The sequence below is a fragment of the Heloderma suspectum genome, chromosome 6 (assembly GCF_057233095.1).
Source record: "Heloderma suspectum isolate Gila_16-S chromosome 6, 16-S_ref, whole genome shotgun sequence".
Classification (NCBI taxonomy): domain Eukaryota; kingdom Metazoa; phylum Chordata; class Lepidosauria; order Squamata; family Helodermatidae; genus Heloderma; species Heloderma suspectum.
Window position 1 is genome coordinate 106,402,169 of NC_139463.1, and position 72,089 is coordinate 106,474,257.

Here is a 72,089-nt window from a genome sequence, read left to right on the forward strand (position 1 = left end):
GTCATAATGAGAGAGATCTGTTGGTAGTTGGAGAGAGCTCTGAAGTTCTTTGACTTGATCTCTATGTGTGTGTGTGTGTGTGTGTATGTGTGTGTGTATCCTTTTCTTGGCCTGTAGGTAGTTCTGTATCTGCTTTCATTTTGCTCTTGTGTGTTTGTGTCTCTGTGTCTGAGGTATCTTGGGGGTCTTTGCAGGGGCAGAGGTGAGTGAGGTGCCACTGGGACTAGCAGCACTGGTAGGTAAGCTGTCTCTCCCCCAGTCTGGATAGTTCATCCTGGTGGAGTCGGGCAGCAGAGTGCAGAAGCACATTGTAGTGCCCGGAGGTCACTGTTTGAGGAGGCGGGCAGAGTTGCTGTCTTGCTTCCTGCCTCCGTGAGTCCAGTAGATAACTGTTGTTGCTCTTCATTCAAGTCAATGTGCCTCCCTGGCAGTGTTGCTGTGTTTGTTTGCTTCCTGCCTACCAGTCAGAGTTTTCCCAGGTAATTCAGCCAAAGATAGTCTGAGGTCATCAATTGTGATTGTGAATAGGAAAGTAGTACTAGGGAAAGGGGGTTATTTTGTACTTCAAAGAAACCTAAAGCAGACTTTAGGGACAGTAACTTCCTCCTACTCACCACTTAAACACCTAACTTCTCTGATTATCCCTTCTGAGTCTAGTTTCAATTTCTGAGAACAGCATATTTTACCTGCACCTAGCACAAGAACTACTGGGCCACACTGTCTGAAATTGGGTAGGTGGAATCCCCTCCATGGGGGATGAGAGGTCCCCAAATGTCAGGCACATCTGGGGAAACTGTGAAAAGTTATAGCTCTTTGCTTTGAATGTTTTTGTTGAAAAAAATCAAATTTTAACTCCACCTGGCAAAACAACTACTTGTCCACACTGTCTGAAATTTGGCAGTCGGAATCCCCTCCATGGGGGATGAGAGATCCCCAAAAATCATGTATTGATCATGAAAACTGAAAAGGATATGGCCATTTCTGTTTTCCAATGCAAGTGAATAGGAAAATGTCAAAACCGAATGATTCAAATCTTGCTTTGGATTGAAATCCGAATCAGAGTGCATTGGGTCTGAATCAGTCTGAAGTGAAGCAGGGCTGCTTCTCAAGTCCAAAGCAGCATCTGAAGCAAAAGTGGAAAGTCGGTGCACAGCCCGAATTTATGATATTGTCTTCTATTTTTCCTTTTTAATGATTCCATCATATCTTATGATATTCTATGATTTAGGAGTGGCTGCAACTACCTGCCAGTGCATTTGGCCCCCCGAACTCCATGGCAGAATGGCCTGGCCCCCCTGCCCCCCCGCAGATCCCCCCCGGGACGAGACTCATCTGGGGCAGATCTTCCAGGTGGCGGCAGCTCCGGTGGCGGCTCCGGCGGCGGCTTTGGTGGCGGCTTCGGCGGCAGCATTCGGCCTCACCGAGATCCGTGGTGGAATTCTCTGACATCCCTACTTTTAGCCTTGTGATACGTTCCATGGGGTTTTCTTGGCAGGAATACTGGAGAGGGTTGCCATTTCCTTCTCCAGTGGACCACATTTTGTCAGAACTCTCCGCCATGACCTGTCCGTCTTGGGTGGCCTTGCACGGCATAGCTTATGGCTTCACTGAGTTACGCAAGCCCCTTCACCACAACAAGGCAGTGATCCATGAAGGGGAGCCCATGTGTATTGGAGTTTACATTTAACCCTTTAAAAAAGAAAGGGGAGGAAATCCTTTTTTGTTCTTTTTCTTTTCTTATTTTTTCCTTTCTTCTTCTTTTCGGTATTGTTGTGTCCTCCTAAGAATATTGTACTGTTGGGAAATTGTAGTTATTGATCAGGCTGTTGGTATTGTTTATTTCATTTATAAAGACAAAAATAAATATAAAGTATTTTTTTTTAAATCCTCCAAATAAACAAGACACTTCCTTCCCTCAGGCTCAGCGTACAAAAAATGACCCAAGAGGCTGAAGGATGGGGAGGAAAGAGGAAAAACAGGAACCCCACGCGTCATTCATGACAGCTACAGCTTTCCTATCATGATCAGCTGTGACAGAAAAAGTTCAGAGACAAGGGGAGCCCAAGGGAGTGGGTCCATCGGCATGGCCAAGGGAATCCGCCTGCTCCCCTTGCCTCTGCTCTGCTTCAGCCTGAGGGCCTCCTGCTGCTGGGTAATAGGGCAAATAGCTTTGCCCTTATTTTCGCCGTAGTCTATGTAAACATTGACGTAGACTACAGCAACTAAATAAGGAACGCGAATGGCGGCTCCCTATGGGGGCCGCCATTCGCGTACGCGCTTTTTTTTTTTTTTTAAAGTCACCCGTGATAGGCTACGTGACGATTCACGTAGCCTATCATGGCTGACTTTGCAAATCTTGCCGTGATAGGCTACGTGAATCGTCACGTAGCCTATCAGGGGACGTTTTTTTTTTTTCTTTCATTGCAATGGCGGGGGCGGCAGCCGGTCGAAAGACCGGCTGCCGCTCCCGCCCCGCTCGAACACCGGACAAACCGCCAGCCGGACCCGCTGCCGGGAGGGACATTCAGGGAAGGTAAGTCCCGTCCCGGGGGGGGGGGCGGAGGATTTCTCCCCGAAACTTGTTCGGGGGGCCGAACACGTTGGTGCTCGGCCCCCCGAAGTTTCGGGGAGAAATTCTCCGCCATCCCTAGGCTCACCTGGTTCTTTCCAGCACCAGGTGAAGACCTTTTTTACTTCCCCAGGCATTTTAGCATATTCACATTTTAGTCTTTTGTCTCTGTTGTCTTAAATGTGTCATTGTATTTCACATCTCTGCATTGAGGCAAGGTTTTATTGTGGTTTGTATTTTAATATTGCAGTTTTAAGCTTTTGCATTTCATATTGCATTTTATGCTGCATTCTGTGGTTGTAATTGTTGTGAGCCATCCCGAGAGTTTTGATATAGAAATGTAATGAATGACTAAATAAGTGAATGAATGAATAAATGAATGAATGAATAAAAAGCCTCTGGGTCTCTTGCAAATACCTTCAGTTAGTGTGGGTTTTGGCTTCTAGTCCGGGGTGGTGGTGGTAACCCAATAAGAAAAGACATCACAAAGTTCAAACTACGAAGTAGTAAAAGTTGACTCGAAGGCATTTTCATTAAGAATATGGGTTTAATGCTTGAATAGTTACAACACACACAACTATAAGAGCAAGGGTAAGAAAATAACAAGGTTAAATTCAACCAGCCAGCCTGACAAAATCGGTCCCTAGTTTCTCAAATTTCTTCCCAGCAATATCTTACTGTCAGAGTTCTCAGCCTTCCCAAGGACAGTTCTTTCTTTATCCTTTATCTTCTCTCCTTCCATCCTCTCAACCGTGTTCCCTTTCAAAAGTTTCTTTTTGGCCTGTTTTATATGCCAAAGATAGCCTATGCTCTAGTAACTTTAACCAATCAGGAATGCTCACGTTTACCCTCATTTGAGTCCCTGTGTCTCTCCTCAGACATTTCTCAATACAGTCTTGCAAAACCTTTGCACCTTGCAAGCTGTAGACCCTTCATCACCCCAAAAGGTAAATAGGCTGCTTTTCAAACTCCTTCTCCATGTGACCTCTTGCTAAACCACCTGTTCCCTGCCTTCCTTTACAAATCTATTGGTCCAGGCGTGGGAAACGTCTTTCAGGTTAGGTGCCAAATTCAATTTTGGAGAAGCTCTCAGGGGCCACATTCCTGGGATGGGTGGGGCTGAAAGCAAAGGAGGTTGGCCCAAAGCCAAAAGGGGTGGGGCCAAAATAAGCAAAATATCAGCATATTGTAGCTTAAAGGTCTTACTGCCAGTAACTAAGCCTTAGGAGAGGCCTTTCAGAGTGGGCCGATATGGCACAAATCCAGGAAACCATCAACTGATTGATGATCTCCCACACTGGAGGCCTTCAAGACGAGGCTGGACAGCCATTTGTCAGGGATGCTCTGACTTGGATTCCTGCATTGAGCAGGGGGTTGGACTCGATGGCCTTGTAGGCCCCTTCCAACCCTACTAATCTATGATTCTATGATTCTATGATTGAGGAAAACAGGGGCAGCGGAGGGGTATGGCCATCTGGGGAACCCCAGCAGGCCAGTTTTCTCCCTTGGGCCTGACCTCACCCTCCCCTGTTTTAGTCTTAAATCATTTTGGAATGTACTTTGAGAATCAAATAACTGGTGGGGAATGTGTGCAAGTGGAGTTTTCAATTTGAAAGAGAAAGGATCAAAAGTGTGCTGGAACAAGGAGTGCTCCTATATTGTGGGAACAACAACAGAATTCCTGAAATAACTGATACAAATTTTATATGGCTGACAAAATGAAAGTCCAGAGATTTTATATTTTATATGGCTGACAATATTCGGTCCGGAGAGGCACAGGTAAGTGCGTTCATTCCGCCACAGACTTTGGGGGGCCGAATTCACTGGAATTCGGCCTCATTGGAGTCAGAGGCAGATTCCACTGACATCCCTAATACATAATAGATAATAGATACATAATAATAGACATAATTTATGCAAAATAGAGTATGACATCACATAGATTAGAGGAAAGCAGTTGCAAAAAAAATTACACCAAGGGGAACTGGAGAAATAGGGCAGAATGAGCTTGTGCTTGAAATACACTGAGAACAGTACTGAAACAGAGAAATCTGTTCTCCCCTACACAGCACACTTGCATTAACTTGAATTTATGATGACCTTCTTTGTTGGAACCTCCTGTTATGTCTCCAGGAACCCATCTGGATGATACAATGAAAAGGGGCAACCAGTCGTGCTTGACTGAGATCAGACTTTTAAGCTTCTCTGATTTCCAGAATATTCGGGCCCTTCTCTTTTGGCTGGTACTACTGTTCTACATGGTGACATTGGCTGGAAACAGCATGATATTGATCCTCACCATTGCCAAGTCTACCCTTCACATGCCAATGAACTTCTTCCTCCAGAACATGTCCTTCTTGGAAATCGGCTACACCTCACTGTAGCCATGAAATTAAAAGACGCTTGCTCCTTGGGAGGAAAGCTATGGCCAACCTAGACAGCATAGTAAGAAGCAGAGACATCACCTTGCCGACAAAGGTCCGTCTAATCAAAGCTATGGTTTTCCCAGTAGTAATGTATGGCTGTGAGAGCTGGACTATAAGGAAGGCTGAGCGCCGAAGAATTGATGCTTTTGAACTGTGGTGCTGGAGAAGACTCTTACGAGTTCCCTGGACTGCAAGGAGGTCAAATCAGTCAATCCTAAAGGAAATCAACCCTGAGTGCTCATTGGAAGGACAGATACTGAAGCCGAAGCTCAAATATTTTGGCCACCTAATGCGAAGAGAAAACTCTCTGGAAAAGACCCTGATGCTGGGAAAGACTGAAGGGAAAAGGAGAAGGGGACGGCAGAGGATGAGATGGCTAGATAACATCACCGATGCAATGAATATGAACTTGAGCACGCTCCAGGAGAGAGCGCAGGACAGGAAGGCCTGGCGTGCTATGGTCCATGGGGTCATGAAGAGTTGGACACGACTGAACAACAACATCCATCATCCCTCAGATGCTAGAGCATTTACTGTCAGAGAATCTCACGACATCCCTTGTGAGCTGCAGGGTTCAGATGTATTTCTTCATCCTCTTAGTTTTTGTTTTTGTTTTAATTTATTTATTTTTCATTAGTATTATTATTATTATTATCATCATCAACAGTTTAAACAAGATAGAATATAATCAAATGTATCAACAAAACCAGCAAATATCACAAAGGTCCCAATAACACAAAGGGCTGTACATTCTCTTGATTCTTATTACACTATTAATAAGTGGTCTTATTATTAATAATGACCACTTTTCTATAAATCTATTATTATGCTGTCTTCCCTCTCTAACCCTTACTATATTAGTTAACTTAACCATATATATTATTTCCCATACTTTAATAATCCAGTCATCAACTGTAGGGGCTTTCAATTTTTTCCAGTTTGCCGATATCAGCATTCTGTCGGCTGTTAATAAATGCACTATCATCTCTAGGTCATCAGATAAAACAACTTCCTTGACATAACCAAAAAGAATAATTATTGGATTCATAGGTAGTCTATATCCCAATATAATCTCATCTTTTATCTTTAGCCAATATTCCTTTATGATTGGGCAAAACCAAAAAACATGGGCCATATCTGTGTTAGACATTTTACATCTCCAGCACCTGTTATCACTCTTATGATAAATGTGGTTAAGCCTTACAGGCATTAATACCAGCGGAATATAAATTTGAAAAAAAAATCTTTCGAGTTTGTGCTAGTACTCTGCTGTGATATAGTATTCCAGATCCAAGTCCAGGTACCTACTGAAATCAGACAAGTTAGTTATTTTTCCCAGCTTTTCTGATAATTATTAATTGTAAGATCTAAATCTAATAGACTTTATAAAGCTTACTTAATAGTTTTTCCTGATTATGTATCATCACATTTTCTTTTTTTTAATATATTTTTATTTATTGTATATTTAGAAATGAAATAAACAATGCCAAGAATACCAACAACCTGATTGATACTACAATTTCCCAGCAATACAATATTCTTATGAGGACACAACAATAACAAAAAGGAAAAGGAAAAGGAAAGGAAAGGAAAAGAAAAGAGGAAAAAGTTTCTTTCCCTTTCCCTCCCCCTCCCCTTTAAAGGGTTAAGTTTAAACTCCAATATCCCTGGGCCTCCGATGCCATTCTATTTTAAAAACTATATCTATCACATTAACAATATTGCAGTTTAATAAACAACTTTACATTTCAATATCATATCATCAATCTTATATCAAAGAAACAGGCCTACAGTTCATTGCCAGTAGCCTATATTAATGATGATGGTGATGAAAAAGAAATATAGTGTTATATAATAATAAAGCTTAAAGTAAACCTTACACCAGTCAATAATATATTTTATACTAGATATATAAATGCATGTGCACAATACACCGTCAAACAATATATTTGAATACAGCGTATCATATCTATTTTGGAATAAAGAAATAAAAAAGAAGAGCAAGAAAAGAAGAAAAATGAAAGAGAATAAACAAATATATATATATATATATATATATATATATATATATATGTAATCATTTATCTTCTGACCTAGCCTGGATCATGTAGACTAAACATAAACAGTTAACAAAGCTTGTTTAAAGATTCCAGTTCATGGGGCTGGAACAGAAATCTCACACATTTTTATGTTCAGCCATGCCTCTGCCATGTCATGATTTAGAAACTTCTTCATCTGACCTTCAGAAACAATGCAAAGTGTAGCAGGAAATTTTAATTAATATTGTAAGTTCATTTGTTTTGCCATATTTTTCGCTTTGATTAATTGCCTTCTTTTATTCACCATCTCTTTGATTTAATCTGGAAATAACATAACTTTATCTTGTTTCCAGGAAAGGCTTCCACCCTCTCTTGCCAAATGTAGGATATAATTCTTTGTGGAGACTTTTGCAAATTGGACTATGATCGTATAGTCAGTCCCTTTAGCATTTGGCACATGAAATGCCTGCTCAATATCAAGTAAATAATCAGATGGGACAGGGAGTATCTCATGCAAAAGTTTATCCATGAAAATAGGCAAATTTACATCATTAGACAGATTTTTAATCCCGATAAAACGTACTTTGGATCTGCGCGTAAAGGCGTAAATCCGTGGTGGAACAAAGCCCCCTGCCCCCCCCCATGAAAGGCGCACGAAATGGGACACTTACCTGGTGCCATTCGTGCTGCTTTGTGAATGGCGGCCGCATCTGTGGCCGCCGTTCGCTTCCCTATTTTTGCCGTGATAGACTATGTAAATACTTATGTAGCCTATCACAGCTAATGCAGGGACGCCATTGCATCCCTGCAGAGGCCGTGATAGGCTACGTAAATATTTACGTAGCCTATCATGGCAAAAAAAGGGAATGCAAATGGCAGCCACCGTAGCCGCCGCCATTTGCGTTCCCTTTTTTTGCCGTGATAGGCTACATAAATATTTACATAGCCTATCACGGTGAAAGACAGGGGCGCAAATGGTGTAGCGGCCACCATTTATGCCCCTGTTTTTTTGCCGTGATAGGCTACGTAAATATTTATGTAGCCTATCACGGCAAAAAAAACAGGAACACAAATGGCGGCCGCTATGCCATTTGCTCCCCTAGGGGGTTTTTGCTCTGATAGGCTAGGTAAATATTTACCTAGCCTATCACGGCCAAAAAACAGGAACACAAATGGTGGCTGCAGTAGCCGCCACCATTTGCGTCCGCAGGCTCCACACGGCAGCTGAGAATGCACCCAGCCAGCAGCTCTGCGGAGTTGCCACGGAACGGAGCCGGCCAGGTTAGGATTTTGGGGGGAGGTGTGATGCGCCTCCCCCCCCATAAATCACCCCATCAAAAAGGTAAGTGACTTTCGTACATCTCTACTCTCATATACGCTTTTGAAGCTTCCCAAATGGTTGATTTTGTTAGTTCAGAAGTGTTATTAAATTGAAAGTATTCACATAATTTAATATTTAAGTCGATACATTTTCTTGATTTTGCAAAATAAAATTATCTAACTGCCATTTCCTGCTTATTAACTGCTCTTCTCCAGACAGCCATTCTACATAAATAGGAGCATGGTCTGCATATGGTTTTATTGATACAGATAATACTTGTTTAATTATACAGGGAGAGGCAAAAAAACATATCTATCCTTGAGTAAGAATTGAAAGGAGGAGAGAAAAAAATATAATCTCTCTCCTGGGGATTTAAATAACTCCACACATCAGTAAGATTTTCTTTTTTCAGATTTTTTATAAAGCAATCAGGCAGTTTACCACTGCAGATTCTTGAAGATGATCTGTCTAGTTGAGGGTTGACCACTCCATTGAAATCCCCTCCAATAATAACTTCTTTGTCCAAATTAGCATTTATTATATTGTTCCATTTTTTATAAAACTCCTTTTGATTGTTATTCGGAGCATACACACATCCTACTAAATAAGTTTTACTTCCCCAATATATAGTACCCAAAATAAATCTGCCCTCTGGATCAATTATCTCTTCAGAAAACTTAATTTGAGAGGGGTTTTTGACTATAATGGGCACTCCCCTTTTTTATTATTTGCTGAAGCAAAATAAACTTCCCCTACATTTAAACTCTTTAGTAGTTGTTCATCCCCTTTTTTAACATGAGTTTCTTGAAGAAATATCGGATCCACTGTTTCTTTTTTCAATAAGTAAGCAAATTTCCTCCTTTTAATTGGGGAATTTAATCCTTTAACATTCAAAGATATAATTCTACTTGACATTTTTTATTACTATTAGTTTCCTTAACTTTTCCTATTGCACACACTTCAAATTCTTTAAATTCTTTAGTTATGAGTGCTTTGATTTCCTCTGATAATGAACTAGATGTTCCAACTTCATCTTCATCCTTTTCTGCTTTCTTATCCTTCCTACCCATCATAAAAATACAGGATTTCCCGGAACTTGTCCTTCTTGGAAATTGGCTACACCTTATCCATCATCCATAGAATCATAGAATAGTAGAGTTGGAAGGGGCCTACAAGACCACTGAGTCCAACCCCCTGATCAATGCAGGAATCCAAGTCGGAGCATCCCTCAGATGCGAGAGCATTTACTGGCAAAGAATCTCACGATATCCTTTGGGGCTGTCAGGTTCAGATGTATTTCTTCATCCTCTTTGGCATCACAGGGTGTTGCCTTCTTTGTGTCATGGCAGATGACCACTACGTCACCACATGTAAACCCCTGCAATAGTCATGCATCATGAGCCCCAGGGAATGTGCCCAGTTGGCTGCCATCTCATGGGCCGTTGGTATTTTGGTGGCTTTGGGGCGGCCTGTTTCAATCTTTACCCTTCCCTTCTGTGGGCCGAATAAAAGTCAGCCATTTCTTCTGCGACGTTCCACTCGTTTTGAGACTGGGCACTACAGACAACTTCAAGAATGAATTGGCAGTTGCCACTATAACACTATTCTTTATCCTGGTACCCTTTTTGCTCATCTTCTTGTCCTACATCCTCATCATCTCCACCATCCTAATGATGCCTGTGGCCAGGAACAGAAGCAAAGCATTCTCCACCTGCACTTCGCATCTCATTGTTGTCAGTCTTTTCTATGGAACTGTCACTTTCACCTACATTCGACCCAAATCGGTCTGTTCCCTGGAAAGTCACAGGATCCCTTCCCTCTGCTACACCATAGTGATACCAACGTTTAACCCAATTATATACAGCCTGAGGAATAACAAGATTAAAGCTGCTTTCAAGAAATCATTAAGAAAGAAACTAGTCTTTCTTAATTATCTAGCTGTAAAAGACCAGCTTTCTCCCTTTGACACATGTAAAAGCACCCCAATTCATTGTTGTTACACCTAATGCAAAGGTGCATACCCTTTTTGGCCATGACGGCTGCATCCAGTGTCAGCTGTTGGGGACCGGGACCATATGGATGCACGCACACGCGCACACACACACACACCCCTCAGTGTACATGGAAGGGGAGGTTCCAATCCCTGCTCACTGAGATCTAGGAATCTCTGGGGGATGGGAGAGACAAAAGCCTTTCTCAACGCCAAATATCCCACTTCCAACCCTGACAGCAGCACTCAGCACTCAGAGGGTCCTAAATATAAATTGTTTTTAGATATATGTTGTCTGAGTGTGTGATGTCTGCTTATTTGCTTTGTGTAAATGGTTTCAGACTTTGTGTAATGTATTCCTAATGGTTTTTCATCTTTGTGAGCTGCCCAGAGACCTTCGGCTATGGGGCGATATATCAATATAATAAATTATGGGAAATCGAAAAGGGCTCTCCGACAGTGGCTACCAGAGCGCCTCTGAAGGACGCTCTGGCCTCCAGCATTCACAGGGCTTTCTGAGAGCTGCTCCGACAGCATCCTGACAGAAGGGGAAGCAGCAATGCTCCGTATCATTGGGAAGTGGCAGTGGCAGAGGAGGCTTGGCATCCTTGGGGATAATCCTCCCATTACAGCCACCATACTAGGCAGGGGTAGCTGGAGAAATTGGCGGTGGCAGCAAGATCAGCAGCAAATTGGACCATTCACACCTCTCACCTTGTATAAATGGCATCTTACAGCCACCATTTATGTGAAATACCTTTTACTCAGAACAAGGAGCCGCCATTGTTACTTAAAAGTAGCGGCTCACCGAGGGATGGGCAATCCCGTGGAGCTCACCAGGTGCGTGCCAGGATATCAAGTGGTGAGCGGGGGCAGACAGTGGTTCACCGACCCCAGTCTGGCAGGCCAAGCGGGAAAGAATCCATCAGACTCTGCCCCCGTATTGGACGCCTGCAACATCCCAAAACTTGAGGGGGGTGTTGCACTCTTGTGACTTTTATTTTATAATTTTTAGAAAATGCATACTTTTCCTTTATTTCCCCCTACTTTAAAGTGATGTCCATCCCAGGCACCCATAAATACTGGTGATAGTATTAAGTAAGGATGGACGAAAGTAAGGATGGATGTGGGGAGGGAGGCGCTCCGTCTCTCCCCCCGAAATTCAGGCTGGGGGGGAGGCGCCCCATCCCTCACCGCCGAAATTCAGACCGGGAGGGAGAGCCCTATCTCCCCAGCTGCGAAATAAAAAAGTAAATTAAAAAAAAAACCTCTGATAGGCTACATAATGATTTACGTAGCCTATCACGGCTAGATTTTCAAAGTCAGCTATGATAGGCTACGTAAATCTTTACATAGCCTATCACGACTGACTTTGGGAAAAAAAAAAAAGCACGCACGCAAATGGCGGCGCCCATGGGCGCTGACATTTGCATTCCTTGTTTGGGCAGGGGTAGTTTACGTAAAGATTTACGTAGACTATGGCAAAAATAAGGGCAACGCAAATAGCGTTGCCCTTATTTTCGCCGTAGTCTACGTAAATCTTTACGTAGACTACCCCTGCCCAAATAAGGAACACAAATGGCAGCGCCCATGGGCGCTGCCATTTGCGTACGCACTTTTTTTTTTCAAAGTCAGACGTGATAGGCTACGTAAATCGTTACGTAGCCTATCACTTCTTTTTTTTTACTTTACAGGGAAATGGCGGCAGCCAGTCGGAAGACCGGCCGCCACCCCCACCCCCGCCGAAACGCCGCAGGGACCCGCCGCCGAGAGGGACATTCGAAGGAGGTAAGTCCCATCCCAGAGGGGTGGGAGCGGAGAATTTCACCACCAATTTCGGGGGGGGGCGAATGCATTGGCATTCAGCCTCCCGGAGATTCGTGGAGAAATTCTCTGCCATCCCTAGTATTAAGGATGAGCTACTGGAGACACCTTTGTTTACTGGAGACACCTTTGTAGCACCATCTTCCCTATTTTTGTATTAATCATAACTTGCTAACTGGGATCTCCAATGCCCCCCCCCACATGCACACAACTTTTACTGATTGTTTTGTTTTTTGCTAAATTAGTCTCTTCTGCATAATGATCATGTGCAAGTGTGCATATGACAGCTCATAACAACCATTTCCATATTTTTATTTGTTCTCCTCATGTTGACATTTCGGTCAAGGCTGCATTCCCCCACTCCCACACACAATCCCCACTTCCTACCACCCTTCTGCAAATGGACAGACTGCTTGATGGGATTAAAAGTTTTCATCAGGTTTTGCAAGGAGACGAAACCATACACCGGTTCTCCAGTGAAACATTTCATTTAGAGTCTTGATATGAATGTGTAAGAAAATGTTCATAGGACCTGTTTTTCATAGTTCTCATTGTGTGGTTTAAAGAACAATGGTCAGAGCCTTTCCACAGTTCATCGAGCTGTGTCACTGCCTTTTGCAAAGGGCCAGTTTTGGGGACCAGCAGTCACAGTTGCCTCACGTCCTCTGCAACCTACGGTCACCCTGGCCTCAGCTCCTTCCCGAAGGCCGTCTTTCCGGAATCTTCTACTCCTTGCTGTCAGACCTTCTCCAGCTCTTCCCTCAAGTGACTTTCGCTTCATTGGCTCTTTCATCTTCCCTACTGCCACTGCCACTGCCACTGCTCTGGGTTCTCTTCAGGTGTCTCTTAAGCATTCCAAGCATCTTCTTGTGACCCTTGCATCTCATCAGTAGCAATTAGCAACAGTGATAGTCTAGCTGTCACTTGGCCAACTGCCAGTCCAACATAATAGTCCCTGTTCATGCCATAACTCATTAAGGGCAAAACGTATGCGTATTTTGACAGAAAAAAAGTCCTACAACTTCCACCATGCCCCAGCCTGCCATGCACCCTAATATATTTAAATTTTACTGCAAATAAATACAGTTTCTTTACAGTATGTATCAGTGTATCTTTCTGTGTGTATTAATTTTGAGAATCTGAGTGTATTTGTTTCTTTATTGCCTGATAGATTACATTTCTAGACCATCTAGCAGAAGCTCTTGGTCAGGTTCACAAAAATTAAAGCCAAAAATTTTATGCAGCATAAAAACAATATAAAATGTAAAAGCTTAAAAATACAGTACAAAGTACAACCAGAACAAAACCTTGTAGCAATGCAGAGCTTTAAAATACAGAAACAAATTTAAAACAGCAGATCTAAGAGCCTAGAATACTACAATGCTAATATTCTTAGGAAAAGAAACAAGTTTCACCTGGGTCTGGAATGGGTTCAAAGGAGGTGCCAGGCGAACCTCCCTAGGGAGCTCATTCCACAACCACGTCGATGTGTGTGACTGAGTGTGTTATAGGTGTGAATGGAGGCTTTAAGTGTAAAAAGGATGTCTGCATGTATGACTGGGTGTGTCTTAGGTGTGGATGTTAATGAATGTACATGTTTGTATGACAGACTGTCGGTGGCCCCACCCACATGAGCTTTCTCCCCACCCACCTAAAGCAGAGGGCCCCACTATGTCTTGCATGGAAGGGTTTCTTGAAGAAAATGCAGACCTGGGGCCAAATACATGCAAAATTAATTTCTACATGACCTATCTATCTATGGATGCATTTGCAACCTTAACAAGGCAATGGGAGTAGACCGCCCAACCAACAAGGTAATGGGAGTAGAACTAATATCATCCACTACCAACAGCACAATTGTAGAAGGATGTTAGAACCTGCTTTGATGACATAATGTGTGTGAACAATGTTGAGGGACGTTGGAGGAATCAATACAGGCGGGGGGGGAGTTTGCTGAGCTTTCAGCAGCTCAAACCCATGGTCTTCAGCTCGCTTCCCTGTGAGCTGGTCTGACTTGATCAGCATCGCGTCAGGGCAGTTTGTGCATTTTCTGATATTTTTTTCTTGTCAATAAAAAGTTGTGAAAATTGTGGCTGCAATTTGAATATTTTGTGCAAATTCCATCCCTAATCCACTTAATTAGGGATGTACGAAAGTCACTTACCATTTCAAGGAATTTTTCACCGGGGGGAGGGACTCTGTCCCTCCCCTCGGAATCCTTGACGGGGGAGGTGGTGCTCTGTCCCTCCCCCCAGATTCCTGCCTGGCCGGCTCCTCCCGCAGCCGGACATCCAGCCGCTGGGCAGCAGGGCAGCAAATCGTGGCCACCGTAGCCGCCGCCATTTGCATCCCTGTATTTCACAGTGATAGGCTACGTAAATATTTACGTAGCCTAACACGGCAGGGGAAAAAAAACGTGTATGCAAATGGTGGCGGTTACAGTGGCCGCCATTTGCGTCATCTTTTCTCGCTGTTTTAGCTTACATAAATATTTACATAAGCTATTATGGTGGGAAAAAAGGGGAATGCAAATAGCGTGTACTACGCTATTTGCATTCCTTTTATTTTTGCCGTTTTAGCCTACATAAATATTTACGTAGGCTATTACGGTGAAAATAACAGAAACACAAATAGCGTAGTACACGCTATTTGCATTCCCCCTTTTTTTTCACCGTAATAGCTTACGAAAATATTTACGTAGGCTAAAACAGTGGAAAAAAAGGGAACAGAAATGGCGGCCACCATAGCTGCTGCCATTTGCGTACGTGGTTTTTTTGTTTTGTTTTGCTTGCCGTGATAGGCTATGTAAATTCTTACGTAGCCTATCACGGCCTCTGCAGGGATGCAAAAGGCGTCCCTGCATTAGCCGTGATAGGCTACATAAGTATTTACATAGCCTATCACAGCTATGATGAGGAAGCAAATGGCAGCTGCAGGGTGGCCGCCATTCGCAAAGCAGCGCGGACGGGAGCAGGGCGGCTGCCATTCGCAAAGCAGTGCGGACAGGAGCAGGTAAGTGCTCCATTTTGTGTGCCTTTCATGGGTTGGGGGCGGCGGGGACTTCATCCCGTGAGCCTTTCGTGGGTTGGGGGGACGGGGGCTTCATTCCACCATGGATTTCGGGGGGCCGAATGCACTGGCATTCGGCCTCACTGAGATCCATGGCAGAATTCTCTGACATCCCTACACTTAATTTGAGCAAGTTATGGCCACAATTTGTGCAGATCAAACAAAATCCGGCTGTAATGTGTACAAATTATGCCAATTGTGACTGCAATTTGTGGAACTTTCTACTGGTGAAGAGAAGAAGCAAACCATAAGAAGTACCTGGATTTTGGGAAAAACCATGGCTCAGCTCAAAAATGCAAGTTGAGTGGGGATGCCTCAGGCCCTAAAGGGCCATATTTTCAGACATCCCTCACAGCAGTCCATCCAGCTCAGTGCCACCTAAGTAGTAAAGGAGGGGGGGTTGCATCAAACTCTGAACCACGCCCTGTTTTCAAAGAAGACAGTTGCACCACCCCCCATTGAGACAGGAAGTCCCACCCTAGCCGGAAGCCCCACATATGTGATCAGCCGACCCGGTCATATGACCTTCAGGGCCACCTGACTGGGGTCATGTGTCCCCTCTACGAACTCGCCATGCCACCGTGGACCCATAGGAATTGGTTTTAGAGCCCTAGGGGGCACAGGTGCGGAAATGGCCTGAGGTGCCATTTCCAAGCTGTGCCCAGATTGGTCCGGTGGGGTCATGTGACCCCTCTACGAACTTGCCAAGCCACTGTAGCCCAATAGGAAGACGTCTTAGAGCCCTAGAGGGTACGAGCATGGAGATGGACGGTGGGGCCTTTTCCAAGCCATGCCTGGATTGGTCCTGTGGGGTCATGTGACCCCTCTACGAACTCACCAAGCCACCACAGCCCAATAGGAAAAGGACTTAGAGCCTAGCCCTGTAAGGTCACACCCCACAACCCCACTGAACAATAGGGACAGCATTACCCCCAGAAAAACAGCCTTTTATCATGCCCAGACACGTTTTCTGCACAGAGAATGTGGTGCAGCCAACAGTGACTGAGGGACCTTTGGGTTTTACTCATCCTCTGGTACCCTTGTGCAATCAGCCCAGAAAGATGGAAACTGCACCTATGTCACCTAGGGATGGGCGAAAGGGACTTACCTGGTCCCGCAGCTTGCTTCGCAGTGGGGGGGAGGTGCTTTGGTTCTCCCCCCAAAGTTCAGGCGAGGAGGGGGAGGCGCCCCACCTCGCCTGGCCGAAATTCAGGCTGGGGGGGAGGCACCCCATCCCTCGCTGCCGAAATTCAGGCCGGGGAGGAGCGCCCTGTCTTCCCCGCCACGAAAAAAAAGTAAAGTAAAAAACACACACACACCCGTGATAGGCTACGTAACAATTTACGTAGCCTATCACAGCTAGATTTCCAAAGTCAGCTGTGATAGGCTATGTAAATCGTCACGTAGCCTATCACGGGTGACTTTGAAAAAAAAAAGTGCGTACGCAAATGGCGGTGCCCAGGGGGCACTGCCATTTGCGTTCCTTAGTTTGGCACGTTTAGTCTACATAAAGATTTACATAGACTACGGCGAAAATAAGGGAATGCTATTTGCGTTGCCCTTATTTTCGCCGTAGTCTACGTAAATCTTTACGTAGACTAGACATGCCAAACTAAGGAACGCAAATGGCGGCGCACCATGGGCGCCACCATTTGCGTATGCGCTTTTTTTTTTCAAAGTCACCCATGATAGGCTACTTGATGATTTACATAGCCTATCATGGCTGACTTTGGAAATCTAGCCGTGATAGGCTATGTAAATCATTACGTAGCCTATCACGGGTGTGTTTTGTTTTTGTTTTTTACTTTCCTTTTTTATTTTGCAATGGTGGTGGCGGTGGCGGCAGCCGGTCAGAAGACCGGCCGCCGCCGCCCCCGCCGCAACGCCGCCACAACGCCGCTGAGACCCGCCACCAAGAGGGACATTCGCACGAGGTAAGTCCCATCCCAGGTGGGGGGTGGGGGGCCGGCGGAGAATTTCACCACCAATTTCGGGGGCCCGAATGCATTGGCATTCGGCCTCCTGGAGATTCGTGGAGAAATTCTCCGCCATCCCTAATGACACCTGGAGTCATAAACAGTAAACCAGGGAAGGGAGCTGTTGTCACAGCAACTGTAACAGAGAGCTTAACTTTAGCTGTATTTCCCAGAGGGCAAAGAACTTCTCCTGAAACTGAGTTACATGCCTCTTGGAGTATGGATAGCACTGAGGTGAAGCCTGTTGAAGACATGGATGGCAGCCAGGGTGCTTATGAAAAGCAGGGTGCTTATGATAGCCACCTCACCTATAGAGAAAATGGAGCTGGGGGATCCTGACACAACCTGGTCTACTTTTTGCACATCCCTTGAGGATCTGGAAGAGGAGATGGAAGTTGTGGCTGAGAAAGGAGGCACACCAGTAAGTGTTTATTTCTGAGATTTGTTCTTAATAGTATTTAGACAGCAATTCCAGGGGTGGGGCTACATGCTGCTGACTCTAAGCTTTTTATTGTGTTACACAGGAACATGGAATGTGTGGTGATATTGAGAACCTGAACATCAAGAGTTCACCGACAGTCAACATTTCCTGCCTGCCATATATTTCCCCAGACACGGTCATAGAAAGATAATGCTTTCTGTGGTGGTTGTCTCTTTTGCACCAATAAAAATGCTTTGTAGTAACCCTACACATCCATTCTTGTGTTAACCTACAAAATGTCACAGCATGAAGAAATCCTAAAGAAGATTTATTATACCCCCGGTGATGTTGGGAGTTTGGGTGGAGTGAACCCCTTACTTCAGGAGGCAAAGAAACAGAGCAAAACGCTGGTCAGAAGAGAGGTTACCAAGTGGCTCTCAGATCAGGAGGCTTATACACTGCATAAACCAGCCAGGATCCATTTTAAATGAAATAGGACCATAGTGTCTGAAGGGGATGCACAATGGCAAGCTGATGTAGTCGACATGAAGCAATTTTCTCAATACAACAATGGTTACAAGTATATTTTAGCAGTGATAGACATTCTGTCTAAATATGCCTGTGCTTGCACTCTAAAAGGCAAAACGGGTGGGGAGGTGTCTGGAGCTTTTAAAGGGGTTTTCACACAAGACAGAAGGCAGCCTATCAAAATACAGATGGACAAAGAAACGGAGTTCCTAAACAAGGATGTTGGTCATCTATTCAAAAAACATGGGGTACACCATTTTGTTTCCAATAATGAGGTCAAAGCTGGGGTTGTTGAGAGGTTCAACAGGACTTAAAAAAACAAAAATGTGGAGGTATTTCATAGCCAACAATACCTTCACTTATACAGACGTGCTACCGCAATTCCTAAAAAGTTATAACCATAGCTTTCACAGAACCATCAAAGCTAGACCTGTGGATGTTAATCAGTCTAACACCCTGGCCATTTGGAAAGTAGTATATGGGAGCTCTGTAAAAAGGAAACATGAGGCACCCCTGCTCAGAAAAGGGGACCATGTGCAGATTTCTAAAAGCAAGGGTGTCTTTGCAAAGGGTTACAAACAGAATTTCACCACAGAGTTATTTATAGTGGATCAAGTCATCCAAAGAGCAAAGAGACGTGTCTACCAGTTAAAAGATTATGAAGGAGACACAGTAGTGGGGACCTTCTATCCTGAAGAATTACAGAAGGTTAATACCATGGAGGATAGGGTGTACAGGATCAAAGAAGTCCTGGCTACAAAAGGTAGGGGTAGGAGAAAGTATCACCTAGTGAAATGGTTAGGCTGGCCTAGCAAGTTCAACAGTTGGGTGCTCGCTTCTGATCTTTGTGAACCTGTATAGAAGGGCAGAACAGAATGGGTGACAGTGGGTTTTACATTACCCTGCCTAGTAACGCCTGTGCAGAGGTTTTCCCACAGAACACCATCTCTGCATTTACTATATGCCTAACAAGATCTCTGGACCTTCCAGGGTCATGGGAAGTGGGTCTGGTTGAGATACAATACCCACACAGCTGGTACACTCTAACTAGCGATGCGCACATTGAAATTCATCAAGGGAAAAGCAAGTGAACCTTTTTTCTGCGCAGTGGCTATTATGCAAGCATTCCTGATCTGGTCAAAAACATAAACAAGCTTATACTAGATAAACCAGGTGGCCCGGAAGCGATTATGCACTACGATGAAGTGTCTGGAAAAGTTGTTGTTAAAGCCACAACACCGTATAGCATAGTAGCCAGTACAGAGCTGATCTGCATATTGGGGCCGTTAACTGGAAATTCTGACATTATCGGTGGCTTTAACACCGTATACATCTACACAGACATTGTGGAATACCAGATTGTTGGGGACTTTTATGTACCTTTACTGCACTGTGTGCCGGTGTGTGGACAGAACAAGGAATGTGTCAACATTGGGTATGACAAGCCTCACTACATACCTGTGAGTAAGCATCACATTGACACCATCACTGCTGAAATAAAGACGGATCAGAACAAAAGTGTACCATTTCGTTTTGGTAAGGTGGTTGTGAAGCTGCACTTTCGCCCCCAGAGACCCCAGGTATTTTAAAGTTAAAATGGTCATCCTAAAAACATATGGGGAACCTACCCTGTATAGGGGATATTATAGAGCCCAGGCCAGAAATGCGCTGCCAGGATTCCATGGTGCCCCTGTTATGTACGGGGCAGGGATCAGTGGGATTTTCAGGAGCCTTTTCCAAAAAGCAGTTCCCCTTTTGAGAAGAGGCTTGGACATCATCAAACTCCACATGAAGACTGCTGCACATAATATTGCTAAAGATGTGGCTGGTCACATTACTCAAGCAGTTCTGAATAGAGTGAACAATCCACTTTCTCAAGAGGGGTCAGGCCTAATGTATATTAAAAGGAAAAGGAGCCAAAAAAGAAAAGCATCATGGGTGAGATTGATTGGACCACCCCACCCCCTTAAAAGAAAAGTTGTGAGAGGAAAGAGATGTCAGAAGCGATGTGTTGTAAGAAAGAAGAGATGTCCAGCTGCATCAAACAGAGATACATTTTAGACTCAATCATGGCTTTTATCCACTGCAGCTCTGAAGAATGCACTAAATCTGAATTGGATCTATTCAGCATTGGTCCTACGCAGACCAGTATTGAGAGAAGTTTGTTTATTGAGGTACCCCCCTTGTCAGCCCTGACAGAATCCGTACCCCTAGACTTCTTCATCGCAGGAAATGGTGAAGATTATATGGATCTAAACAACAGCTTGCTCCATGTGTGCTGCAAAATTGTCAATGAAGATGGAAGCAACATTGCTGCAGATGTGGCAGTAGGCCTGGTGAATTACCCCATAGCATCCATCTTTAGTCAACTGGATGTAATGGTGGGAGATCGACTTATAAGTCAGAGTAATAATTCTTACCCTTGCTTTCATTGAATCTGTGCTGAACTATAGTGAGGATACTCTAGCAACACAATTCTCAGCAGGCCTATTTTATAAAGATACAGCCGGGGAACATGAATCTGCAGGTCTGGATGGAAACAATCAAGGCTTCATTAAAAGAGCAAACCTAGCAGCTCAAAGCTGAAAAATAGAGCTATTGGGACATCTTCACACTGATCTGTTTTTTCAGGAAAAGCTGCTGTTAAATGGAGTTGATGTGAAAATTAAACTTACACGCAGCAAATATGCTTTCTGCTTAATGACAGAAAGTGCAGCAAGACGTTACAGACTGCAAGTTTTGTCAACCTCCCTTTTTGTGAAAAAAGTGAGGGTGGCCCCTGGCATTTGCTTAGGCCATGCAGAGGTTCTGTTGACAGCCAACGCCACATACCCCATTGATCATGTGAGTATGAAAGTGTTTAGCATTCCAAGAGGAAGCTGTATTGCCAGTCAGGAAAACCTGTTTTGGGGGCAACTGCCTAAACAGGTCGTTATAGGCCTAGTGGATAATGATTCCTTCAGCGGAGCTTTCAATAAAAATCCATTTAATTTTCAGCATTATGATATTAATTTTGCAGCTCTTTACCTGGATGCAGAGCAAATCCCCACAAAGCCACACCAACCCAATTTTGAAGATGGAAACTGTGTAAGAGAATACATGAGTCTGGTACAAACAGCCGGCAAACATATGAAAGATAGGACCCTTTTAATTAACCATAAGGAGTATGTGAACAGTTACACACTTTTTGCATTTATGGTTACACACTTTTTGATGAGTAAAACCCAAAGGCCCCTCAGTCACTCTTGGCCACGCCACATTCTCTGTGCAGAAAACATATCTGGGCATGATAAAAGGCTGTTTTTCTGGGGCCAAGGCTGTCCCTATTGGTCAATGGGGTTGTGGGGCATGACCTTACAGGGCTAGGCTCTAAGACCTCTTCCTATTGGGCCATGGTGGCTTGGTGAGTTCGTAGAGGGGTCACATGACCCCACAGGACCAATCCAGGCGTGGCTTGGAAAAGGCCCCGCCAGCCAACTCCACGTCCGTACCCGCTAGAGCTCTAGGACCTCTTCCTATTGGTCTGCGGTGGCTTGGCAAGTTCGTAGAGGGGTCACATGACCCTGCTGGGCCAATCCGGGCACGGCTTGGAAATGGCACCTCAGGCCATTTCCACACCTGTGCCCCTAGGGCTCTAAAACCAATTCCTATGGGTCCATGGTGGCATGGCGAGTTCGTAGAGGGGTCCCATGACCCCGTCAGGTGACCCTGAAGGTCATATGACCGGGTCAGCTGATCGCATACATGGGGCTTCCGGCTAGGGCAGGGCTTCCCATCTCAACAGGGGGGCGGCGCAACTGCCACCTTCGAAAATGGGGTGTGGTTCAGAGTTTGATGTGAACCCCCTTCCTTTACTACTCACCTATTCTCACTCTCGGGAGATTCTCAGACAGGGCACTCTTGTCATTCAACTACCAGAGATCCTTTAAACAGACATGGCTTGGAAGCCAACCCATTGGCCTCACACTTCCAGAACACAGGCTCTGCCATGGGGCAATGGCTCCAAATGGATTCACTGCAGGGAGAGCGGTGTCACCACCAGCACCAGCACTGTTCTTTGCCATTCAGAAAACATGGACACAATTGAAAGAGATTCATTAATCAAGGCAAAACTGCAAGTTAAGGCATTAAAAAGCTTCTGGGTCAAACTTGATGACAAGTCTGGGCTACTTCTACTTTGAGCTGGCCAGAGACAGCCTGCACCTCATGCCACCCTGACGGTGAGCCTGGAGAACTAGGAAGATGGTCACGGAGCAGTGAAAAAGATGGAAAATTGTAACACTGATTGTGTAGCAGATTTCTAGACAAGTCTCCATATATATCCTGAATTCTCTGCAATTCCACAAAGGCCCACGTTGTAGAAGGTTGATGACTCTCATTTTCCAAGAACGCTCTGCCAATGAAAATCAAATGAGGTCACAATTAAGGGAGTCCTTCCACTACACTTACACCAGGGACTTTACCAGAGTCAAGTGATACAATTCCATTTCTTGCTAACAGCGGTCTCCAGGTTTCAGTATGACAGAGCAGCTTTTGGGAAAGAAATACAACTCAATAACCAAGCAACAAACACGAAGATGCAGAAGAACTCCATTGCCACAATAAAAAGTGGGAGGCTGCAATTCGCAGTTTGGGTGTAACCCGCAATTTTCCCATGGCCTTTGCCTGATACAATTGCTGTTGTTGCTGTTTATCGCTGTTGCTGCTGCTGGTTTTATTGTTGGTTGGAATTGCTGCTTGTATTACTATTTTTATTGTTGGTTTTATTGCTTTTTTATGATGTTTATGTTTTTATCATTTTTAATATCTTAATGTTTTTATGTGTTTTATTGCTGTAAGCCACCTTGGGAGGGCTTGCGCCCTGAAAGGCGGCTAAGAAATACATTATTATTATCATCATCACCACCACCACTGCTACTACTACTATTCAGCACTAAATCATGATGACAGAGTTTCAGGAGTGGACAGGAGTGCATTTGCAAAACAAATGCTGGAGCACCAAGCATGCCCATTCCTGGAGATACCAAATCTTCCCATGCTGACATGCGCCTTAGAAAAATCGCACTTGGATCAGTGGAATGCACCCAAAGGTGGACTGCCTTTGAAAAGTGTTCAGAAACTTCAGCTGATCTAAAACACTGCAGTCAAACAAATAAGTGCAGCATGTATCAGCAACATGTGACTCCTGGAACAGCAGTTTAATGTGCTACCAATCTGTTTCTGTCCACAATTCAAAGACCTGTTTATTACCTAGAAAGCCCAACATGATTTGGAATAAGGGTGTTTGAAAGACCACATTCCCCCAGATGAGAGTGGCAAAAGTTTTAATGCATTACCATTCCTAGGAATGACATCACTTCCCCTCTCAAGTCTAACCATTCTTTTTCCTTACTAATTGCTCTCTGGTGTTCAGCTCAGGCCTCAGCAAAATAATGTAGCATTTGGGAAGAAAGATACAACCCAATAAGCCAGAACTAGAGGCCAAGATGGAGAAGACCTCTGCAGCCACCATGAATTTCCCCTTGGTGCTCAGGTAGGTTGGAACAAAAGACACCCAGACACTGCAGAACACCAACATGCTGAAAGTGATCAGCTTGGCTTCATTGAAAGTATCAGGCAACTTCCTGGCAAAGAAAGCCACTGAGAAGCTGATGGTGGCCAAAAGGCCCATGTAGCCCAGGACAAGGTAGAACATGAGGGCTGAGCCTTCATTGCATTGAAGTGTGATGGTGTCAAGCTGGGAGTGCATGTCAAACTCTGGGAAGGGCGGAGAAGTTGCCAGCCACACCGCACAGATGCCAGTTTGAGTCAGAGAAGAGAGAAAGATGACTGATACTGCCAGTCTCTTCCCCACCCATTTCCTCATGCTGTTCCCAGGCTTTGTGGCCATGAAGGCCAAAACCACAGTGATGGTCTTTGCTAACACACAAGCAATGGAGATGGAGAAGATGATGCCAAACACTATTTGCCTCAGCAGGCAGGTCACCCTCCCAGGCCACCCAATGAATAAGAAGGAACAGAGAAAGCAGAGCAGCAGAGAGGAGAGCAGGCTGCAGGTGATGCTCCAGTTGTTGGCTTTGACGATGGGGGTGTTCCAATGCAGACTGAAGCTCCCAATCACAGAAATGGTGATCACAGAGAGGAGAAGAGCTAAGGATGCCAGTGCAATTCCCAAGGGCTCCTCATAGGATAGGTAGCTTATTTCCTTGGCAATACATTGGTCCTGGTTCTTGTTTGGATACTGATCTTCAGGGCACATCTCACATTGCTCTGCATCTGAAAGTAAGAAGCAAAGCCTCCATATTTCCAAAATCCATTAAAGTGGTTGCTTTCATTGAATGTCATATTGTAGCAAACAAAAATATTACATAGCTTCCTCTTTTTTCAGCATCCATGCTCTCTCATGTTGTCATCTGCGTAAGGGAATGAATGCATATACTTGCTTATAGAAAAAACTGCCAGGACGTACATTAAACCTGAATTTAAACATTCTAGATTATTTTCCAGGTCACTCTGGATCACTTCACTTACCCATCTGGATGGAAATCCTCCCTTGGGGGCACTCGGTGCAGTCGTAGCAACACACTTGCTTCCCCTGCTGGATGGACATGCTCTGGCCAGGGTGGCAGCTCTTGACACAGGTGGAACTGGGCAGCATCTAATAGTAACCACAAGGAAGGACAGGTCTGATGGAATTGGCCGTTATAAAGCTTCTGAGGTATTATCTGGCATTCAACAAAGGGGAGAGAGCAGTTCCAAAGGAGGAATCCCTAACTGTTTTAGTCCTTTGCTCTTTGTTGAAGACAATGTGGCCCAGAGCCCCTAGCTATTGTCACCCGAAGAGCCATCTCCGCAACAACAACAACAACAGCAACAACCACCACCAGATGGCCTCAGCTTCTTTCTACCCTCTTGCAAAATCCACACTTGGCATTAAGGTGATCTTTTAACTCTCTGCTATAACGTGCAGTTTCAACAGAGGTATACAGTTGGACAGATTTGGTCCTTGTCTGGGGATTTTGTGATGTGAGATTTCTATATTTACCTTGATCATGGATCGGCAGGTAATATATCCCATGCCATTTCCCCAGCACAAACTACCACCAAGAATACAAATGAATGCAATCACAGAATGTTTACATAGAGTTCTCTGTGATCAGGCATGTATTTTCAGCTTTTACGTCAAAATCTGAAGCTGTCTTTACATTATTCAAAATTGAAATAAGAGCACAGAATACAAAATGCAAAATACAAAATACAAAGTTAGTGCAAGCAAGACATATTTTAAAATGCTTTTTCATATCTACTTTCAGGAGAACTGGAAGCAAAAGTCATTTCAAAAAGCTTTCAAAGAATCATTTCAGGAGCATTGCCTTGATAAAGATTCAGTGTTTTACCCGATGACATTTCTGAGCTTGTAGCAAAAAGGAACAGAGATGTCAATGAGGCCTATGTGTTGTCATGAAGTTCCTGTTTTGCCTCTCCTATTCCTAGGATTTCTTAGAAACAACTTATGTAATACGTTTATAAAGAGCAGTTTTGTTTTGTACAATTACTGATTATTTTTCCCCCAAATCCTAGGTGTGATTTTGGGAAGTAATATATTTCTTCTTCTTTTTTCAGCTCTGCTAAGAACACATTTCTGTACGTTCCCCAAACAGAATACCAACTACCCAGGTTAACTGCATTGGACTATATTCATCTTGAGCAGTTTTGCAGTTCTATATCCTTTCCACAATATTTTATATTCAGTTTTGTGCATCACAAGCCAAATATGTCAACAATAGTCAGAAAACAATTATCCTTCTCTACAATGTTCTTATCTGATGCATGTTTTTCCTGGAGTTAAGGGATAACCTTGTTTTTTCTGAGCTTTGTTTGAAATGGTTTTAGCTTGTTTTTCCCCTGGTCTGCAAGTTCAGAGGTCAGTGAGAAACAACAAATTCTTCTGTTAGAATCCCTTACTAGAATCATTCAGACTTCATATGATAATCCATTTTAAAATATCATTTGTTACTCAATAGAAATTAAAAATTTGTGTCAGAGATTAGCTTATGAGAGAGGCAGAGACCAAAATCTTCTCGGAGAAATATTGACAAGGTAGCCAATTATGAAAGTTGGTGCAAGAGTCTTACACAGACTTCTGGGGCAAATATTAGTCACAACACAAATGTCCTCAGTAGCACCAATGGTCATCATCTTTGATACCAAGGTCTTAGTACATCAGCATGACCAAACAGTATCCAGAGATATGTTTCAAAAGATAGACACAGAGTAACTGGATTTGACTTGTGTGGAACCTTGAAAGCAAGGATATCAGAGCTTTTCTATTTATGTGTATCAAAAATGGATGAGCCTTTTTTTTTTCTACTTTATTAACAGCAGCAAAGTTGTTCATTGCTAAGAATTGGAAAATTCAGAACTGTCTATTCACAGAGAATGGATAAACTATGTTTGTCAATTAGCATAATTGTTAAAATGGGTGAAATTAAGGGATGGTATTCCGATCAAGCCTAAATTTGTGATAAATACATGCAACAACGTGAGCATTAAAAAGTGAGGCACTTTTATTGATTCCTGAAGGACAAGGTATCGTGTCAACATTAATACCTTGTGTATCCATGTTTCAGTATCCCATTATTCATAGTTTCATTAGATTTAAAAATATCTTCATATCATTTCAGAAATGAATATGATGTTCTGTAGAATTTAGTATTTTGTAGATAATTCCATTCTGCCTTTTCTTAATGTTAAAATCAAAAACACTAAACGAGAAAAATATTGGGACGAATCATGCCCAGCGTTATTGCTAATGTTACAGATATCGGTCTTAAGCTTTAAAATCAGTCAAGCGTCTAATTTCAGAGGTGAATATGGTGTGAATATGATGTGTGCTTAACAAGACAAATTTATTTGTCTTGTTGTTACACACACTTCCATACCAGCGGGCCTGCGTTGTTAACCTCCAGTGAGTAGAGGACCAGGAACAGGCTACTCTAGAACAACCAGGAAGCTAGGCACAACAAAGGAAAAGAGACTATGGAAGGACAAGACTCTCCAGTGGTGGTGACCTGCAAGGTGTGTGCCATGTTTGTTTTCGTGCTGGAGAACAACATTGCCCACACATGCAACAAGTGCAAGTTCATCACGCTGTTGGAAGAAAAAGTAAGAGGACTGGAGTGGTGAGTGTCGACCCTCCAGGGAATAAGAGAACACGAAGAGTTCTTGGACAGAATGGTGGAACTACAGCAACAAAGTGAAGAACAGAAGCTAGAAGAACAACAGCAAGCTGAGGCAGAAGAGGAACCTGCTGAGGTGAGGAAAAATGAAGTTGAGGATACTCCTTGGACAAGGGTGACAGTTAGGAGCAGAAGAACTAGAAGACACTTGGCACCAGTGGAGGCAGTGGAACTAGGGAACCATTTCCAGATACTTGAGGATGAAAATGGAGGACAGCCTGCAGAGGAAGAATTTCAGGGGAACCTGCATGAGAGCAGGCAAGAGGCTGAAGGTCAGCCAAGCAGAGGTGATGAAACAAAGGCCTACAGCTACAAGAAGAGAAGAGTAGTAGTAGTGGGAGACTCCTTGGTGCGTGGGATCAAAACCCAAGTATGTCACAAAGACCCATGGACTCACCAGGTATGCTGTCTCCCGGGAGGACGGATTAGAAACCTGCACTCATAAAGCCCACTGACAGGTATCCCTTTCTTCTCATCCAGGTGGGAACAAATGATACCACCAAGCGGAGCTACAAAGAAATCACGTCAGACTTTGAAGCTTTGGGCAGGAAACTCAAGAACTTTGGGGTCCAGATAAGTTTCTCATCCATCTTTCCAGTAGTTAGAAGTGGGATAGAAAGGGAAAGAAAAATACTCTGGGTGAATGACTGGCTACGAAGGTGGTGCTGATGTGAGAGATTTGGATTCTGGGACCACAGGCTATACTTCCTGGAAGATGGACTGTTGGCAAGGTACGGGTTGCACCTCACAAAGGCTGGGAAGAATGTATTTGGCCACAGCATGAAGAACTTTATCAGGAGGGCTTTAAACTGAATGCTATGGGGAAGGGAGATGTAAAGTTGGGGATAACGATGGATGAAGGCACATGCACCGCAGTGGAGAGAACAGCTCTAATAGCACCCAATAATAGTCTTCATAAACATGTAGGAAGAAAGCCAAACCATGAAGTACATGGTCTTTAACGTCTATATACTAATGCCCAGAGTATGGGAAACAAACAGAACGATCTTGAACTCTTAATGCAGGAGGGAAATTATATATAACTGAGACTTGGTGGGATGACTCTCATGACTGGAATAAAGCAGTTGAAGGATATAACTTGTTCAAAAAGAACAGGAGGAACAGAAAGGGAAGTGGGGTTGCACTATAGGTTAAAAATACTTATCTCTGCACAGAAATACAGGAGGATGAGCTTGGTAGCCCTATCGAGAGCATCTGGGTTAAAATAAATGGAGCAAAGAATAAAAGGAACATCGTGGTCAGAGTCTACTACCCGCCACCCAATCAAGGAGAAGACAAGGATGAAACTTTTGACAAGCAAATAGCCAATGTTTCAAGGAAGCATGATGTAGTAGTAATGGGGGACTTCAATTTCCCCAATATTTGTTGGGAGACAAATTCTGCAAAACATGGCCCCTCCAAGAAATTCCTGACTTGTGTGGTGTATAACTTCCTCCTACAGAAAACAGAGGTAGGAACTAGAGGATTTACTATCCTTGACTTGATTCTAACCAACAGAGATGACTTAGTGGGTAAAGTAGCAGTTCCAGGAACTCTGGGGGAAAGCGACCATGTCAGACTTGAGTTCATGGTTCTAAAGGAAGCAAAAGCTGAGTGTAGCCAAACGTGTACCCTGGATTTTAGGAAAGCTGATTTTAATAAAGTCAGAACAATGATAAGTAAGGTCCCATGGAAAGTGACTCTAACAAGAAAAGAAGTGCAAGATAGGTGGGAGTTTTTTTTAAAGGAAATTCTCAAGGCACAATTACAAACAATTCCAACAAGAAAAAAAGGTGGAAGACAACAGAAGAAGCCAATGTGTCTTCACAAAAAGCTAAGAGATGAAACAAAACAAAAAAGGACACATATAGGAAGTGGAAAGAAGGCCAAGCAACAAAGGAAGAGTACAGGCAGGTAGCACAGAATTGCAGGGATGGCGTCAGGAAGGCTAAAGCTGAGAACGAGCTGAGGTTAGTGAGGGATGCTAAAAGCAGCACAAAAGCTTTCTTCAGCTACGTACAAAGTAAAAGACAGAGGAAAGAAATGGTTGTTCACCTATTAAATGAGGATGGCAAAATGATAACAGATGACAAAGAAAAGGCAGAGGTGCTCAATTCCTACTTTGAATCAGTCTTCTCCCAAAAGAGGGTCTATGACCCCCCTGGCAAAGGCGAAGTATAGGCTGAAGGGGCAGGATTGCAGCTTGAGATCAATAGGCATATGGTCAAGGAACACCTCATTACTTTGAATGAGTTCAAATCTCCAGGGCCAGATGAACTGCACCCTAGAGTAATAAAGGAACTGGCAGAAGAACTCTCAGAACCGCTGTCTATTCTCTTTGAGAAATCATGGAGGACAGATGAAGTGCCGGATTACTGGAGGAGGGCTAATGTTGTCCCTATCTTCAAAAAGGGTAAAAAGGAGGAACCTGACAACTACAGACCAGTCAGTCTGACATCAATCCCTGGGAAAATTCTGGAGCAGATTCTAAAGCAGTCCATCTGGAAGCACATTGAAAACAATGCAGTGATTACTCGAAGCCAACATGGATTTGTCAAAAACAAATCCTGCCAGATGAATCTGATCTCATTTTTTGATCAGGTAACCTCCCTTGTAGACCATGGGAATGTTGTGGACATCATATACCTCGACTTCAGCAAAGCTTTCGACAAAGTGCCCCATGATCTCCTGATGAGCAAACTAGCTCAAAGTGGGCTAGATGAAACAACGATCCGGTGGATCCACAGTTGGCTACAGAATCGGACTCAAAGAGTTCTTATCAATGGGACCTTCTCAAACTGGGGAGAGGTAATGAGTGGGTACTGCAGGGCTCAGTTCTGGGCCCACTGCTCTTCAACATTTTTTAGTAATGACGAGGATGAGGAGGTGCAGGGAATGCTGATCAAATTTGCAGATGACACAAAATTGGGTGGGATAGCTAATACCCTAGAAGACAGAAACAAAATTCAAAGTGATCTTGATAGGCTGGAGCACTGGGCAGAAAACAACAGAATGACATTGAAGAGGGATAAATGCCAAGTTCTGTACCTAGGAAAAAGAAACCAAATGCACAGTTACAAGATGGGGGATACGTGGCTCAACAATACTACATGCGAGAAGGATCTTGGAATTGTTGTTGATTGCAAGCTGAATAAGAGCCAACCATGTGATGTGGCTGCAGAAAAGGCAAATGCTATTTGGGGCTGCATTGATAGAAGTATAGCATCCAAAAGAGGTGATGTACTGTACTTGTTCCCCTCTACTCAGCACCGGTTAGGCCTCATCTGGAGTACTGTGTCCTGTTCTGGGCACCTCACTTTAAGAAAGATGCAGACAAGCTGGAGAGGGTTCAGAGGAGGGCAACAAAGATGATCAGGGGACTGGGAACAAAGCCCTATGAAGAGAGACTGAAAGAACTGAGCATGTTCAACCTTGAGAAGAGAAGACTGAGGGGAGAGATGATAGCGCTTTTCAAGTCCTTGAAAGGTTGTCACAGAAAGGAAGGCCAGGATCTCTTCTTGATCATCCCAGAATGCAGGCCACAGAATAATGGGCTCAAGTGACAGGAAGCCAGATTCTGGCTGAACATCAGGAAAAACTTCCTGACTCTTAGAGCAATATGACAATGGATCCAGTTACCTAGGGAGGTGGTGGGCTCTCCCACACTGGAGGCGTTCAAGATGAGGCTGGACAGCCGCCTGTCAGAGATGCTTTGACCTGGATTCCTGCATTGAGCAGGGAGTTGGACTCAATGGTCTTGTAAGCCCCTTCCAACCCTACTATTCTATGATTCTGTAGAATTTTGTATTTTGTAGATAATTTCAGTCTGCCTTTTCTTAATGTTAAAATAGAATACAGCAAAAGAGAAAAATCATGGGACAAATCATGGCCAGCATTATCTGAAGAGATATTGGTCTTCAGCTTTAAATTCAGTCAAGCTGAAGGGGTAGGAAGAACAAAGGCCAGTGTGGGGAAGAGGGAATGGAAAGCCTGTCAGGGCTTGAATGCTACCACTCTGGAATGCGTCAATAAAGAAGCAGTTATCCCTGTCTCTTTTTTTATCTCCAGTGCAAACAGCTAGGAAGTTTCTTCAAGGCATCCGGAGTAAGGATGGGTGGATTCCCTACCTTCTGGTCCGTGGGGAATCCACCCACGGGGGGAGGCAATCCATTCCTCCCCCTGGAATCCTCAGGAGCCAGCTCCTCTCCACGGTGATTCCACGGAGCCACACGCTGGTTCCGTATCGCTGGCAAATGGCGATACAGTAATGGCAGCCACCATTACCGTATCACTGAGGAATGAATACAGCCACAAATGGTGTAGCGGACACCACTTGCGGCCATAAAGCCCTTAGCTTAGCCCGTTTGCGGCTGTGTTCATTCCTCAGCGATACGGTGTTGGTGTGTGGCTCCGCGGAATCGTCACAGAGAGGAGCTGGCTCCTGAGGATTCCGGAGGGAGGCGGAGGTAAGACATACATTCCGCCGCGAACTCTTTTGAATCCAGCCTCATTTGGGTCTGGGGCGGAATTCTCCTCCATCCCTAATCCATGGTGCATTTAGCCCAGCTGCAGTAAATTTCTCTCCATCATATCTGGATACCTTAGCTGCAGTGGTGAGTTTCAGCATTTTGGTGCCGGTCCTCCAGCTCCAAAATGGCATTCCAAGGGAAGTCCACCAGGCACCCACATTGTTACCTCTTCAACTCCAGGCTAAGACATTTCTATTCTTCTGCACTTTCAAAATCCTTTTTGCATTTTGAGTGTTTAAGATCCCTCCATCTGTCCAAAGCCCTGCCAGCAAGAGCCTGGCACAGAGGGGGAATGAGGGGGGCAGTCCTGCAGTTGTGACCATGGAGCAACAGTTGCTGTGGTGCCTATGGTGGCAACTACAGTGGGGCAGGAGTGAGGAAGGGGGAAGGACCCGAAGGCAGATCCCTCCAGCTGGGGATGCAGGAGTTCCTTTGGCCTTGGGAGGGGGGATTCGACCTGTCCAGTAGTCCTTGGTACACTCTCCAAAGAAGCACAGGATTGCTCTGTGAGTGTCATTCGTTTCGTCTCTACGATGTGCTTCATCTTTTGTACCTGACAGTCATTTCACTTTCTGCCTTCATATTATCTTTTATGATGTGTTGGTGTATCTATTCATTTCATATATTATTGACAGTTTATATTGGGAAATTATTTTATTTTTGGTGTTATTATATTTTGTACAATACCTTGAGAAATTTGGTTACCAGGTTTTTATTCAATTAAATCAATAATAAATAGGGGTGAACGAAAGTCACTTACCTTTTCTCGCAGCTTTTTCGCGGTGGGGGGGAGCGCTTCGCCGCTCCCCCCGCGAAGTTCAGGCCGGGGGGGGAGGCTTCCTGCCTCGCCCGGCCGAAATTCAGGCCGGGGGGGGAGGCTTCCCGCCTCGCCCGGCCGAAATTCAGGCCGGGGAGGAGGCTTCCCGCCTCGCCCGGCCGCGAACATGAAAGTAAAAAAAAAAAAAAAAAGCGCGTACGCGAATGGCGGCTCCCTATGGGGGCCGCCATTATCCGTACACACTTTTTTTTTTTTTTTAAAGTCACCCGTGATAGGCTATGTGACGATTCACGTAGCCTATCACGGCTGACTTTGCAAATCTTGCCGTGATAGGCTACGTGAATCGTCATGTAGCCTATCAGGGGACTTTTTTTTTTTTCTTTCATTGCAATGGCGGGGGCGGCAGCCGGTCGAAAGACCGGCTGCCGCTCCCGCCCCACTCGAACACCGGACGAACCGCCAGCTGGACCCGCCGCCGGGAGGGACATTCAGGGAAGGTAAGTCCCGTCCCGGGGGGGCGGGGGGCGGGGGGGGCGGAGGATTTCTCCCCGAAACTTGTTCGGGGGGCCGAACACGTTGGCGCTCGGCCCCCCGAAGTTTCGGGGAGAAATTCTCCGCCATCCCTAATAATAAATAAAAACTGGGCATGTCTGCCATATTCTGATCAATTATCAACCACCCTGGATAGCAGTTTCTCTAATGTGCTTTTAAAAATGCTGACGATACAGATGATGTTGGTGAAAATAAAAACAGACGTTCCCACCTGATTAAACTTACGATTCCACACAATGGCGCTTCCATTAATAGTGAACCCATTCTGTGTATTCGCCTCAAGCACCGTCCTCCCAACCTGGATTCTCTGGAAGGATTCATTGGGGAAGGTGACCAGGTTTATGAGATCATATCCGCCTGCCAGGTCCCCATTGTCATCAAAAAATATTTCTTCCCCAGCACTGTTATTAAAGCGGATTCTTCTCAGAAAAGAGTGAAGCTGGATTGGAGGAGAAAAAGGTTAACAATGCATTGTTTGTTTATTCATTCAAAGAATTTCTCAACCACCAGTCCTCCTTTCAGGTACCTGGGTGGTCAGTCACTTCAAAAATGATTAATGGTATTTCTTTGCAATTTGCCAAGTTGTGACATCTGGGGTGCTTGCTGAGGGTGTTTTTATCATTCAATCATACTGCCTCATTCACAGAATGTTTCAGAAGCTGCAGACAAAGCTGCCTTCCATTTGGAACCCTCCCTTGTCTTCCCACAGCTTTTCCCAACCTATTCCTTCCTCTCCGTTAAAGAAGGAAACATGGAATAGTTTGACAGTGTCTGTAATTGGCAGCGCTAGGACCCCTTCATCTGGAAGCACCCTTAGACTTCAAATATCTCCTTTCCAACGTATCAGTAGAACCAAACATGAATTTCCAGGAGCCTGGATCTTCCACATGTTCAAAAATGGTCCATAGGAAATGAGACAGAAGATGAGAAATGAAATAAATATTACTGCGGTGAAGTGTTTCCAGGACTTCACCAAACTGGTATATTACTTAGCTATAGCTTCTCCCAGTGACAGCAGCAGGATCACCAGGGAAAAGCTCCATTACCCATTTTTCCATGCCAAGGCTCAGAACATATAAAGCAATAATAAAGAAGCAAGGGCTTCTGCATCTGAACATGTGCAAAGGGTTTCCCCCTCAACCCAGGAGCCATCACAGTCATCTCACTGGGGAGTAGGGTGAAAGGCTACAGTGTTAGGGAATATTGGTTTTGCCCCAGCAGCACTCTCCTTATCAGCTGAGATGTACAGTCAGGGCCAGAAATATTGGAACAAGGATAACTGTTTGGGCAGTTAGCCTCTGTACACCACCACATTGAAGTTGAAAGGAAACACACCCAGATGGGAGCGAAGTCAGGACTTTCAGCTGTAATTCATGGGGTCTGACAAAAGTGGGGCACTAACCATTCAGGAAGTACAGCCAGTGGCATACACACACACCCATCATTGGTGGCTCGTAAGTAATGGAACAAACCAACATCATTTCAAACTTAAGGATTGCCTTTAATAGCTGGATGAAAATGCTTTGCAGTCAGTGACTGCCTGAAGTCTGGAACCCATGGACATTTTATTTATTTATTTATTTATTTATTCATTCATTTAATCATTCATTTCATTTCATTATTATACTGCCCAATAGTAGGGGTGTACGAAACCCCGCTTACCTGGCTCCGCCGGGTTCCACTGGGGGGGGAGGTGCTCCATCCCTCCCCCTGGAATCCTCCCCCCGGAATCCTGGCCATCCGGCTCTGCTCCGCGGAATCAGGGACGCAAATGGCGGCTGCAGTAGCCGCCACCGTTTGTGTCCCTGTATTCAGCCGTGATAGGCTAACTAAAGACTTACGTAGCCTATCACGTCTGGGTTAAAAAAAAAAAAAAAAAGCATACGCAAATGGCGGCTATGGCCGCCGCCATTTGCGTTCCTTATTTTTGGCCGTCTTAGTCTACATAAATATTTACGTAGATTAAGACGCAAATAGTGTTGCCCTTATTTTCGTCGTAGTCTACGTAAATCTTTACGTAGACTACAGCGACCAAATAAGGAACGGGAATGGTGGCTCCCTATGGGGGCTGCCATTATCTGTACGTGCTTTTTTTTTTTTAAAGTCACCCGTGATAGGCTACGTGACGATTGACGTAGCCTATCATGGCTGACATTGCAGATCTAGCCGTGATAGGCTACATTAATCGTCACGTAGCCTATCAGGGGGTGTTTTTTTTCCTTCTTTTATTGCAATGGCGGCTGCCGCTCCCACCCCGCTCGAACACCCGCTGAACCGCCGGCCGGACCTGCCGCCGGGAGGGACATTCGGTGAAGGTAAGTCCCGTCCCGGGGGGGGGTGCGGGGGGGGGTTTGGAGGATTTCTCCCCGAAACTTCTTCAGGGGGCCGAACACGTTGGCGCTCGGCCCCCCGAAGTTTCAGGGAGAAATTCTCCGCCATCCCTAAATGTGCCTGCCTGGCAGGGTTGCTGTTTTTGTTTGTTTCCTGCCTACCAGCCAGAGTTTTCCCAGGTAATTCAGCCAAAGAGAGCCTGAAGTCTTTGATTGTGATTGTGAATAGGAAAGTAGTACTAGGGAAAAGGGGTTATTTTGCACTTCAAAAAAACCTTAAGCAGACATTAGGGATAGTGACCTCCTCCTTCAATCACCACTTAAATACCTAACTTCTCTGATTATCCCTTCTGAGTCTAGTTTGAGTTTCTGAGAACAGCACATTTTACCTGCACTTAGCACAAAAACTACTTGGCCACACTGCCTGAAATTGGGCAGGTGGAATCTGCTCCATGGGGGATGAGAGGTCCCCAGAAGTCATGTATTCATTATGAAAACTGAACAGGTTATGGCTGTTTCTGTTTTCGAATGCAAGTCAATAGAAAAATGTCAAAACTGAATGATTCAGATATTCGAATCTTGCTTCGGATCGACATTCGAAGAAAAGTGCATTGGGTCTGGATCAGTCTGAAGCAAAGCAGGGCTGCTTCAGAAGGTCCAAAGCAGCATCCGAACCAAAGTGGGAGGTCAGTGCACAGCCCTAATTTATCATATTGTCTTCTATTTTTCATTTTTAAAGATTCCATGTAGGGGTGTACGAAACCCCGCTTACCTGGCTCCACCGGGTTCCGTTGGGGGCAGGAGGTGCTCCGTCCCTTCCCCTGGAATCCTCGCCGGGGGGGGGAGGTGCTCCGTGCCTCCCCCCGGAATCCTGGCCAGCCGGCTCCACTCCACGGCCAAGCCGCGGAGCCGCCGGCCGGCTCCAGCCGCCCGCAGCCAGACATCCAGCTGCTGGGCAGCCCTGCAGGGACGCAAATGGCAGCTGCCGTAGCCGACATCATTTGCATCCCTTTCTTTCACTGTGATAGGCTATGTAAGTATTTATGTAGCCTATCACGGCAGGGGGAAAACCCCAGCGTACGCAAATGGCGGTAGCCACCGCCATTTCCGTACGCTGGGGTTCCCCCCTGCCGTGATAGGCTACGTAAATACTTACGTAGCCTATCATGGCCTCCGCAGGGATGCAAGTGGTATCCCTGTGTTAGCCGTGATAGGCTACGTAAGTATTTACGTAGCCTATCACGGCTGAAGAGGAAGACGCGAATGGCAGCCGCAGGACGGCCGCCATTCGCACAGCAGCGCGGACGGGAGCAGGTAAGTGCTGCGTTTCGCATGCCTTTTGTGGGGTGGGGGCAGCAGGCACTTCATCCTGTGCACCTTTCATGGGTTGGGGGGCGGGGGCTTTGTTCTGCGATGGTTTTCGGGGGGCCGAATGCACTGGCATTCAGCCTCACCGAGATCCATCACGGAATTCTCTGACATCCCTAATTCCAAGATATCTTATGATATTCTGTGATTTAGGAGTGGCTGCAACTACCTGCCATGGCTGAACATCCTGGAAGTTCCATCTGTTGCCACGTCCTCTGGATTTCTGTTTGGCTCTTGAAAAATACATTGCATGGAGAGCGTGTGCGATAGCATAGACGGCATTGTAGACACTATAGCTTTGCCCAGATAGCCTCATTTCAAAGATGTATCCAGAAATGCTTCCCAGCTTCTCCTCCCCAGTGCAGTTTTCCTTGCTTTCTTTATAATGTCTGTATTGTGAGAGTAAACACTGAAATGCAGCGGACCAGAACGAATGAATGAAATCAATCTTTGACCGATGTGGATGTATGCCCTCGAGAAAGTCCTGAAATCCTGGCACCACATTTGTATGGAGAGTGAATGACAAGGTGCCGTTGAAGGTTTTTGTGGGGAATTTGACTGCACTCAGTGCAACAGTGAAATCCCATTCAGCAGTAGTGATCCACACTTTTTGCATGGGATTCTTATAAAAAAATTCATTCCAGTACAAAATTATTTGTAAACCCTGCAGAGATTGGCCATCTCCATAGACAAGTGTCACATTGATTTCATTTAGTGAGAGAATAGAATGAATTGGGATCAATTTTTCCCAAAGTATTTGAGCTGGTAAATATGTTGACACTATTGGGATCCACTGTGTCCACGCAATGCAGATATTATCCTGCAAGAGCCTTGGTCTCAGGGTTCGAAGGAAGGTTTCTCCACTCTCCCCATCAGCAACAATCAGGCCAATCCAGTTCCATCCAGAGTGTTTGAGTAGCTGAACAATCCCAACATACTGAGGATCCTGATTTGGGACCATCCGGTAGAAAGAAGGGAATTGGGTTTTGTCCCTCAGTACTGGATCAAAGGAGCCATAGCTCACCTAATGGGAAAAATATCATTGTTCTTTAAAATCTGAGAAAACTTTCTGTTTCTTCTCAGACATAAACTAACTCTATCCGAACGCCTGTCAATGTTAACATCTTGATCTTATTGAACAGGATGTTCTAGCAAATATGGCTTCTAATCCAAATATGTTTTGGAATCTTACACTTCTAAGTAAACTTATCAGGTAATATCAATATTCACATGAGAGTACAATACTAAACAGGATGTGGAAGAAACTGGTTTTCTCAAGGTTTACATTTCTTATATGTATCATTTCGTTTTGATTCTTCAGCTGTCATTCCATGCCAACTTACATGAGTGTAAGCTTAGATATGAGTATATCTAAGTACATAGGCAGTATCATGCTGGATCAGAACAAGGTCCATCTAGTTGAGCATTCGGCTCACACACTGGCCAACCAGCTGCCGCAGAAAACTCACAAGCAGGACATGAGTGCAACAGCACCCTCACACCCATGTTCCCCAGCATCTGGTGTGCACAGGATTACTGTCTCTGAGACAGGAAGTAGCATATAGCAGCCAAGACTAGTAGCTCTTGATAGCCTACAGGACAGCACTCTAAGTGTTGTGCGTTCTTGTTTCCAGGAATCACCATAGGTACCAAAATGGTGGTGCAGCCAATGCATCGCTCAGTGGGCTAAGCAGAGACTTTTGTCCTTTAAAGTTTCAACGTGGGATGCAAGCAGATGGAACCACTCTCATCGTGGTTGCCTCTATGTGGTTTTAAACACATACCTGTGGTATCCTGAAGGTATTAAAGACATTGGTCATCTGGATGGAGTTTGGGGAGGTGAGACCACCAATAATAGCCATTACTTTCTCTTCCCAGACACGTTTGTAATTGAGGGGTTCCCCATGTTCTACAAAGAGAAGATTCAAAGCGTTCACACAGGCTTTCCTTGCATTAAATGAATTCTCATAAATCCTGGATCCCAGCGTGGTGTTGGGTAATAAGTCAGCATCCTTGTTGATCTCATGAATGGCAAACACTGAAGCAAGGACATGCTGGTAGTTTTTAGGCATCATGCTGCAATGAGATTGCCATACCACCTTAAATCTTAACATCAGAGTTCCAATTGCATTACAGCTTTGCATTGTGATTCTCCAGTGTAAGTAATTTGGATGTTGTCACACGTACTATACATAAATATCACTCAAAGAAAGTATATGAGGATTGTGTCATAAGACAATATGATGAGCAGAATTCAAGTAGCACAGAAAATGCTGTGCAGTGGCTCAAGTGTTTGATCAGAATGTGGAAAACCCCAGGCCAAATCCCTGTTCACCTGTGAAGCTAACTTGAGATGCTGTTCCCATTGACTTTTGCGTAAACCCTGTTGAACACAGTGGGATATACTTCTGAATATGTTTGTGGAGTGTGCCCTGTACATATTCTTATGCAAGGCACTATCTCAATAACCTAACAACCCACCTTATTCGATTATTGTGAAGATCTGATCTCCCTCCTATTTTGGCAGAACACAAACAGGACATAAGGGCATAAATGTCTACAGGCCTATAATTATTGATGGTTCATAGATTTCAGAGCACCCCTTCCTGCTTCCTCTGCCCAATGGAACAACCCATCTCTCCCACCCCATCTTCCCCACATCCTCTCGCCCTATTCAGGAAGTCTCCAATGCGGTAAAATATAATGTGTGAGAAGATGGAGCTCTCTATCTCCACCCCACTCCATTGTCATTTTCATCATGGAGGGCGATGGTCTGAAGTGAACTTCCTGTAATGATGGAAGCTCTCCGTGCAATTGAAAAGATTGGAAATTCAATGTTCTCAAATGCATGGGGAACCTTCATGGATACAGGAGGCTCTCCTCTTCAGACAGGCATGCTCTACAAGTAGAGGGCTTAGTTTTAATAACATCGGAGAGTGCCAGAATAGGGCTTCTCTCTTGTGGAAATCACATCTCTCTCCCTGCCAACCATCTGTCTGTATCTCAGCACCTTCCTGTCCACCGCTCCTTCTCCTGCCCCACCATGCCATATGCACTGTTTGCAGACGGCACAGACAACACAAGGTGATGAAATTCCTCTTGAATTTGCCACTATCCAGACAATCTTGTTCATTTGGGGGGGGGAGTTTGGGGGTTTGACTTTACTATGTCAGGGGGTTTGAACCTCTTTCAGCCTGAGGGCCCAATTCCATTTCAGAGAAGTTCTTGGGGGCTGAATTCCAGTGGTGGGCAAGTTCAGAAGAAAGAGGGGCTTGGTCAAAATACCAAAAATACACTTGGAAACCACCAAGAGATGGGTGACCTGGTGAAAGGAGGAGAGGGCAGGAGAAGGGGGATTGACATTAGGGGAACTACTTACCCAACATCTACTGCAGAGGAATCTGGGTGTTTCATAAACTCAAGCATAGTGAAATTGGCAAATTGAATAGATACAAATTCACCAATAATAACCACATCTGAAGCAGCACATGAATGAGTCTGAACGGTTGTCTCCCCTCTGCATATGGAGGAGTTCAAAATTTTGCTGGAAGAATATTTCACCCATAGCAGAATCGGACAGAATGATGACAAATCTACAGTCAAGAACAAACTGGACCCCTTCATGATCACTTGTGGCCACTATCAGCAGTATCAGTTCAGGCAGAAGATACAGAAAAACACAGACTGCAAGAGCTGTGCCTGCCTCAGAATAGCCTCCCAGGCTGGAGTGGAGAAGTTGTTTGGACAGGAGACAGCATAGACTCATCATAGAATATCATGCTTCATATGTTCTGTTTTTGGTATATAATTTGCATAGGGACTGTCTGTGATACCCCATGAGGCTTCTGACAATTCCACTCCTGATTACAGTAATTGTAGTAATTCCAGGGCAGATCAGCTTTGACAAAGTTCTCAATTCTCAGAACAAACAGAGGAAATGTGTCTCTGAGATCCCACTCTAGGGCATCTGGAAAAGGTACAACTTAATGGGGAACTTTGTTGGTGTGAAGCAGCCTCTTGGATAGTATGATACTCTACTTTATTGCTTAAAGCCATAGGCCACCACAATGTACATTAAAGAGAGAGAGAGAGAGAGAGAGAGAGAGAGAGAGAAGCAGTACAGTCACGTATTTGTATATACATAAATTCATACATCCAACAGAATCATCCCTAGAAGGCTGTTTGGGCTTTGGCACGTAATTTCCTTGCTGCCAAGGCAAAATTTGCTACCTGGGCAGTGGTAAAAGCACCAGTGCCAGAAAGAAGGACACATATCTGTTCTAAAGGTGTTCTATTTAGGAGGCGCTGGGAAATAATGGCAATAAATTTATGCCTAGGATGGCCATAGGGAGGGCATCTTAGTAAGCAATGAGAGACATCCTCAACCTCCCCTGACCCACAGATACAGAGTCTCTGATGGACTGGGGATTGTCAAATCTTCCCTCCAAGAAGGCAGAGGGCATGCATTATAGGCGCAATGCTGTAAATGGTTTCTGTAAGTGAGGCACAGTCAGAGTTGTAAAGTAACTCTCCAGACCAAATGACATATTATATAATGGGTACCAGCAAGAATAAGGCATTTGTGAGATTGTAACCAAATCCATCCACTTAGAATAAAGATATTTTTTTTCTTTAAGCCTCTGCTTTACTCTATCAGAAGGGAAAGAAGGAAAGGACTCAGTATCAATTCCATAAGCTTGCAACATAGGTTTGGTAAGGTTTATCCTAGACTTTTGGGATGGGGTCTGAAATTGTTCTTGAAAGCATTTTTTTTGGAAGGCGGGAATCGCTCATATGGGTCAGCTTGAGCCAATACAAAGCGAGAGCAGCATGAATAGATGTTTTAACTGAAATCAATCCTACTTCTGCCCTTAGAAGGGCCCCAGGTGTACTCCAGGGGACAGTTAAGAGAGATCTCATAAAAGAGTTCTGATTCTGAACCACCTCAAAAATAGAGGCATTCGTGTATCCCCATACCTCTGCCCCATACGTCAGTTGTGAAACTACCTTCTTCTGAAATATCTCAACTGCAGGGGCAACCAAACTTCCCCCTTGTGATCGAGAGAACTGAAGGAGAGATTGAGTAGACCGGGATGATTTCAGCTTAATTACATCTAGATGTTGTCTCCACGAAAGTCGGGCGTTGAAATTAAGGCCCAAATATCTAAAGTTGTTCATTTGTTCAATGGATTCATTGTCCAACTTCCACATATGTGTTTTCCTTTTCTTCCCAAATACTACAATTTCAATCTTAGCATAGGAATGTTTTGTGCAAAGACGGGCATGATAAAGGACAAAGAAGGTAGGGACCTAACAGAAGCAGATGAGATTAAGAAGAGGTGGAAAGAATACACAGAAGAACTATACAGGAAAGATCTGAATGTCCCTGATAGCCATGATAGTGCGGTCACTGAACTTGAGCCAGACATCCTCGAGAGTGAAGTCAAGTGGGCCTTAGGAAGCATTAGTAACAACAAAGCTAGCGGAGATGACAGTCTTCCAGCTGAGCTATTTAAAATCCTAGAAGATGATGCTGTTAAAGTGCTGCACTCAATATGCCAACAAATTTGGAACACTCAACAGTGGCCGCAAGACTGGAAAAGGTCAGTTTACATTCCAGTTCCAAAGAAGAGCAATGCCAAAGAGTGCAAGGAGGTCAAACCAGTCCATACTAAAGGAAATCAACCCTGAGTGCTCATTGGAAGGACAGATACTGAAGCTGAAGCTCAAATATTTCGGCCACCTAATGCGAAGAGAAAACTCTCTGGAAAAGACTGTGATGCTGGGAAAGACTGAAGGCAAAAGGAGAAGGGGACGGCAGAAGATGAGATGGCTAGATAGCATCACCGATGCAATGAATATGGACTTAAGCATGCTCCGGGAGAGAACGCAGGACAGGAAGGCCTGGCGTGCTATGGTACATGGGGTCACGAAGAGTCGGACACGACTGAACGACTGAACAACATAGTTAATAGACAAATGCTCTCTTGTGCAAAATGCACTCAACTTTCTCAAGAGCCTTCGTATACCAATTAATGTAGTGGAAATCATTGCAATATCATCCATATATAGGAGGACTGAGAGTTTAACATCCTGAATAGAAGCTGGGAAGCATGCCAAATCACTCAGTTCTTGTACAATGCTATTAATATAAAAATTAAAAAGAAAAGGGGCCAATAAACATCCCTGATGCACTCCTTTATCGGTTGGGATGCTTTCTGATAACAATCCATTTGCCCCCAGCCTAACTCTAAGAGTAGTGTCAGAGTGGAGCATTTGGATTAAAAGAAACAGCCTTCTATCAATGTTTGTGGCAGATAGCTTTTGCTACAAATGATCTCTATCTACAAGGTCAAAGGCTGAACTAAAATCCAGAAAAGTAACAAATAACTCTTTTCTATCATGCTGAGAATATTTCTGTATTAGGTGATGGAGAACCAAACACTGGTCTATTGTAGATTTCCCCTTTGCAAACCCAGCCTGTTCTTCAGCTAAAATCAAGTTTTCAGCTGCCCATGACTCTAATTTGTGTAAAAGATATTTAGTATATAATTTTGAAACAACATTAAGCAGACTGATTGGTCTAAAATTATTTGAATCTGCTTTAGAGCCTCTCTTGTGAATAGGAACAACAATGCTCACTTCCCAGCCCTGGGGGATTTTGCCATGCTGGTTTATATAAGTAAACATTTTTGCAAGAATTGGGCACCACCAAATAGAATTAGATCTAAACAATTCACCAGGAAGCATATCCTCTCCAGGGGGCGGTTTAGGAGGCAGGGAGGCAATCAAATCATGCACTTCATCCCAGGTTACTGGTTCCCAATCAGGGCAGGAAGAGAAAGACAAAAAATCCCTGCCGTGAAGGGGATCAAATGGGGTCCCAACAAAAGATTGTCTAAACAAGGCTGAAAAGTGAGCTTGCCACTGTGAGGAAGTAATTTGATTATCAATAGAGCCATGATGTCTCCTTGTCCCTTTTGTCACCAACATCCAGAATCTAGTTGAATCTCCTTCTAGAATTGCCAGCACTAGCTCCATCCAGGATTGTCGTACATACTCGTTCTTTTTCTGGCGCAGGAGATTTTTATACTCTTTGCGCATGTTTGGCCCCCCGAAATCTGTGGCGGAATGGCCTGCCACCCCCCCACCCCCCCTGCGGATCCCCCCAGGACGTGACTTACCTGGGGCAGATCTTCCAGGCGGCGGCGGCTCCGGTGGCGGCTCCGGCGGCAGCGGCGGCTGGTCTTCCGACCGGCTGCCACCGCCGCCATTTGCAGTTTTTTTGTTTTTGTTTTTACACCCATGTGATAAAAAACTTGGGTGTAAAACATGGGTGTGGGTGGCCGCCGCCGCCATTTGCATACGCTTTTTTTTTAACCCAGACATTTTAGACTATGTAAGATGGCCCAAAATAAGGCTCTGGGGGGAAAAAAAAAACGCGTACGCAAATGGTGGTGGCTACGGCCGCCGCCATTTGCGTTCCTTATTTTTGATGTCTTAATCTACATAAATAATTACGTAGACTAAGACGGCGAAAATAAGGGGAACGCAAATAGCATCCACTACGCTATTTGCATTCCCCTTATTTTCGCCGTCTTAGTCTACGTAAATATTTATGTAGATTAAGACATCAAAAATAAGGAACGCAAATGGCGGCGGCCGTAGCCACCACCATTTGCGTACGCGTTTTTTTTTTTCCCCCAGAGCCTTCCGCGGCCGGAAATCCGGCTGCAAACGGCTCTGGCCTGGCTGGGCCTGGCCGGCTGCTCTGCGGAGCCGCCGCAGAGCACAGCCGGCCAAGGAGGATTCCGGGGGGGAGGAATGGAGCACCTCCCCCCCGTCCAGGATTCCAGGGGGAGGGATGGAGTGCCTCCCCCCCATCCAGGATTCCGGGGGGAGGGACGGAACGCCTCCCCCACACACCATCAGCATAATCCGTGAACAGGTAAGTGATTTTCGTACATCCCTAGTAAAATTTTCTAAGGAGTCTTCTTGCCTCAATCTCCTGATCGCTCCTGCCAGCCTACGTTTCTGGGCAGTTCACTGTTTATCAAACCAGCCTTGACTAGTGTGCAGGCCTGGAAAAGGAGCTTTCATAGTGACCACAAATCGTCTAAGTTCTTTCTCTATTTTCCCATAAGTTCCCAGGGGGCCCAGGGAGATAAAAAAAATTCCTCTCTAAAAGATAACATCTTGGGGGTTGCTAGAAATAAGTTTATTTCTTCTTGCAGCTTCCCATTCCAACACAGTCTTTTTTCTCCCTGGGTTATTAAATTATTTGCAGAAGCGAAAATGAGGGGAACTTTTCCAGTTGATAACGAAAGACACATCTGAATTGGCATGTGATCATTCTCTTGTCTAGTAAGGATTTTGAAATTGTTGAAAAAGAATAGAGACAATTGTGAGAGGATCATAAAATCTATCACACTCCTGCCCCTTGGGCCAATATATGTATATAAATTCTAATCTGGGTCTCTATCTGCCCCATTACATATATATAAGTGAAACTTAACAACAAGAGCAAAGAGGAATTGACCAGCTTTATTAAGCCCCAAATCTTTAGAACTTCTAGTAGGAAGAGAAGCCAGATCGTCTGGAGTAAGTCCCATTTTCTCACTGATTTTACAGTTGTTTTGTCCTATTCTAGCATTCATATCACCTGCTATCAAGATTTTTGGGTCAGCCTGTATTTCAAATAAGGTGGAGAGGGCCCGGTCAAGTTCATTCCATATGGAGGTATCTTCATACTTTGAATTCTGCGGGGGGAAATATACATTTACTAAAAAAAAAAAAAAAGGTCAGACCTGAAGGCCAATCCACCTGAAGAATGAAGATGTTACTACTGTTGCTTACATCAAGCAGTAAAACATTTGGGTTATTATCCACTGAAACCATAGTTGCTAGACTGCCCCGGGCACAGCCTCTACTCCTCTTGGATAGTAAGTGGGTCTCACTTTATGAACAGATGAGGATTGGCATAGGACCAACTGGAAGGAACAGGACGGTGGATGCCCAGTTGACATCTCTTCCCTGCTGAAGCACATTGAAGGCTGCCTTCTGCTGAGTCAGGCCATCGAGCCACTCTCTCCTTTGACGAGCAAGGACGTTCCGAGATCTCTCCCTGCCATGCAATCTGAGATCCCATCCCTCATACTTTTCATGAATGCAAATCTGCTACTGAGCTATGATCCCTCAGTCTCAGCTAGACACAAGCCATGTATGATATTTATGTATTTCCCTATTAACCGGAAGCATTTTCACTCTGTTGTCCGGCCAAGAAGGCTCCCGGAGCAGCTCACAAATCCTCCAAAAGAAACCAGGGTACTTATTTCTCTCAGGCTCAGCATCCAAAAAAATGACTCAAAAGGGGAAAGGATGGGGAGGAAGGAGGAAAAACAGCAAACCCACGCGTCATTCATGACAGCTACAGCTTTCCTATCATGATCAGCTGTGACAGAAAAAGTTCAGAGACAAGGGGAGCCCAAGGGAGTGGGTCCATCGGCATGGCCAAGGGAATCCGCCTGCTCCCCTTGCCTCTGCTCTGCCTCAGCCTGAGGGCCTCCTGCTGCTGGGCAACAATGGTTGGAGATTAGCCATTGGGTTGGGTGCAGACGTAAAGCATTCTTAGAGCCCACCCGTTTCAAGCAATGGGACTGGAGTTAGTCATGACGGCATTAAGTCACATTGATTGCAGTGGGTCTGCTCTAAGAATGGCTTTGTCTAACAGTGGTAATTGGTCTCTATGCAGAGTCAGTGGAGTGCCCTGTATTCTATTTCTCCCTCTGTTGCATCCTGATGGAATGGCACAAAAGAATGCATTTTATCCTTTTAACTGTTTGCAATCCACCCAGACAATCCTTGTTATTTGAAAAAGATGAAAAATACTACTAATGAATAAATAAATCACTACCATTCTGTCACCTTCCACAGTTGCTTTCACACATACTAGTATATTATATCCCCAAAGCCGCCTTGGGGTCTCTTCCATGAGCACCTGTCCCGGTGTCCTCTGCAGATTTTGGCTACCAAATGCAGGAGAACACCCTGAGGCTGCCGCGTGGAGGCCAGGGCCACCGGAAGCTGCTGTGCTATGAGGCAACGTGACAGGGCCACCGAACGTGGTGCATTTGAGGCACCCTTAAGGAGGGCAGACTGGGAGACAATCAGATCTGAGCCACTGAGCAGAATCCACTAGGAAGTTCTTGCATACACCCCTCAAGGAAAGGAAAGGAAATGAATGGGAGCTGTAACAGACTGTGGTCATATTTGGCCAGCAATCCAGGCTGCGTCAGAGAGCTGGAGGGGGGTGGAAAAGAGAGGAGGCTGCAAGACTGTGAGAAATGAGTGCCCGGGGTGTGGATCCTGTGTGCTAGGAGTGTAGGCTGAGTGGATCTTGTGTGCTGGGGATGTAAGGTGAGAGACAGAGAATTGGAGGGTGATCCTTAACTTTCTGAGAGAGCTGTGAGATCAAAGGAGTGGGTTTGTGTTTTGCCTTCCTGTTGAGCAGAAACCTAAGGGTCCAAAGGTATGGGTATGTGTTCTGGGGCTCAGGCCCTTCCTCTGTTTTGTATTCAGGTTCTTGGGCAAGTTGCCGGTCTTTTAGCCTGTGAAAAACTGGCATGTCTACATTCCCAACCTTCTGAGGAAGGACAGGATTCAAGACACCTTTCCCAATATTCTTCAGAAGTAGGCTGACACCCACCCCACCCCACCCCACCTCCCAGATTAATAGCTCTCACTGAATATTGGCATGTAATGACTCATAAACTGCAAGAGTGGGAATCCACACTTAGGACTTTTCTAGAGAGAGGAGCACAGCGTAGGCATCTTGTCCCACGCTTATTTCAACCTCCTTAACACTTATCTTCGCACTTTTCCCAGCAGTCCATTGCATGAGGGAGGCTGCCCTGCAGACAAGGGAACAGGGAAGTTCACACTCACCATTAGCAGCCTGGCAGGGCCTGGTCATGCATCGCCTCAGGTTGTCTAGGGGTGATTTATACGAGGGGAGTCAATATTGGGTGCTTTTCATTCTGCTCTTTGTATGTGCCCAGTGTCTTCTGTACTGAACCGAGACACTGCAGTGCCTTCCTGAAGTTCTCCTAGGTGACCGATGTGGCTAACACCTGGGAAATATCTCCGTAATTCAATATTAGTTCTTTGTAGGTTTGAACTGGTGAACCAAGTGTCAGTGTTTTTTAGAACGTTCATGTGCAATTCCTTCCTGAACCGTCCTCCCATCAACCCTAACTACGAAGTAACATTCATGGTAGCACTTCTCAGCCAGAAGGTGACTGAATTACCACTTTCATTAAGCTACCATGCTCATGCTGACAAAGAAGATTTGAGAGGCGTTTAGTTAATTTCCTTTCTCAGTATAATTTTGGTCTTATCCTTTGTTTCCACCAAGTGACGATCCTTGCTAAATATATAATTTTATAGTTCACATAGTATATATGTCAACTATATATACTTCACATAATGAATTATGTTATTCATTAATAATGTTGTTGCCCTGCATGGCAACTGACCATTTTCTCCCTGGTCCAGCTTTGATCAGCAACACTGATTTTCTTTTCTAACCATTTCCTACTGGGAACAATGTCATACAGAAAATACTGTGGGTTCCCAGTAGGGATGGCGGAGAATTTCTCCCCAAAACTTCGGGGGGCCGAGCGCCAATGTGTTCGGCCCCCCGAACAAGTTTCGGGGAGAAATCCTCTGGACCCCCCCGCCCCCCGCACCCCCCCCGGGAAGGGACTTACCTTCACCGAATGTCCCTCCCGGCGGCGGGTCCGGCCGGCGGTTCGGCGGGTGTTCGAGCGGGGCGGGAGTGGCAGCCGCCATTGCAATAAAAGAAAAAAAAACGCCCCCGTGATAGGCTACGTGACGATTAACGTAGCCTATCATGGCTAGATCTGCAAAGTCAGCCGTGATAGGCTACGTCAATCGTCACGTAGCCTATCACGGGTGACTTAAAAAAAAAAAAAAAAGTGCGTACTGATAATGGCGGCCCCCATAGGGAGCCGCCATTCCCATTCCTTATTTGGTCGCTGTAGTCTACGTAAAGATTTATGTAGACTACAGCGACCAAATAAGGAACACGAATGGCGGCTCCCTATGGGGGCCGCCATTAGCGTACATGCTTTTTTTTTTTTTAAAGTCACCCGTGATAGGCTACGTGACTATTAACGTAGCCTATCACGGCTGACTTTGCAGATCTAGCCATGATAGGCTACGGTAATCGTCACATAGCCTATCACGGGGGCATTTAAAAAAAAAAACACCTTTGGAGTTCGCGGCCGGGCAAGGCGGGAAGCCTCTTCCCTGGCCTGAATTTCGGCCGGGCGAGGCGGGAAGCCTCCCCCCCAGCCTGAATTTCGGCCGGGCGAGGCAGGAAGCCTCCCCCCCCAGCCTGAACTTCACGTGGGGAGCAGCGAAGCGCCTCCCCCCCACCGCGAACAAGCTTCAACGAAAGGTAAGTGACTTTCATCCACCCCTAAGCCCAAGTGCTGGATGGCCCCAAAGGGGAGGTTTTGGCCAGAGCATGGGGCTGACCATGCCATGGCATGTACCATTCAGATGTTTCCCCCCTGCTCCCCTGGGAGTGGCACCAGCATGCCAGCCCCTGAGCTGGGCTGGAGCCCTGTGGCCCACCCCAGGGACCCCCCTTCCATTTGGGAGTGGGTTCTGTACCCCTTTCCCCTTGACTTGGATCCAGCCCAATGCCTTCGGCACTAAAGTTGTGACAATGATGCTTAAGAATTGACCTTTCAACCAACTTATAGTGCTATGACTGAGGCAAAACCCTGTGAAATGGGTAAATTGATTCCCAGGGAAAATTCCTTCCCAGCCCCATCACTCAGTGGCTGACAGCAGTCTACAGCAATAGGCCACCTTTAGGACAGGGTGGGTTGGCAAGTCCAAGGCAGCAGAGTGGGGATGAGGCCTGAGCCGCAGCCTCTTGAAGTAGCCAAGAAGCAGACCAGAGGGAAAACTTGTCCCTCCCAGTTGCCCCTTCAGCCCCACCCCCACAAGCCCAGCCAGTGCTTCTGATTGGGCTGAAGGAGGTGTGGTCATAAGCAGCAGGCCGCAGCCCTGATCCCCTCCTTCAGAGCCTTCCTGGCATAGACATAGTGTAGACATAGTCACACACTGTAGACATAGTGTGAACTGGGACACCTGATGGGTAGGGGACCTGTACCACCCTTTACACCTCTTCCCACTGCCATTCATTCACACAAAGCAGTCTCTCCCCACTCCCCTCAGCCAGACCTTTCCTCACCTTCACCTTATGAATCTGTCATTGTTAGGAACCATAATTGTCCCTGGAATCCTTTGAATCACAAAAAGTGTTGCCCCGATACAATGTCATAATGAACATGCTTGCAAAGGAACAACTGTTCATGCGTCCTGAAGACTACAGAAGCCACGAGACAGTGTGTCCATGAGTGAAATGCACAGGCATAGGAACATCTCGGAATTCAAATGTTGTGGGCAACTGACTCTATTGAGAAAATGGCAGTAAAAATTACACAAGCCAAAATTCGAATAGGCACATAGAATTTCTCTAGCTTAGGAGAGGGAAAACTGTGTAAAATGGAACTCTGCCCACAGATTTTGCACAATAACCTGTTTTCCCCCAGGACAGTGTCTTCCTGAGTCTAGGGGCGGACGAAAGTCACTTACCTGTCCTCGAAGGACGTTCGCGGTGGGGGGGAGGCGCTTCGCTGGTCCCCCCACGAAGTTCAGGCCGGGGGGGGGAGGCTTCCTGCCTCGGCCCGGCCGAAATTCAGGCCGGGGAGGAGGCTTCCCGCCTCTCCCGGCCGCGAACGCGAAAGTTTTTTTTTTTTTAAAAAACGCCCCCTGATAGGCTACGTGATGATTCACGTAGCCTATCACGGCTAGATCTGCAAAGTCAGCCATGATAGGCTATGTCAATCGTCACGTAGCCTATCACGGGTGACTTAAAAAAAAAAAAAAGCACGTACGCTAATGGCGGCCCCCATAGGGAGCCGCCATTCGCGTTCCTTATTTAGTCGCTGTAGTCTACGTAAATGTTTACGTAGCCTACGGCGAAAATAAGGGCAACGCAAATAGCGTTGCCCTTATTTTCACCGTAGTCTACGTAAATCTTTACGTCGACTACAGCGACCAAATAAGGAACGGGAATGGCGGCTCCCTATGGGGGCCGCCATTATCCGTACACACTTTTTTTTTTTTAAAGTCACCCGTGATAGGCTACGTGACAATTGACGTAGCCTATCACGGCTGACTTTGCAAATCTAGCCGTGATAGGCTATGTGAATCGTCACGTAGCCTATCAGGGGGCGTTTTTTTTTTCTTTCATTGCAATGGCGGCGGCGGCAGCTGGTCGAAAGACCGGCTGCCGCTCCCGCCCCGCTCGAACACCCGCCGAACCGCCGGCCGGACCTGCCGCCGGGAGGGACATTCGGCGAAGGTAAGTCCCGTCCCGGGGGGGGTGTGGGGTGCGGGGTGTGTGTGGAGGATTTCTCCCTGAAACTTGTTCGGGGGGCCGAACACGTTGGCGCTCGGCCCCCCGAAGTTTCGGGGAGAAATTCTCCGCCAACCCTACCTGAGTCATTTGTTTACCAAGCCCCATTCCAATTTAAAGTGGCTCCATCATGTGGCTTTTATAAGGGGAAAAAATCCACCCAATCTCTTAGGAATTTCTGATCCTGTAGACCTAAAGTGGCTTTAAAAATGCCTTTTCTACCAATGCTGATTAGTATAACATAAGCAACCAAGAAGATATATCAAGAGATGTATCCTTTTCAGAGGTTGGAATAAATTAAGTGGCATCTACAGCAAAAGAATCCTCATTGCTTGTAGTATCCAATGAAGGTTGCGGAATTTCCAGTTATTATTCGTTGGATGTTCGGCATACATCTGAAAATTTTCAGACAAGTAAGGTCTATGTACTATAAGTTACATAAGGCTGTGGTTGGTTGGTTGGTTGGTTGGTTAGTTCCTAGCTTCCTTCCTTCCTTTCTTCCTTTCTTTATGCATGCATGAATAAAAGGCTGGATTGTTCTTAAGTGATTCTGACATGGAAAATTGGGGGAGAGTTTATTTTTGGCTTTTGTTTATGCTGTATAGGGCTTCTACAAGTTTTAATGGGGGGGGAGCTTGTTGCAGGTAATGTCTGAAATGTTTGCACATTGAAAAAGCTCACATTGGTCCAGTTCACACAACATGCCCAAGTCACTGTGAGTTACTGAAACCACAATGAGCCGTGGCGCCTGCTGTACGCATGCGGCCACCATTGTTAATATGAAACCCCCAACTGGAGCTTACGGCATGTCATCCAAACCTGGCCACTATGGGTTGTTCAAGGGTTCAACAACCCTTGCATACCCTACTACTAACTGAGGGTTATGTGAGAGTTGTTTAACCCTTGAATAAACCCAATGGCCAAGTTCGGATGACAGACCACAACCCCTTTGGTGTGTGCATATTCATACTGCAGCCACACACACCCAGCATGGTGAAATAATCCACAGTGAGCCAAATGTATCATGCAAACTGGGTTGTTGTGTTGGGTGAATGGAGAAGAGTAGTCTTCCACAGAGGGCAATGGCCTGATCATTGATGAGAAACAATGGGCACCCATGCCCAACTAGGCGGTTTTAGTCTCAACTCGTCTTGGATGTATTTTGAGATTCAGCCAACCCCAGGGGAAATGGTGCAAGGAGAGCTTTACATTTGAAAGGGAAAGGATCAAAGGTGTCTTGGAACAAGCAGTGCTGCTATAGTTTGGGTTCCTTCTTATCATTAGCAAAATTCCTGAACTCACCTACAAAATCTATTAATCAGTGGCCAAAGTAAAATGAGCATGTATCCAGATCACAGGACTAGGGATGGGAGTTCATTTTGTTAGCTTTGAACTTTAATATGGATTGACTTAATTTGCACTTCCTCAACCAATACATGACCCAGAAGGGAATTATCCTTCCATTTTGGACTTATCTGAATTTAACAATGTATTTGTTCAATAAAAAAAATCATGCAGAAATGTGTGCATTAGGGAAAATTGCCTACAAAAATGTGCACATTGGGAGAAATAGAGTATAAAATACATACATCTGGGGAAGTTGCTTGCAGGAAAAACAATGTTCTACTAGGGGGAACGGCATACAAAAATGCTTCCAAAGTTTTGTGCATACAAAAATGCATATGAATTTTCATGAAGACGTTAAAAAGGTTACAAACTGATGCTGAAACAGGATGGGATGAACTTGTGCTTGGGAAAAATGTGAATGTTATAGAAACAGACAAATTCATCTATCCTGACTCAGGACAAGCCACAATGAAATCAGGGGGGAGGAATTCTGATATATGGTTCCTGTGAGTTGATCCTAGGTTGCATGATTCAGCAGGACAATGTAGCGACGCAGAACTGCAATCCCCACAGTAATTTCCAAGGAGTACGACCCCTTGAACTCAGCAGGAATTACTTCTGAGCAGACACAATAGGACTGGAATGTAAATCTTCAATCTGAAAAACTTAAGACACTTAAATTAATTATGACCTTGATTTCTTTGTTTGAAGTCCCTATTATGTCTCAAGGAACCTATCTGGATGATATAATGAAAAGAGGCAACCAGTCCTGCTTGACTGAAATCATTCTTCTAGGCTTCTCTGATTTCCAGAACATACAAGTCCTTTTGTTTTGGCTGGTACTAATACTCTACATGGTGGCATTGACTGGGAACAGCATGATATTGATCATCACCATTGCCAATCCTACCCTACACACGCCAATGTACTTCTTTCTCCAGAACTTGTCCTTCTTGGAAATTGGCTACACCTCATCCATCATCCCTAAGATGCTAGAGCATTTATTATCAGAGACTCTCACCATATCCTTTTGGGGCTGTGGAATTCAGATGTATTTCTTCATCCTCTTTGGCATCACAGAGTGTTGCCTCCTCTGTGTCATGGCATATGATCGCTACTTTGCCATATGTAAACCCCTACAATATTCATGCATCATGAGCCCCAGGAAATGTGCCCAGTTGGCTGCCATCTCATGGGCTCTTGGTATTTTGGTGGCTTTGGGGCAGTCTGTTTCAATATTTACACTTCCCTTCTGTGGCCATAATAGAATCAGCCATTTCTTCTGCGATGTTCTACCCATTTTGAGACTGGCCACTACAGACACCTTCAAGAATGAAGTGGCAGTTGCCACTGTAACAGTATTCTTTATCCTGGTACCCTTTTTGCTCATCCTCTTGTCCTACGTCCTCATCATTTCCACCATCCTAATGATGCCTGTGGCCAAGAACAGACCTCCCTCTCCGGCAGGTACCAGAGGGTAGCACTGGGAGAGGAGGTTTCGGACCCATGGCCACTTACTTGTGGGGTGCCACAGGGTTCCATCCTCTCCCCGATGCTATTTAACATCTATGTGAGGCTGCTGGGGGCTATCATCAGGAGGTTTGGGGTGCAGTGTCATCAATATGCGGATGACACGCAGCTCTACCTCTCATTCAAATCTTCACCAAGGTTGGCCGTAGAATCCCTGTCCAAATGTCTGGAGACGGTGAGTGGCTGGATGGGGAGGAATAAGCTGAAGCTCAACCCTGACAAGACCGAGGTACTTTTGGTGGGAGACAAGAGGAGGCTGGGGGATGTTGACCTGGTGTTGAATGGGGTACGGCTACCCTTGAAAGACCAGGTCCGCAGCCTGGGGGTCATTTTGGACTCCCAGCTGTCCATGGAGGCTCAGGTGTCAGCTGTGAGCCAGACAGCGCTGTATCAACTCCATCTGATACGGCGGCTGCGCCCCTTCCTTCCCGACCATCTGCTCCCATCGGTAGTACATGCCCTGGTCTCCTCTCGTTTAGACTACTGTAATGCGCTCTACGTGGGGTTACCCTTGAAGACGGTTCGGAAGCTGCAGCTGGTACAGAACGTGGCGGCTCGCCTGATTAAAGGCAGCCGCCGGCGAGATCACATCACTCCAGTGCTGAAGGAGTTGCACTGGTTACCAGTTGTTTTCCGGGCCAAATTCAAGGTGTTGGTTTTGACCTTTAAAACCCTATATGGTTCCGGCCCAGCCTATCTTAAGGAGCGCCTCCAGCAACACCAGACAGGCCGCTTAACAAGATCAGCCTCGGATGGCCTTCTCTCTGTCCCATCAGCCAGGACAGCTAGACTGGTGGGGACGAGGGAGAGGGCCTTTTCTGTGGTGGCCCCCACTGTGTGGAACTCCCTCCCTAGGGAACTCCATCATGCCCCCTCTTTAATGAGCTTCCATCGTGCATTAAAAACGTGGTTGTTCAGGCAGGCATTTGGGGTTGGTTAGGGTATTTAAAAAAAAAAAATTATGGTAGAATTTTATAGTTTTAAATTGTTTTATTGTATGTTGTACATCACCCAGAGTGGCTGGGTGACCAGCCAGATGGGCGATTAATAAATTTAATAATAAATAAAAATAAATAAACAGACACAAAGCATTCTCCACCTGTTCCTCGCATCTGATTGTTGTCTCACTTTTCTATGGAACCACCATTTTCATCTACATTAGACCCAAATCATTCTATTCCCTGGACAGTGACAGGATCCTTTTTCTCCTCTATACAGTAGTGACTCCAACATTCAACCCAATAATTTACAGCCTGAGGAATACAGAGGTAAAAGCTGCTTTCAAGAAATCAATAGGAAGGAAACTAGTTTTCCTTATAAAATAGTCTAGGTATCTCAAACCAGTTTCATCCTTTTGTCAAAATACAGAATGACCCAGATTCAAGTACTGTGAGGATGCAAACAAGTCTGATCATCAGAGATATTTATAGGACAAAGTGCAACTTGGAAGATAGCGGGGGGGGGGCATACCCTGGACTATGTGGTCACCAAGACAAGGGGTCATGTTTAGGCAGAAGAAAAGGAAGAAGCACCACCTCCAAACTATATAAGGGGGAGGTGAATGTCAAAAGGAACAGCTAATTTATTTTATGTCTTTATTTTACTTAAATAATTTCTCCTCTTTTCCCACTAAGGAGATCAGAGCAGCATACACTAAAAAAGTAAAGCAACAGAACAAGCAATAGAAAACAACAGAACTCACGCCAGCCAAAATATTGAGCAGGGCTCAAAGGCATGATTACAAAAGAAACATCTTAACTGCCTCCTCAACACAAGCAGTGAAGGAGCCAAATGGGTCTTCTGGAGGGGGAGGGGAGGGTTCCAGAGGAAGGGCTCACACACATATTGTCACCACATGAGTACCTGGACACACAACTAGAAGAGCCTCGGTGTCGTACCTGACCCTGACATATGCCAAGATGACCCATCAGATGAAGTGCCTGACTCATCAGAGTGTACAGACCCTGTGGGAAACCCTGATTCTAGCAGGAGCCCTGGCAATGTATCAGTGGAGAAGATACACTGGTCCCATCAACATCAGTGTTCTCTGAGGTGTCAAGGGAGGATGCTCAACATCCACCCAGCCTCAAGTGCACCAATTCCAGAAGGTGGAGGCACAGGCTCTCATGTTGAGGTGAAGCACATGCTTCAAGATCTGTAGCAGCCGGACTCCTCATGAGTAAAACCCTACTCAGGAGAAAAGGCCTTCTCATGATCAAGGTCTTTCATATGAGTGATACTCCTGCAAAAGTGCTGATAACCTGCAGCTCAGCTTTGGGTGGAGCTCTGGAAGCTCTGGCTATATAAGCTTTTAGTTGGAACATGCTAGCTGCAGGCACAACATCTTTCTACCAACTCTGGTGCCTTGAACGGTTGAACCATTCAAAACAAAGCTCATAATCTGATATGGACATGAGTTGGAATGAGCTTCAACATGGAATTCAGAGAACTTCAGCAAACTCAGGTTTTGCTGATTCACACATCCCTACTTGAACCCTTGCTTCTTGACTGATCCTCTTTGCTGCTGACCTTTGGAGGCCTGCTTAGACTCTGCTTTTTGCACTGCATTTGTGTTGGACTGCTTACCTGTCTTTTGACTTTGGCTATGCCTCAGACTCTTCATTGGACTTCTCCCTTCTTGACTGATAACTCTGTGTTTGACACCTTGCCTCCCTGCTAACCATGCCATACAGATTTGCCCCATCACTGGCCAGGGTTGACGTTGATCCAGCCTTAGCAGGACAGCCTAGGGTGTATTCTTTGAAAAAGAACAGTCCTCTATTTGAAGGGCTGCCAGAAGGCCATCTTCAGTTTGAACCCATTGTTTCTTTGGAGGGCTGTCCTGCCTAGTTCTGGTTTTCTGCACATCAGGATCTGGTGTTGGCTTGAACATGCAGAAATGGGGCTAATGCAGATGCATCCTGATGAGAATCATTTCACCCACTCTCTTCATGACTTTCATAAAAACAAGTTGTGTCCCAAAGAGAGTCACCAAAAGACACCAGTGCTGCCATCTTCCTGAGCTGCTCTCTTTATCCTGTTATTCTGACAACATAGAGCAATAAAGTGCATAATCTAGGGCAGCCTTCACCAACATGGCACCCTTCAGATGTGTTGGACTCCCACAGTCCCGAAGCCAGCTATGGCTGGGGGATTACTGGAGCTTTCTTTAAGTATGAACACATTGGACATGTATCCCAAGCTGGAAAATCAAGTTCCATTCCATGACTGCAGGTGAAATTGCCATGGTCACTTACATTGCACTGTCCACACATGGACTAATTCTAAGGAAAATATAACTGAGGCAAAACCCTGTTTATTTTCCTTACAGCAATAAGTTTTCTAATTTAGGTAGGTGTCTCCATATCCCATTATGTATCAACCCCATTACAAGGGGTCTAATCTGAAAATGGGGGGGGGGGCTGTTATGCAACATTTTCTAGACAATTTCTTCAAATGAAATCATCCTCTCATTGAACACCAGATCCTAATGTTGCATCCATTTTGTGAATTGTCCAGCATGCTTCCAGAGAATTGGCTGCTAGAGCTAATAATCAAGAGACATTGTGCAGCTATTCTGTCTTTCCTTCCTTAACAGATTTTCTGTGGTAAGAAAAAAGATGGAAGGAATGGTGGAAAAACACAGGAAGGCTATCAATGGAACATGATGTCTGGGGGGAAAAACCCAACATTCTGCGAATGAGACAGGGCAATAGCAGAATAAAAGCCTCATCTGGAGGACCCTGAGTTATTGAATTCCTCATTCCTGATATATGAAAACTGAATACCAGACACAACCCTTCAATTCTCCTATTGGACTTTACTTTTAACCTTCTTGATATCAAAAGAAGAAAATGCCCAGATTCAGATTGGTGATTCCATATGATTTTGTGATTCCATATGATTCCATATGGAGAACAAATCCATATGATGTTTAGGAATTATTGTAGAAATAAAACAGAGGATTTAAACAAATTAGATCATGGGGAATTAAAAGAAAAAGTTAAAAGCAGAGATGGATAAATGGACAACTTTGAAATTATCGTTTGGAAGGATCCGCCCAGGTAAAATGGACACTCCGCCGAAAATAAATGTTATGTTGCAAACAATTTCAAGTTCCCCTTAAGAAAGACTTGTAAACAAATGGCAGCATTATAGATCAAGTTAGGGAGCAATCCCAGGCTCAGGGAGAGTGGCAGAGTGGCCGCCAGGTGTAGCAGACCTGCTTTTCTGTCCATGGACCTCCCTCTCTGCAGGCTCAGAAGGAAGTCCACCACCTAAGGCCTCCTCTTGGCTACCGTGAGAAGCTCTGCTGCCACCGCTGGTCTGATGGCAGTAGAGATTTAAAAAAAGGATGTTTGGGGGTGGGTCGTGGGAGGGCCTTGAATCAACTGGATCTAAAACCTCTTCATTCTCCCAACACACCTCCAGAAAGGCTGAAAAGGTACACCCGTGTCATGAAGAAGGGACTTGTTATAAAGACTGGATTAAAGATGGGCAGGTCCAACCAAATATTCTGCTCCATGATGAACTGGAGAAACTTCAACACTTAATGTTCCAGTATTTCCAAGATACACATTTCTCTGGATGCTTCACTATGAAGCTGGTGAAGAGAATGGTGTGTTAAACCCTTTCTTGGTATATTTAAATGGTGTGAATTTTGGAACCATTCAACACATTCACTTGAGGACCAAAATTAGGGCTTACACCAGTTATCTGATTAATCTCATCCAATATCTGGACCTAATGAGTAACAATTGTTCACCAATTCTTCTTTGTGGAATCAACTGGTGAACAATTGGCTAACACGGTACATAAACAATGGGGGGTTGGTGTCTTTTCCTGGGTGATTTTAAATAATAAACATTCTTTTAAAAACTGGATATATACTATTGAGAAGCACAGAACTTGGACATGCTGTTGCAGATTAATAAATTCAGAGAGGTTTTGCTTCATAATAACATTGCTGGTTCACCTAACCTTAGTCCTTTTTTCACATTTAGCACAGTTTTTGCCTGATTAAGTTAAAGGAGTTAAATGTGTGAACCGCCCAGAGAGTTTTATCTATTGGATGGTGTAGAGATGTAATAAATAAATAAATAAATAAATAATGAAATCAATGTTTCTTAAGTGTTTCTTCTGCTCACAAAAAGAGATCACTGGATTGCATGCATTTTCAAATGTGGAAGGCAGAATTCTGTCCTGAATGTGCACATCCAGTTTCATTGCTGTATTTCAAAGGTTCTAGGCTAATACCAAATAACATTTAATTAAAAAACAACAACAACACAGAAAATGTTCACATGTGGGTGTGTTAAACTCCACCCTACGCTTCTCCAAAAATTAGCTTTCCAAATGAAAATTATATCTTGGGGGGGGGGGGTTCCAGATGGAGGACTCCTAGCACTACCAATGAGAAAGCATTGTGCAGCTACTATGTCTTTTATTCCTTAATGGATTTTCTGTGTTAATAAAAAAGGCAGGAGAAGCATTGGGAAAACATGGGATGGTTATGGATGGAGGAGGATGTTGTCTAAACCTCCTGTAAAATGTTATGAATGAGGCAGGGTTTGGGCATGATAAATGCCTCACCTGGAAGCACCCTTAGACTCCAAAAGGTATCATTTTCCTTTGGAAGCCTAGTGAATGAAAGCAGAGAAGAAGAGAAGAGAAGAGAAGAGAAGAGAAGAGAAGAGAAGAGAAGAGAAGAGTGACTTGGCCCACCCTTGCCTTTGGCTACACCCACCACAGTATGCCACCCCTGACTACTTTCCCATGTGGGAGTGTGACCCTGAAAAGGATGCCTGCCCCTGTTTCATTATATTTATTTAATCGGATTTATTTACCACTTCCCACAAACTTTCAAAGCAGTGAACACAAAGTGTCATACCATCAAAATGACAATACAATATAGCAATAAAACTACACAATAATTAAAAATACGAATCAGCAATCAAACTGCTCACTCTACTGTTGGCTACAGACCATAGCTGCCTAGGTCACACGTCATGGAAAGGCTGGATGAAGAGATTGGTCTTGAGAAGATGTCCAACAATCAGAACTGTGGAGGCTGTCTAATGACAGTTGGTAGACTGTTCCAGGGGTGGGGGGTCCACTATTCAGTGCTCTACTGCAAGTGCTCCTGAGGCAAACCATCCGGAGTGCTTCCTCTGATGACAGCAAAGATCAGGCAAGGAGTTAAGGGGTGAGGTGATCCCCAAGGTAACCCGTCACTTTTAGCGTAAAAGACAAGTCGAAGTAACTGAACATTGTCTGCTCCCGTGTATGCATGCCCAGACCCCAAGATTGTCTTCAGCAATCCTTCCCAGGAACCCTTGTCAAAGGAAGGGAAGTGGGTGGCTACTAAGAAAAGGGCTTTTTCTCTTGTGGCACCCCAGCTGTGGAATGAGCTCTCCAGAGAGGCTCGCCTGGCACCTACATTGTGCTCTTTCCATCACAATGTGAAGACCTCATTTTCCCAGGCATTTTAGTTTTTTGGTTTCTGTTGTTTTAAATATGTGTCTGCATTTTGAATCTTTGCACTGCTGCTAGGTTTCATTTTCGTATTTATTTTTATTAAAGTTTTAAACTGTCAAACTTTTTAATGTTATTTTTGTGTGTGTTGCATTTTATGGTTATAACTGCTGTGAACCACCCAGAGAGTTTTGGCTATTAGGCAGTATAGAAATGTAATAATAAATAACAATTAAGAACTTGTTAAAGTATAGTTCCGTAAGCAAAGAATTTAAGAAGGACTTTTCTCAAGGCAATCTTTACTTCCCTGTTTCGCAGGCTGTATATGAGGGGGTTGAGCAGGGGAGTCAAGACGATGTAGAAGAGAGAGAAGATCTTGTTCACGTCTCGCAGTGCCTCTGTTCTTGGTAAGAGATAGACAATAATTATGGTGCCATAGAAAATGGACACCACTGTGAGGTGAGAGGAGCAGGTAAAGAAGGCCTTTTGCCTCCCGACAGTAGATGGGATTCTCAGAATGGCTAATATGATACAACTGTAGGATGCCAGAGTTAAAACAAAGGGTGGCAGAGAGCATAGGCCTGTCAGAAGGGTCGTTATCAGCTCCATTGTGTGGGTGTTGCTGCATGACAACTTTAACAATGACCTGTAGTCACAAAAGACATGATCAATTTTATTAGGACCACAGAAGGTTAGCTGCTGCATCAAATAGATCGTTAGGGTAATAACCAGCAAGCTGCTTATCCAGGACCCAGCTGCCAGTTGGAAACAAACCTTGCTATCCATAAGAGTTGCATAGAGCAATGGCTTGCATATTGCTCCATACCTATCGTAAGACATTGCTGCCAAGGGATAACACTCAGCTACTGCCAGGAAACCAAAAAAAGAAAATTGTGTCATGCAGCCAGCCACAGAAATGGCAGCGCCATGGTGGAGGAGGCCAGCAAGCATCTTGGGTACAATGTTGGAACTGTAGCAGATCTCCAAGCAGGACAAATTCCCCAGGAAGAAATACATGGGAGTATGAAGGCTGTGATCCGACACCACCAGCCCAATGATGAGCATGTTCCCGATCATAGTTGAAATGTAGATCACTAGGAAGAGCAGAAAAAGGAGATAATCCAGATCCCCCAGATTCCCAAATCCCAGCAGAAGGAATTCAGTGACAGCTGTATAGTTTTCCAAGTCTCTGTTTGTGAGATGCATGGCAATAGCTTGGACCTACAAAGGTTACAGAAACATGTGAATGTGCCGTTGACCATCTAGCTCTTTATTATTGACTCTGGCTGAGAGTGGACCTCCAAGGACTCAGGCAGATTCCCAACCCTGGGTGTTGCTAGCCCTGGGCCATGCACCCCGCCCCCCGGCCCTAAACCTATTTCCAAGGGGGCCTGGATCTATTCCACACAGCCCTGAGTGTCCATTGGTACAAGTGGAACATTATTTTCTCAGCTTAATTGCAATGCATGGGAAATTTTTCAAGAGGGATTGCAGCTGAGGAAGGGTCAACTCTCCTCTTCCTACATGCTGCGATCCCCACCCCACCCCAAATAATTCCCTGCATGGCAAGAAAGATTCTTTAAAAGCCCTTTTTTTCATTGGTTTGGGATGATCTGGGTCAGGTGCAAATTAATCAAAGAATGAAATTTATTTGAGATTATTTGGATGAGAAATTAAGTAGCTGACTTTGCAGAAAAGGGCAACTAAAATGATCAAGGGGGTGGAGCATCTCCCCTATGAGGAAAGGTTACAACAGCTGGGATTGTTTAGCTTGGGGAAAAAAAGGTGAGTAAGGGGAGACATGATGGAGGTGTGCAAAATTATGCATGGTGTGGAGAATGTGGATAGGGAGACATTTTGCTCCCTCTCTCATAATACTAGAACCGAAGATCATCCCATGAAGCTGATTGGTGGGAGATTCATGAAGTACTTCACACAGCACATAGTCGGGCTATAGAATTTGCTACCACAAGAGGTACTGATGGCCACAAATTTGGATGACTTTAAAAGGGGGTTTTAAATCCTGGAGGAGATGGCAATGGATGGCTACTAGTCCTGAAGGCCCCTTCATGGATCACTGCCTTGTTGTGGCGAAGGGGCTTGCATAACTCAGTGAAACCATAAGCTATGCCGTGCAGGGCCACCCAAGACGGACAGGTCATGGCAGAGAGTTCTGACAAAATGTGGTCCACTGGAGAAGGAAATGAGAACCCACTCCAGTATTCTTGCCGAGAAAACCCCATGAAATGTATCACAAGGCTAAAAGATATGAAGCCGGAAGATGAGCCCCTCAGGTCGGAAGGTGTCCAATATACTACTGGGGAAGAGCAGAGGGAATTTCCAAGTAGTGCCAGAAAGAGTGAAGCAGCTGGGCCAAAGCCGAAAGGACACTCAGCTGTGGATGTGTCTGGTGGTGAAAAGAAAATCCGATGCTGTAAAGAACAATATTGTTTAGGAACCTGGAATGTAAGGTCAATGAATCAAGGTAAGCTGGAGGTGGTCAAACATGAGATGGCAAGATGGAACATCAACATCTTGGGAATCAGCGAACTAAAATGGACAAACATGGGCGAATTTAATTCAGGTGACCATCATATCTACTACTGTGGGCAAGAATCCCTTAGAAGAAATGGAGTAGCGCTCATAGTCAACAAAAGGGTGGGAAAAGCAGTACTGGGGTACAATCTCAAAAACAATAGAATGATCTCAGTACGAATCCAAGGCAAACCATTCAACATCAGAGTAATTCAAGTCTGTGCCCCAACCACTGAGGCCGAAGAAGCTGAGGTTGATCGGTTCTGTGAAGACCTACAACACCTTCTAGAACTAACACCAAAAAAAAGTTGTCCTTTTCATCATAGGGGATTGGAATGCTAAAGCAGGAAGTCAAGAAATCACCGGGATAACAGGCAAGCATGGCCTTGGTGTACAAAATGAAGCAGGACAAAGGCTAATAGAGTTTTGTCAAGAGAACACCCTGATAATAGCAAACACTCTTTTCCAACAGCACAAGAGGTGACTCTACACATGGACATCGCCAGATGGTCAATATCGAAATCAGATTGATTATGTCCTTTGCAGCCAAAGATGGAGAAGCTCTATACAGTCAGTAAAAACAAGACCTAGAGCTGACTGTGGCTCAGATCATGAGCTGCTTCTTGCAAAATTTCAGCTTAAATTGAAGAATGTAGGGAAAACCACTAAACCATTCAGGTATGACCTAAATCCTATCCCTTATGAATATACAGTGGAGGTGAGGAATAGATTTCAGGGATTAGACCTGATAGACAGAGTGCCTGAGGAACTATGGATGGAGGTCCATAACATTGTTCAGAAGGCAGCAACGAAATCCATCCCAAAGCAAAAGAAATGCAAGAAAGCCAAGTGGCTGTCTGATGAGGCTTTACAAGTAGCTGAGGGAAGAAGGGAAGCGAAAAGCAGGGGAGAAAGGGGAAGATATATCCAACTGAATGCAGAGATCCAGAGAATAGCAAGGAGAGACAAGAAGGCCTTCTTAAATGAACAATGCAAAGAAATTGAGGAAAACAGTAGAATGGGAAAGACTAGAGATCTCTTCAAGAAAATCAGACATCTCAAGGGAACGTTTTGTGCAAAGACGGGCATGATAAAGGACAAAGAAGGCAGGGACCTAACAGAAGCAGATGAGATTAAGAAGAGGTGGAAAGAATACACAGAAGAACTATACAGGAAAGATCTGAATGTCCCTGATAGCCATGATAGTGCAGTCACTGAACTTGAGCCACACATCCTAGAGAGTGAAGTCAAGTGGGCCTCAGGAAGCATTACTAACAACAAAGCTAGTATTCCAGCTGAGCTATTTAAAATCCTAAAAGACGATGCTGTTAAAGTGCTGCACTCAATATGCCCACAAATTTGGAACACAAGACTGGAAAAGGTCAGTTTACATTCCAATTCCAAAGGGCAATGCCAAAGAATGTTTGAATCACTGTACAATTGTGCTCATTTCACAAGCCAGCAAGGTTATGCTCAAAATCCTACAAGCTATGCTTCAGCAGTATGTGAACCGAGAACTACCGGAAGTACAAGCTGGGTTTTGGAGAGGCAGAGGAACTAGAGATCAAATCGCCAACATTCGCTGGATCATGGAGAAAGCAAGAGAATTCCAGAAAAACATCTATTTCTGCTTCATTGACTACGCTAAAGCCTTTGATTGTGTGGATCACAACAAACTGTGGCAAATTCTGAAAGAAATAGGAGTACCAGACCGCCTTACCTGTCTCCCGAGAAATCTGTACAAGGGTCAAGAAGCATCAATAAGAACCAGACATGGAATAACTGATTGGTTCAAAGTTGGGAAAGCAGTACAACAAGGCTGTATATTGTCACCCTGCTTATTTAACTTATATGCAGAGTACATCATGAGAAACACTGGGTTGGATGAATCACAGGTCAGAATTAAGATTGCCGGGAGAATTATCAACAACCTCAGATACGCAGAGGGTACCACTCTAATGGCAGAAAGCGAAGAGGATCTCAAGAGCCTCTTGTTGAGGGTGAAAGAGGAGAGTGCAAAAGCTGGTTTGAAACTCAGCATTAAAAAAACTAAGATCATGGCATCTGGCCCCATCACTTCCTGGCATATAGAAGGGGAAGAAATGGAAGCAGTGACAGATTTTATTTTCTTGGGCTCCAAGATCACCGCAGACGGTGACTGTAGCCATGAAATTAAAAGATGCTTGCTCCTTGGGAGGAAAGCTATGGCACACCTAGACAGCACAGAAGCAGAGACATCACCTTGCCGACAAAGGCCCGTCTAATCAAAGCTATGGTTTTCCCAGTAGCAACGTATGGCTGTGAAAGCTGGACTATAAGGAAGGCTGAGCACCGAAGAATTGTTGCTTTCGAACTGTGGTGCTGGAGAAGACTTTTACGAGTTCCCTGGACTGAAAGGAGGTCAAATCAGTCCATCCTAAAGGAAATCAACCCTGAGTGCTCATTGGAAGGACAGATCCTGAAGCTGAAGCTCCGATATTTTGGCCACCTAATGCGAAGAGAAAACTCCCTGGAAAAGACCCTGATGCTGGGAAAGATTGAAGGCAAAAAGAGAAGGGGACGGCAGAGGATGAGATGGCTAGATAGCATCACCGATGCAATGAATATGAACTTGCGCACACTCTGGGAGAGAGCGCAGGACAGGAAGGCCTGGCATGCTATGGTCCATGGGGTAACGAAGAGTCGGACACGACTGAATGACTGAACAACAAGTCCTGATGGCTTTATTCTACCTCCAATATCAGAGGCAATACGCCTCTGTACACCAGCTGCTGGGGAACATGGGTGGGAGGGGGGTGCTGCTCTCATGCCCTGCTTGTGGTTTCTGTGCCAACAACTGGTTGGCCGCTGTGTGAACAGAATGCTGGACTAGATGGACCCTTGGTCTGACCCAGCAGGGCTCTTCTTGTGTTCTTATGTTCTTCCCGTGAAATGCTGTTGAGCGTGGGCCTTCTTCATGCAAAGCATAGATTCTACATAGATTCTGCATGCAAAACCACTCCCATCCATGGGCACTTAATGGAGTATGGGCTGGATCCAGAATCTGCCTTCTGCAAGAGGATGGGCTCTTCTTTTGTAATGTCCCTCTGCCCAGTTTTTGGGGATCCCCCGTTCAGCAGGCTCTCCGGACTCACTATATAGCATTTTCAGGAGGCTGGAGGAGCTGCTGTGGGAAAGGGGAGGGAAAGGAAGTCCACCTCCTCCAGCGCAGTTGATCCAGCATAAATCTGGATCCCACCCTATGAGCGTGGGGCAGTAGAATGAATGAAATCTGCTTTTTTCCTCTTACTGTGCAATCCTGTGCACATCCACTCAGAAACAAGTTCAATGGGATTTACTCCTAGGTAACTGTGTAACAGTCTCAGATGTTGTAACTTTTCCTCCCAGGGGAGTTGCTCCAGCCCAGTGATCATTTTAGTTGGCCTTTTCTGCATTTTTTCCAACTCTACAATCTTTCTTTTTTAGGTGTAGTGACCAGAATTGTACACAGTATTCCAACAGTTCACTTCTCCCCATAACTACCAGTAGTTATGCTGAACATTATGCCGAGTATTCAGCAAAACATTATGCCAAATACTGAAATAGATTTACATGTATTTGACTGGCACAAAGTGCAGAATTCAACTCTTCCCGGTGTATAGAATATTCTTGGAATATGCCCAGCCCTGACCACAAGATTTTAGCATCCTGTTTTGCTTCCAACACAGGACCACCCAAGCATTGGCTCACACAATATAGTGTGTCCTGTGTCACAATTTCTAGTGTGCTGTATGTCCATTTCAGCAGGATACTCCTTCACCATAGATCCCACATTAGCCACATTTGTTTCTTCTTTCTTTCCTGTCCTTCCTTCATCTCTTTAAGCAAGATCTAAAGACTGAGTCCTTAAGTCCCAACTACTCCATCATCCCACCACAAGTGCCCCTCCCACCCACAGTTCTTTCTGGCCATACTGTATCCCATGTATCCAACAGATTTGGTGCTTGTTTGGCCATATAAATATCGGAAGCCTTCACTTTGGAAAGGAATAGGGGCAGACTTCCTGGCTTCCACCAAATGTGGCAATGGACTGGATATGGAAGTGAAGAGAAAACTCATCCACCAAGGGTCCCCTCCAAAGCAATGTTATTCTTCTATATCTTTGCCTGACGTACTTCAGCTCATACCCCAGACTCTTCACCATCACACTATGCTAGCTCTTCAACAAGAAATGAAAAAGTTTCTTTAGCTGCTGCTTCTGCTCAGATGAAATGTGGAGAGAAGAATCAGGAGGAATAGCACCAGCAGTCACAAGCAAGAGCTGCCTTAGACTCAGGGCTTTAAAGGCTTAAGGAGATTGTCTCTCATGGCTCATTATTATCATTATTCCTTTCCACATGGGATATGAAAGTAAAATGGAAGACAGTTCTGTAGTGGTTTTCTACCACGCAAGCTCCATAAAAGCCTTGTAGGAAATTATTAGCAGCGATGTTGGTTTCAGGGGTCAGTCACAGCATAGCTGGTTCCAGAGGGTTGCAAGGTTGGGAATTTGCCCAGGCTCCAAGAGCGGCAGAGGGTCCATTGGCCCAACAGTACTTTCATTTCCACTGTAAACAGAGCATCCAAGAAGATCAAATGCAGCTTAGGAGAATTCTCAGTTTGCCTCTCTAAACTCTTTCAGGCCAGGGGGGCCTATTGAGCGAGGTGCAGTGCACCCTGGGACTAACCTTGATTCACAGGTTGCCTGAATCTCGGATGACCTATCAGTATCCTATTTGCATGGTGACAATCCCCCATTGCTCAGCTGTGGAGAGCAGTCAGGTGAGCCAGAAACCAGGAGTTGTGGGCAAGCCAGAAGTCTGGACCAAGGGTAAGTCGGAACAAACCAGGAAGCGGGACTGAGGAGTCAGGACAGAAGAACAAGCAAGGGTACAAGAACATGCCAGAGCCCAGGAAGACCTTGTTGCTCAAGCAAGGCTCCACAGGAACAAGAAGCCCTTTTATAGTTCTTTGCTCTCCAGGAGGATCCAGTGGCCAGCGTTGGCAGATGGAGTCGATCCCAGGTCCAACAAAAGTTCACTGAGAAGCTGCCTCCTGCAGTTCAGTGACTCACCACATGGGGCAGCTGCCCACAGATTTCGACAGCTTCTTACACAATTCTACAACTAAAGACCTTTCCTTCCCATTGTGCTCTACAGTTCCTCAGACAGCATTCCCCAATCTGGTGACCTCCGCATGTGTTGCACTACAAATTCAATGATGCTGATAGCTGTTGTCCTACACATCTTGGTGGGTGGGCACCAGTTTGGGGAAAACTCATGGCCTCCCACCATTTGGGAAAAGCTTCAAAGTGACCAGACTACCCCCATAATTATTCTAGTCCCTGTATGAGTAAGGTTGTGTACAGATGTACCTGTGGACAGGAGTGGGTATAGGGTCTTTGGCTGCGTAGTTAGTAGTGGTCCTAGCCCACCAATATCTGTTTCACTTCTGTAAAGATACATGCATAACCTGCAGATCAAATCCTGATTGCATCTTCCTATTGATCCCCTCCATTCTTCAAGAAGGGAAAAACATATTCTAATAATATTGATGATGATGATGATGATGAAGAAGATGATGATGACGATGATGAAGAAGATGATGATGACGATGATGAAGAAGATGATGATGATGATGATGATGAAGAAGATGATGATGATGATGATTAACTGGCATGGTTAGCTGATCTCAGTTGTTTTGCATTTGAAGGAGGGGGTATTTTACACTAAACAAATTAAAACCTTTTTGGACATGGGAAGGCTTTGACCTTGTGACTAATGCAAATTCTGACTGATTAGCACTCTGCAAACCCCTGTTCCATAAAGACAGGGATGTAGATAACTAATCAACACAAAGGGCAGCTAATCTACCAGGCACAACGCCAGCTTTCATAGAAAATCATGAAAGCATGTTCCGCCCTAATCTGCTCCGGGGAAAAGACTGCCCATGTATCTAAATAGGAAAGAATGAATTTACAGCAGGCTCAGCACCGATGCAAAGCATCTCTGTGTACACAGCCTAAATTGGCCATTTGTCCAACTTAAATAATTGTTTCAGTCATACCAGTATTTCCAGAAGATGTGATAACTGAGACGCAGTTCTGAAGTAAAATTGGGGGTTCTCTTCAAATGTACACCCACAAAGTTTACTTTAAGGAAGAATGATGGAATCCTAGAGTTGGAAGGGAAATCAAAGGTCATCCACCTGACAATGTAGTTAATCTATTGCTCCAGCATCCCTGATGGGTGGCTGTCCAGCCTCTGCTTAAACTCCTCTAATGAAGGAGAGTCCACTGCCTTCCCAGGAACTCTGTCCATAATTTAAGAACCTTGTAATTGAATTTCTTAACCCAAAAAACATATATTTAGACACCAGAATGGCATCTGTAAGTGTTCTAGGATCTGAAATAGATGAAGTTCAAATCTGGCAGCAGCCATTTTGGAAGATGGCATCTAGAAAATCTGTTCCAGACTATGGTGATGTCTACCCGATTTTTTCTGGTTCTCTTATACATATACTAGGTGGTTTTGTTGGTTGCACAAATCTGACCAGAAGTTTTTATGGTACTGCATTACAGGGACAGGACTTTGGGGCCCTTTTCACATATTCAAGGTACCTGTGGAGAAGGAATCAAGATGCTTTTCCTAACCTCCATACATTCAACTGATAATGTAGAGAAGAGTTACTATCCTTTGTGGACAGATTTTGTGGCTGTAGTAGAATAATAGTGAACACAGCCTAAGTGTCTCATGTTCTCTCAAAGAGTGGAAACTGAACCTTTCTGATCAAATGTCTCATCAGTCCGGGATGTGGTAGGGGCTGGGTAATGGCCTGCAATAAGCTCCTTGCCATAATCTGCATATGACCCTGTTAATAAACCTCAAACATCATCACAGTAAAGGAAGGTAGGCAAATGAATAACAGATCTCTTGAAAAGAAAATTATAGATTTGGGCTGGAATCCTATGCACACTCTCCTCAAAGTAGCTCCACTGAAAATAGAGGAACTTGCTTTGCAGAAAATATTTATAGAATTGAACTGTAAATCATTTGGGTAATTGTGTAATTATATTTTGGAAATTTCATTGATCCTTCTCTGAGAAGCATACTTAAGGTGGAATGAGACCAAGGCTAACAGAATCAAGATCCTCCCTCCACGTTTACACATCTCTCCCATGTCACTATTGGTGTGCCGACAAAGGTCGGTATAATCAAAGCTATGGTTTTCCCAGTAGTAATGTATGGCTGTGAGAGCTGGACTATAAGGAAGGCTGAGCGCAGAAGAACTGATGCTTTCGAACTGTGGTGCTGGAGAAGACTCTTACGAGTCCCCTGGATTGCAAGGAGGTCAAATCAGTCCATCCTAAAGGAAATCAACCCTGAGTGCTCATTGGAAGGACAGATCCTGAAGCTGAAGCTCAAATATTTTGGCCACCTAATGCGAAGAGAAAACTCCCTGGAAAAGACCCTGATGCTGGGAAAGATTGAAGGCAAAAGGAGAAGGGGACAGCAGAGGATGAGATGGGTAGATAGCATCACCGATGCAATGAATATGAACTTGCGCACACTCCGGGAGAGAGCGCAGGACAGGAAGGCCTGGCGTGCTATGGTCCATGAGGTCACGAAGAGTCGGACACGACTTAACGACTGAACAACAACAACAAACAATCCTGCTGAAATAGAGGATGAGACATGTTCTTTGGCTTCCAATATACACATCATGGGAATTAATTTAAACTATTTATATGAGTATAAAGTAGTGGAGGCCTATGGCCTCTTGACTACAGTCAGCCATCCTAACAGTAACAGCCAACAACAAGAAAGGGTTCTTCTTCACATGCCTCCTCTAGGAAGCAGCTGGCCTCTCCTATGGATATTAACTCTTCATTCAACAGAGTCTGTTTCATGAACTTTCCCACAGATCATTGCAAACAATTGTTGTTGTTCAGTTGTTAAGTCATGTCTGACTCTTTGTGACCCCATGGACCATAGCACACCAGTCCTTACAAAACCCTTACATCTGAGAAAGATTGCACAGGATTCAAGCACACCCTTTTCCTTTCCTTCCCTATCTCCTCTTCAACAGCAATCTATCTGTCTATTCACTCAGCCTTCAAAATTATCTCAGTTGACAGGTTCCTACAACCCCTCCCCTATTGTAAGAATGTTGGCTGGAACACTGGAATTCCTCTCAAAACACTGGAGTACTGGCAACATTCTAGCTTCAGAGTGAAACAGAGCATGGCCAAAATAACTCTGCCAGCAGTTGCTGCCATAGGCTTTCATGAAGCAGAAAACCTTAATAATATTTTAACCACTGTTCAGAACTTCACCAAACCAATGGAAAGCAGCTTCACCAAACCAATGGAAAGCAGCAATGGACAGCTATCTGACTTGGATGCTCTGATTTGGATTCCTGCAGTGAGCAGGGGGTTGGACTAGATGGCCTTGTAGGCCCCTTCCAACCCTACTATTCTATGATTCTATGACTCCTTGCAGCCTGAGGAGGTTGGTCCACAGTGGATTTCACAAGTTGGATTCTTAGAAATCTGAGCCCATTTTAGTCCATCTCATATTTCTCCAGCATCCCTACATCTCTCAGGACTTCAGCAGACCTCTGACGATAGTTCAACCAATGTCTCACGGGGTCTCCATGGCTGGTGCATGAAGAGGGAATGGACAGGTGGGCAGGAGTGAGTGGCCAGC

The 72,089-nt window shown here is 44.9% G+C and overlaps 3 protein-coding genes and 1 pseudogene across 3 annotated transcripts; 2 read left to right on the top strand and 2 right to left on the bottom strand.

The window, feature by feature from the left end:
* The first annotated feature begins 9,646 nt into the window (after window positions 1-9,646).
* LOC146342313 (olfactory receptor 10A4-like) lies at window positions 9,647-10,361 on the top strand (annotated as a pseudogene).
* Window positions 10,362-21,292: 10,931 nt separating this feature from the next.
* Window positions 21,293-32,940, bottom strand: LOC146342314 (vomeronasal type-2 receptor 26-like). Its single transcript, XM_084808494.1, has 3 exons — window positions 32,692-32,940; window positions 24,695-24,821; window positions 21,293-24,439 (listed from the first exon to the last, which is right to left on the bottom strand). The coding sequence occupies exons 1-3, from the start codon at window positions 32,875-32,877 to the stop codon at window positions 23,535-23,537; spliced, it is 1,218 nt and encodes a 405-aa protein (XP_084664620.1). The 5' UTR covers window positions 32,878-32,940; the 3' UTR covers window positions 21,293-23,534.
* Window positions 32,941-51,746: 18,806 nt separating this feature from the next.
* On the top strand, window positions 51,747-55,679 carry LOC146342315 (olfactory receptor 10C1-like). The gene is made up of 3 exons (XM_084807793.1): window positions 51,747-51,763; window positions 53,582-54,301; window positions 55,436-55,679. The coding sequence occupies exons 1-3, from the start codon at window positions 51,747-51,749 to the stop codon at window positions 55,677-55,679; spliced, it is 981 nt and encodes a 326-aa protein (XP_084663919.1).
* Window positions 55,680-61,071: 5,392 nt separating this feature from the next.
* On the bottom strand, window positions 61,072-62,034 carry LOC146342316 (olfactory receptor 11A1-like). The gene has a single exon (XM_084807794.1). It carries the CDS (start codon window positions 62,032-62,034, stop codon window positions 61,072-61,074), a length of 963 nt encoding a protein of 320 aa, XP_084663920.1.
* Between the last annotated feature and the right edge of the window lie 10,055 nt (window positions 62,035-72,089).

Coding starts and splice junctions, on each gene's coding strand:
- LOC146342314 (XM_084808494.1), bottom strand. CDS start 32,877: ATGTTCGCGGCCGGGCGAGGCGGGAAGCCTCCTCCCCGGCCTGAATTT. Junction 24,822..32,691: donor CGAAAAAGCTGCGAGAAAAG/GTAAGTGACTTT, acceptor GGTTACTATTAG/ATGCTGCCCAGTTCCACCTG. Junction 24,440..24,694: donor GAGGATTTCCATCCAGATGG/GTAAGTGAAGTG, acceptor TCTTACTTTCAG/ATGCAGAGCAATGTGAGATG.
- LOC146342315 (XM_084807793.1), top strand. Junction 54,302..55,435: donor TCTCCGGCAGGTACCAGAGG/GTAGCACTGGGA, acceptor ATAAATAAACAG/ACACAAAGCATTCTCCACCT.
- LOC146342316 (XM_084807794.1), bottom strand. CDS start 62,034: ATGCATCTCACAAACAGAGACTTGGAAAACTATACAGCTGTCACTGAA.